Source organism: Leptonychotes weddellii, chromosome 6 (genome assembly GCF_054177405.1).
Source record: "Leptonychotes weddellii isolate Sample4059 chromosome 6, ASM5417740v2, whole genome shotgun sequence".
Lineage (NCBI taxonomy): Eukaryota > Metazoa > Chordata > Mammalia > Carnivora > Phocidae > Leptonychotes > Leptonychotes weddellii.
Window position 1 is genome coordinate 85,774,357 of NC_138374.1, and position 71,351 is coordinate 85,845,707.

At 46.5% G+C, this 71,351-nt stretch overlaps 2 protein-coding genes across 2 annotated transcripts in view; one reads left to right on the top strand and one right to left on the bottom strand.

Annotated features, from left to right (window-relative positions):
* GPA33 (glycoprotein A33) overlaps positions 1-7,808 on the bottom strand; it is a 41,165-nt gene extending 33,357 nt beyond the window's left edge. Inside the window, exon 1 of the mRNA XM_081824523.1 lies at positions 7,597-7,808. Coding sequence (XP_081680649.1) covers positions 7,597-7,639 — 43 coding nt within the window. The 5' untranslated portion in view covers positions 7,640-7,808. The remainder of the gene's footprint in view (positions 1-7,596) is intronic.
* A 3,479-nt stretch (positions 7,809-11,287) lies between these two features.
* Positions 11,288-41,899, top strand: STYXL2 (serine/threonine/tyrosine interacting like 2). Its single transcript, XM_081824524.1, has 6 exons — positions 11,288-11,437; positions 12,122-12,247; positions 27,542-27,636; positions 31,024-31,255; positions 32,961-33,178; positions 38,710-41,899. Exons 2-6 carry the CDS (start codon positions 12,138-12,140, stop codon positions 41,421-41,423), a joined length of 3,369 nt encoding a protein of 1,122 aa, XP_081680650.1. The 5' UTR covers positions 11,288-11,437; positions 12,122-12,137; the 3' UTR covers positions 41,424-41,899.
* Positions 41,900-71,351: the final 29,452 nt, after the last annotated feature.

A 71,351-nucleotide genomic window follows, 5' to 3' on the forward strand; every position in this document is an offset into this window, starting at 1 on the left:
CTAGAAAGGGACTCAGAATGCATAACTTTTGATAGAAGCATCTGAAAATAGGAAGTTGAGGCTTGGAGAGAAGCTGGAACTGCATAGAGAAAGAGGGAAAGGAAGAAAGGCAGGATAGGAGACACTAAAAGCAAACCAGCTTGCTGCCTAGTGAGGTTCAAAGGGTAGGTTCTCATTCACTAACACCCATAAAGCAAATGGCTGCTGGGCACCCGTGTTGCAGGGACTGTCCTGGACTCTGGGGAGAAAAATGACAAGCAGAGACAGACCCAGTCCCTGCTCTTATAACATTCGGTCTTCTGGCTGAGTCAAACTGGAATGAATAATCCCAGAGAAAAAAATGTAACACCACCATGGACACAAGTGTTACACATTCGATGATGACAGGATATAACAAAAGATTTAGGGATGGGAAGCAGTTGTCCTAAGGAAGGGCCTGTTGAGCTGACATTGGAGGATGAGCAGAAGTGAATCATGCAAAAATTGGAGAAGAGGTGGGTAGAGAGAGAAGAGCACTGTGCAGAGGTCAGGGCATGGAGAAGGTGGGGCACATTCCAGAAAGTAAAAGAAGCCAGTCTGTAGCAAGAACAAGGCTGTTCTGCGATGAAATTCTGGAATTCCAGAATTCTGTGGGGCCAGAAATGTGGGATGGGTCCAAGTGTAATTGGCCATGATGACAATTTGAGGGTTTTGGTTTTGTGTGTGTGTGTGTGTGTTTCCCCTGCTATCTGCATTGATGGTTTATTTGAAACAGTTCTAAATATGAGGGTTCTTTCTTGCATCAAGTGAATGAAGACTCAAGGGGGGGGCGGAGGAAGGGTACTTATTAGTTTGAAAGGCAGTTTATCTTTCATAAATTAGGAGAAAAGTGAAGAACCCACTGATAGCAGGAAAAAGCATCTTCTAGGGTCTAGCATGTGAATAAGAGAGATACTCAGTTATTGTGCATTTCCATTTTTTTCCACAGCAGAACATACAGCGAAACTTGGGAACGTGCATGCCTGAAGCCAGGTCACTCTTATGTTCCCTAACTATGCTGTTTGTGGGGCTGTTGTTGCCCACAGTAGTTGGCCTTGCCCAGACAAACGGGCGTTGGTCTGTTCCTACAAATCTTTATCCCAGTCTTCATGGCAAGGAAGGCACTGCCATGTGCTCTCAAACAGTCCTTGTCCAAGGTTCCTGGTTTGGTTGACAACATCCCCCCAATACAACTTTTATCATCACAGCTTGAGATGCGATGACTGGTTTCAACCCAAGGAACCCGGGGGTGAGCTTCAAAGGGACAAGTAGCCAATTTATTTGCGACAACAGCATGATTTGTAAGGTTCTTCTGCCCATCCAAGGGCTCCGTGGAGACACAAACGCCCTCACCCCACATCCGGGCCCCAGCAATATTCACTTCCGGCCCCTGATGTTGGGCCATGAGGCCCCACTTCCTGTGTCAGGCAGGTGGGCTGTGGCCGGAGGGGAGGGGCCGGGTGGTTCTGGCGGCTAGGACAACGGCCTCACAGGTCCCCCTCTCCGGCCCTTCCCACTTCTCAGGCGCCCGACTCCTCGGCCCGTCGTCCTCTGGCCCCCAGCGCGGCAGCGTCGCTGCAAGCTGGGACTCACGCTGCCTTCCCTGCGCTCCACGGCGGCCGTCTTAGGAAAGAGAAGGAGCGCCTGGAAATGGGCGCGAGGAGGCGACGGAAGCGGTGAGAGGTCGACTGCTGGTCGGGAAGAAGCCTTGTTTGTGGCAGCTGTCCGCATAGAAGGGTAATTTCGATTTCGAGGGTAGAGAAGAGGAATATTATAAAGCAGATAAGCAGGCAGAAGAGCCTGTATCACCGGGGACAGAGATCTAGTTGTTTTGTTTAGCATGCGGTGTAGAATCTCACAAGTCAGTAGGGTGTGTGAGGATACTTGGTAGGATGGACGCCCAAGTCGGACGACAGGGGGTCTCAGAGTTTAGGAGAGGAAAAGAGGACCAGGAAGTTATAACTTGATTGTGGAAAGCCAAATATACATTGTGAGCCTTTGTTCCGTGACTGTGATACTTGAAAGAAAGAGAGAGAAAGAAAGAAAAGAAGAAAAAGAAAACTATGTAGCAGTAGTTCCTGCCCCCAGGTTGTTTAGCAAAACTAGGCCCCAAAGTGGGTGAAAGGTTAAATGGCCATATAACAGATGCCAAAGAAGTGGTTGAGACTATAAGTTCCTCTTAGGAAGGGATCAGTGGGGCCCCAAGTGACCTGGGAAGGCTTTCACGGGGGAAAGAGACTCGTGGCCTTTGAAGATTAGACAGGAAACAGGGAAGGTGTGGATGCTTCAGGTGGAGGTGCTGATGATATTTTTCCAAACCAAGGAGTAAAAGATGTGATCTGACAAAAATTTTTGAACTATCCAACGTATAGGAGTCAGTCTGGGAGATCAGTCAAGATGCCGAAATACTGGGGTTTGGGGAACGCTTCAGTGGTTTCTAGAACTTAAGTATAACTTAGGAGAACCCGTCCTCATGATTTGAGCCTTTATTCTAGTGCTAGTGGGAAATCACTGAAGAGCTAAGTAGGGGGAGTGACATGGTCACAATTTTATTTTAGAAGATCGTTCTGGCTCCAGCGTGGAGAACAGAGAGAAGGGGCAAAACAGTCACACAAGGCCAGTGAGAGGCTACGGAAGCCGCTTAGGGGAGGCAGTCACATCAGCTAGGCCGCAGAGAGACGAGAAAAGTGAACAGATTCAAAATATGTAAGAGCTAAAATTGTCAGGGCACAGTGATAACTTGAATGTGTAGCTGAGGAAGAAGGAAGTATCGGGTGATATGGGGATCCTAAAGTATGGTCTCCAAATGCTTTGAAACTCCTCTCATCAAGAGGTGAAGTTCATGTCCCTTTCCTTGAGTCTGGGTTCTGTGACTCCCTGACCAGTAGAACATGGTGGAAGCGATGCTGGGTCAGTATCTGGGCCTAGACCTTAAGGTACTGGCAGCTTCCATTTTCTTTCTCTTTAGAAGTTTGCTCTTAGAATCCGGCTGCCATGCTGTGAAGATGCCCAAACTTCCCTCTGGAGAGGCCCACAAAGAGAGGACCCAGAGTTAGCACCAACTTGCCAGCTAGTGAGTGCACCATCTTGGAAGTGGGTCTTCCGACCCCAGTCAAGTCACCCCGAGTGATGCTGCACGGAGCAAGGACTGTCCCTGCCAAGCCCCATACAACTTGTAGATTGGTGAGCAAAATAAATTATTTTATCATTTTCAGTTTTGGGGTAGTTTATTACATAGCAGTAGAAACACTGTAAGAGGACTGCTAGGTTTCTGGCTTTCATTCGAGGATGGATGGGAGTCGTTTATGATGCAGAGACCACTGAAAAAGCCTAGGTTGGGGAAAAAGATTATGAGTTTGCTTTTCAGCTTGTGAGTTTGCAGTGCTTCTGAGACATTTAAGTTGAGAGGTCATGGGATGCCTGGGTGGCTCAGTGGGTTAAGCATCTACCTTCAGCTCAGGTCGTGATCCCAGGGTCCTGGGAACAAGTCCCGTATTGGGCTCATTGCTCATCAGGGTCTGCTTCTCCCTCTGCCTGCCTCTCTCTCTCTCTCTCTGACAAATAAATAAAATCTTTTTTTAAAAAAAAATTGAGAGGTCATGTGGGCTGGACTGTTGGGTTTGTGGGTGTGTAGCTCAGGAGGGAGGTTGGGTTTGAAGATGGAAATTGTGAGTCAGTTGGAAACTGGTGTCACCTAAAGATGTGAATGTGGATGTGGATCTAGAGCGAAAATAGAAGTGGGTCTTGGTGTGAGGAACTCTGACATTTCCTAGTGGGCAGAGGAGAATGAAGCTGCAAAGAAGACCTGAAAGGAGGAGGAGGAGAACCAGGAGAGGGTGTATCACCCAGCCGACAGAAGAGTTTCAGGAAGGAGGGAGGGAGGGAAAGAGGGAGGGAGGGATTCCCAGGGTCAAGTGCTGCCAGAAATACAAGAACAGGCTGAGCCAGGCACACTTTCCCCCAGGCCTCCCAGGGACCAACATCACAGTAAGCAGTATGGCTGGGTTACCAGGAAGCCTGGGGATGGGACTGGGGAGCAAAGGCAAGATGAGGCTCACACCTGCGTCCACAAGCCAGTTCCTCCCTGGAGCCTTGTTTCTTAAACAGTAGTCCCTAAATCAGCATCATCATCACTTGGGAGCTTGTTAGAAATGCAGACTCTCAGGCCCTGCCCTACTGAATGGGTCTGCACATACACTTGGGTCCCTGAGTTGAGTCACCAAATCAGGCGCTGGACAGTAACTCAGGGAAGCCGCCAGATGGCGCAAAACTGACTCGAGTCACCAGCGGAGGATCAGCCCGGGCAACAGAGGTGACTGATCACACCTACTTTCCCTCAAGTTTCCAGATCTAGCTCTTAAACGTAGCCTGCACATCAGAATCACCTGGGTAACGCCTCCGTTCAGGAACTTGGACACCTAGATCCCAGCAAAGACCCCCCCCACACACACACACTATGGATCAAGCGTCCATGGATTTATTGAAATATCTTTAGGTGGGGGAGAAAAATATATTTTCTCATCTAGTATATTTTGGGATGATAGATTCCTTTATTTCTCTGTGTAAAGCAGTGCCTTCCTCAGTTTTTCTAATTTAACCTTCAAAAAGGTTTCCTCTAGTTCCAGGAAGGTGGGGCTTTTTTTGTTTGTGTCTTTTATCAAGTCTTCAAAGATTTTAGTGACTCCAGGCAGAGCTGCTTACAGACTTTTTATTCCTCTGGTGGGTTCCTACTTTGTGCAACTACTTCCTTCACATCAAGTCTCATGGAGTCTAGTGGCTGGAAAAACTCCCGGAATGGAAGAGCCTTAGTTCTGTGCACAAGCTGGGGTGTTTTCTCTAACAGCCTTTGGGAGGGCTGATAACTCAGGGCTCGTCCACAGTGACTCTGACTCTCTTTCTTGGCACCCTTCTACCAGACCCCAGCACTCAGGCTATGGATTACCAAAGTCTACGAATTCTCTGTAACTTACACTTGCCCACACTAATAATATCAACAGCAATAATAACGGGCGTTTATTGAATGCTTATTATGTGCCAGGCACTGTTCCAAGATCTTTACATTTACAAACTCATTTACTATCCATAACAACCCTGTGGGAGGCACACTGCATTTTTGCACGTTATGGATTACCCTCCCCGTTTCACAGAGTGGGAAACTGAGGTTTCTGAAGGTTAACTAATTTGCCCCGGGCTAAAGTCGGTACAGGAAGAAGGCTGGCCCTCTCAATGCCTGTGAGGCAGTAGAGTGAGGTGATAGGAGGGGGTGGGGACCCCTGCTCGGGAAGGGTGAAGTATTCTGTCACTGACAGTGTTTAGAATTGTCAGGCTGATTTTCAGTTGGTTTTAGGATTGTTTTTAGATTTTCTAATGTACTGCCTTCTATTTGGGTCCTTTCCGTATGTGTTATCTTCTGCCTCCCCAAAGTCTGTGGAGTCCTGGGGCCCATTGGCTCATCAGCTGCCCAGGACAGCAGCAAAATCTAGGTTATTACTGTGCAGGTTCAGATGGAGAAAGGAAGAAGGGCAAAGGCCAGTAGGTCCTCTGGAACCCAGCTCAAGCTCCACCTCCTTCAGGAAGCCCTCCCTCATTTCCCTGCTCCTCCCTCTGGTGTGCTCTCCTGAGGCGCTGTGGGGAGGACCACCCCGTTGCTCTTAGGTTTGACCTTTGAACACCCTCATTGCTCACTTGCACAAAGCAATGGCTAATGGCTATTCTGTCCCCAGGTATTTCCATTTGGCAAATTGTCTGCGTGCCCCGAGCTGGCCACTGACCCGGCCACCAACCCAGTCTCCCCCTGCCCCACTGCTCCAGCCCCTTCCCCTTAGTGTAAGGTATGGAGGCTAAGGTGGTGGGCACGTGAATCTGGACTGGGCAGTCTGGGAGGGTGGAGGGATGGGGATGGGGGCAGAAAACGCACATGAGCCTGAACACAGGCCCAAGAACTGGGTCCATTGGAGACGTTCACCCCAGGGTCACGTGCCTTCTCAAAGGAAGAGGGAGAATGTGCAGGCAATTCAGAGTTAAGGCCACTTTTCATTCTAAGCTGGGGGAGCATTTTGTTTTAGAGTTTTTTCCCAGGCCAAAAATGCACTGGCTGCAGCCAGACCGCAAATGCAAGGATGTGTACTGGGGGGGAGGGGGGAGACATCCCTGGCAAGACTTCCAGCTAAGAAGAAGAGGATCAGAGTGTCCCTGGCCTCGTCCAGGGAGGATGGTCGTTTCCTTGCAGCCTCCCTCCCTCGGGACTTGAAGTACCCTGACTGTCTGGATCTGATGTCATTCCACAATCCTCGCTCCTGAGACACTTGCACCAGCTACGTGCTCAGTAAAGAGGTTCGGAGGAGGGAAAGACCCAACCAGGCTCTCCAGCCTGAGCAGGAGGGCATCTCTGCCCCCAGTCATTTGGGTCTCTGGGGGGCGGGGGGGCTTGAGCCAGACTGAGCTGATGGATCTTTTCCAGGACTCCCTCTAAGCCTTGGCCCAGCCCTCCCCCAGCACATCCACCTAAGGTCTCAAAGGACAGGTTTTGAGCGTTGGGAGGAGTGGGGTCCGCTGGGCAGGCAGGCCAGCTGGCCCTGGGGCTTGCTGTAGGGGCTGAAAAGCGAGCTCTAAATCAGAGCCTCCTTGACCCCACTTCCCAGGCCTTGGGGCTCCTAAGTTTCCCGGTAAAACTCTTTACCTCCTCCCCATTCTTACCAGATCCCTGAAGCTTGCAACAGTTTCTAAATTGCAGGCCGATGGGATTTCTCAGCATAGCCAAATACAATGAATGAAAGATACGCCTCAAATTCCCCCAACCCCAACGTCCCAGCTTCCATTCTCCACTCTACTTCCCTGTGCCCAGTATCCTTACCACCAGCGCCTCCATCCGAACCCGTGAACACTCCACGGGCCCCACGCAACCACTTTGCTATTGAAAAGCACTTGATTTGGATTTAACCATTATATCAACAAATGTCTGATTTCTATTTTGTGGGGCTTCCCCATCTTCCCAGTTTTCAATGACCAGAGTATCAGAAGGGGTGAAGAGCTTTGACCCTTGGAAAGGGCCTTTCTAGTTTTTGAAGGGTTTGAGTCTTCTCTTGCTCGGGGAATGATACTAAGTTGGGTTGCTCTTCTGCCTTGGTCTCCCTATACGTGATAGGGAAGTTATCACTTTTACCATTGCCTTTTTCTCTAGTTTTAAGGCAGTGGTTAAAATCCCAGGTAGTGAACGTATCTAGAGCCACGCATCCTGGATTTTCTGGGACAACCTTGATTACAAATACTTGGTCCCTATTGTCAGATCTGGTGTCAGATCTTGTGACCCGATTTGGGATCAGAATTTATGGTCTTGAAAATTTGTGAATTATTCCTTCCAGAAATGGGCTGGAATTTTATTGATTAATATGCATACACAAACCATTCTGCTGCTGGGTGCTGGCCTGCACAGCAGAACCTGTGATGCTGCTCAGCGGGAATGCAGCCGTGTTACTGGCGGTCATCCCTCGGGGGGCACTGGGAGACTGTCAGCACTCAGTCTCCTTGTCTCCACCCCCCCCCCCCCCCGGGCGCCGGACAGGGGAGGGGCTTACTCACCGGCCCAGAGCGTGCACAGCACAGGCTGCATCTTCCCCACCATGGTCTCGCTTCCTCTGTGCCCCAAGCCCAGCCTGGCAGGGAGAGGCCCCGGGCAGGTCTGGGCTGGCTAGTTAAAGTCACAACGGCCTCTGGCCTGGCCCAGCCCTCTGTCCCTGTGGTTTCCCTTCTCCTGTATACCTTTGCCCAGCCTGCCCCCTCCCCTGCCAGCTGCTCAGCAGGACTGGCAGGTGAGCTCACTTATGGGACTGGACTCCTGCTCTGCCTACGCCACCTGAGGCCTTCCCCATCTTCACCTGCCCCCCCCCCCACACCTTCTCTCCACTTAGCAGGTGTACAGAGCCCTGGGCTTCTCACCAAGGTGTGGGCTTCGATAACAGGAAATGACCATCTCGTCATAAAAAGGGCATGATCTCAGAGGCAGGTTTTCAAAGCCAATAAAACAAGGGTGTTACCCACAATTGCTGGAATACTCCCAAGCACAGTAGGATCTGTTCTTCTATTTCCCTCCCTTTCCTACAACCCCCACCCCACCCATGCTACAGACAGATGCATAAAGAAGACAGGAAGTCTCTAGGCTCAGAGAGTTGATCATTTGGTTGGGGAGATAGAGAGTACACAAGTAAACAAAGGAGACAATCCTAGAAATAACCAGACCAACTTGTCTCAGTTTGCTGAGACTATTATAAGTAACGCTGCAATAAACATAGGGGTGCATGTATCTTTTCCCATTAGTGTTTTCATTTTCTTTGGGTGTATATTCAGTAGTGGAATTACTGAATCATATGGTATTTCTATTTTTAATTTTTTCAGGAGCCTCCGTACGGTTTTCCACAGTGGCTGCACCAACAGTGCAAGAGGGTTCTTTTTTCTCCACATCCTTGCCAACACTTGTAATTTGTTGTCTTTTTTTTTTTATTTTAGCCCCGCTGGCATGTGTAAGATGATATCTCATTGTGGTTTTGATTTGCATTTCCCTGATAATGAGTGATGTTGAGCATCTTTTCATGTCTGTTGGCCATCCATATGTCTTCTTTGGGAAAATGACATTCAGGTCCTCTGTGCATTTTTTAATCAGGTCATTTTTTTTGGTGTTGAGTTATATAAGTTCTTTATATATTTTGGATATTAACCCCTTTTAGGATTTATCCTTTGCAAATACCTTCTCCCAATCAGTAAGTTGCCTTTTCATTTTTTTGATGGTATTTTTTGCTGTGCAAAAGCTTTTTATTTTGGTGTAGTCCCAATAGTTTATTTTTGCTTTTGTTTCACTTGCCTCAGGAGACATATCTAGAAAAATTAAAGAGATTACTGCCTATGTTTTCTTCTAGGAGTCTTATGGTTTCATGTCTCACACTTAGGTCCTTGATCCATTTTGAGTTTATTTTTGTGTATGGTGTCAGAAAGTGGTCCAGTTTCATTCTTTTGCATGTAGCTGTTGAGTTTTCCCAGCACCATTTATTAAAGGGACTGTCTTTTCCCCCTTGGAACTGTCCTGGTTTTAAAGCAGAAAGTTCCTTGTCCCTGGAATCTCTTAGTCCCAAGCAAGGTGGGAATGGTTGGTCACCCTACTTAGAGTGTGATGATGCTAGGGGGAACATAACATGGACATGGTACAGGAAATGAGATTGGGGCAGGGGAGGGGGCCCCACTTTAGATTGGGTAGTCAGAACAAAATGGAGAGATGGTGTTATGGATCTCTTTTTTACAAAATGGGATCTGAGTCTCAGAGAAGTGAAATGAGTTCTCAAAGGTTACATGGCTAGTAAGTGGTTTTCTGATTTCTAGTCCACCATTTCAGTGGCCTGATGTCCCACTCTGCAGGTAACTGAGGGTATATAGAAGACAGAGGCCATGTCCTCCTCCTGAGTGGTCCCTTCTTATCTGTTGCCTCTCTTAGGTGTGTTGGCTCTCTCCATCTTTCCCTCTCCCACTTCCCTGCCACCTTTTTATTCTCTGCACTGGCATCCTGTCATCTTGAGCTTTACCCTGATTGATGCAGCCCTTCAGTCCTTCCCTAACCCTCCCCCCACACCCCCATCTCACCTCTCTCTCAAACCACCTTTCATCTTTATGGAACCTTGAAGTGTGTGGGCCTGAAATGAACCCCCATGTTTTCTCAATTGTGGTCATTCTTAGGCAGCCAATTACTGAGTCCCTGTTTTGACGCCCAGGATAGAGGTTTGATGATTGGTCAATGGTGGTGCCATGTGCCTCCTCAGAGATGTGTTCCTTGGCGACTCTTTCTAAAGGAGCCCCCCACTCCGGCCCTGCCAAGTCTCTGTCACACAACCTGTTTGCTTTCTTTTCAGTTCTAACCACTGACATCCCCAAACTTTGTTCATGCTAGTCCCCTCTGGAATTCCTTCCCCCATCACATCTGCTGTTATAATCCAACTTGTTTTTTAAAGGCCAATGCATGTATTATTACTTTTTCTATGAAGCTTTTCCTGACTTCTTCAGCCAGGAGGTCTCTTCCCTTCTTTGAACTCACACAGCACTCTGGATCTCTCTTAGGATACTTAACAACATTCTGCCTTATGCTTGAGTTTTATTTTTGACCTGTGTTTCATTCCTCCTAATAAACTGTGAGCTCATTCATTCATTCAGCCAATTTTTGATGATACTATGTGCAGGGCATTGTTCCACTTAGCTAGGAAGAAGGACAGTTTTGAGCATGTAATTATGTGTCTTACTAACTTTGGTCAAGGAGAGTACCTGACGCATAGTGGGTAATTTGTGAATGGGTAGACAAATGGATGGACGGACTGATGGATGAAGGTGTAATTATAGAATGTGTGGGATGAGGGGGCTGAACTATTGGGTTTTTGGTTTGCTTTGGACATGGTGATAATAAGAGGTGACAAAGAGGAGTAGAGTGGGTTACGAGCTCATTTGAAGTGTATGAAGCTTGTGGAAATTTTTTTTTTTTTTAGAGAGAGAAGGAGCGTGGTGGGGGGGAGGGGCAGAGGGAGAGGGAGAGAGAGAATCTTAAGTAGGCTCCGCGCCTAGCATGGAACCCAATGTGGGGCTCATTCTCACAACTCTGAGATCAAATCAAGATTTGGATACTTAACCAAGTGAGCCGCCCATGTGCCCTGAAGCTCATGGAATTTTTGTACCACCCAGGTTTGCCACTTGACCGTCACCATGAGCATAAATGTGGGGAAGGGATTGTGGAGGGTGAGCACAACTGCCCACTTTACTCTCCAGGGTCATTGCTGTTCAAAGCAATGTAACCCTGGTCAAAGCCATGACCATACCCTTTAGTAGCACCATGGTGGGCTCCCGACCTTGATCCAAGGCCCCTCCCCATTCTATATATCAGGTATTTTTTCCCAGGGCCCTCCAGACTGACATGGGGCTTGGATACAGTTTGTTTCATTCTTCGAGATTTTTGGTGTTAGACCATCTTCTGAAAAGACTTTGAATAGGTAGCCCCAGGCAAGAGGGTATGAAGAGAGAGCCCCCCAAAAACCCTTTTCTTCAGGCCTCTCCATCAGTGAAATGTGACCTTCTCCTAACTTTGCTCCTCAATGTCAGTGTCCGGTGTCCAGAGAATCAGCCAGGAGGGAAAGAGTTAAGTGGGGCCTGCTTTCAGGTCTGGGTCCTGAGACTGCATTCCTTCCTCCTAGAGATCTGCCAGGCTGTGGGGCCAGAGGCTAAATTTAGAAGGTAGCTAAGATTTCCTGTTAACAGCTGTCCTGCCCCTCAGAGAAGAAGCACTGGAGAGAGGAGAGAGGTTGGTCCCTCTCACTGGTCGGAACTTTGGGCCATTTTATCTGGGTCCCTCAGCCCTTGTGTGACTGCCCTTTGGTGTGGAGATACAGGCAAACCCGTGGTAAGTGTGCTTTTCCCTTCGTTTTGTCCTGTGAGCCCAAGACTTACAAGCAGAGGAGGGCAGCAGCTCTGCCTTGAGTGTCAGGGCCTAGCCATGTGTGGGACCAGCCCTGAGGGATTTCATATTCCGCACGCAGTAGGCTGTGGGAGGGCGCCTTGGCCAAGGGTAACGACTCCTGTGGTCTTGGGTAGAGACACTGCGGAAGGTCAGCTGCGCCTCCCCCAGCAGAGGCGAAGGTGTATGCGTGTGTGCAGGCAGGCTATGTGCTTGTACGTGTGCCCACGCGTGCGTGTGGGGGCACACCCAGGGGCTTCGATAGAAAGATCTTTCTGGTCTAGGGAATTCACTGCTTTCCAACTGCGTTAGCTCTATTCATGCAAACCCAGGACCCTGTTCCCCTCACTGCTTCCCTGCTGGCAACTGAGGAAGGAGCCAAGCTGTCATTTCTTAAATATCGTGACTCCAAGGTGGACAGTTTACACAGCTTGGGTGTGTGCGTCTTGGTGTCCTGGTTTAACGGTAGCTGGGCCAAGTCAGACTGGGTTTCCCCGCCATGGGTCCTCTCCCCACCAAAGAAGTAGCATGTGGTGACCTTCTCCCCGACATCACTGACATACCCCTTCCCCTCCCCCCTCCCCAAAACCTCTAGATTCCCTAACCACGTTTGTCATGCCAAACTTACAGGGACCAGCAGGCTGTCATGGCGACCAGTGGGGACCCAGAGGAGGAGCAGGTAGTCCCAAGTGAAGAGGATGAAGCCGAAGTGAGGGCCGTGCAGGCCCAGTACCTCCGGAGCCCCTCCCCCAGCCGGTAAGTGTGCGCTTGCCATGCTCCCTGCCCCTGCAGCCCCACAACACGAGTGGGCGGGGGGGGGGCATGATGAGATGTGGGCCCCGGGGGAAGCCTACAGCTACCACCTTAAGTTCACTCATTCAACAAGTATTATTGGGTACTTTTTATGTGTCACACTTTCTGGAAGAGGCAAGTAAGCAAACAGACCGCATTTTGATGTGGCGTGGTAAAGTGCTGGAATTCGTATGCCTCAGGTCTAGGGCATGGTGGGCCAGGGAAGGAACCACTGGACTTGGATGGGTCATAGGAGGCTTCCTAGAGGAGGTGATGCTGGACCTGAACCTCGAAGGAGGAGTAGGAATCTGACAGGCCCACCTGGAGGGTGATGCTTGACTCACTAGGATTGAGGCTGAGGATGGGGATGCTAGACCACAGACGGTAAGAGAAGGCATCAGGACAGGAAGGGGCATTAGACCAGGCCCTAGTACTGAGATAATTTCGCATCTGTGATCAAGCCATGTCTTTCAAACTGGCATATGTGCACACCTGAAGGTAAGTGGCAGTGTGCGCAGGGGTAGATCAACATGGTGCATCTTCCTGGAGAGTCCTCTTAATTTTATGACAAGTAGTTTAAAATTTTCCTTTACATAAAATCATTGAGGCTATATCATGATGTAGATTGGAAAATTTGCATGAAATTTTAAGAAAAACCATGAGACATCAGAGAAATGCTTACTTGCCTGCTGAAGCAATGATGTGTGTGCCTATTTATTTTCTTTGCCATAAATCGTAGTGGAGGACCTGACTTCTAATCTTAGTTCTGTCACCAAACTTATGTGAAGAATCCCTTTAATTCTTGAGCCTGTGTCTTCTTATCTATAAAAAAAGGAAGGAAAGATCCAACTAAGATATCTCATGGTAACTTTACCTCAAACTGTCTGATTCTGCTTGATCTTGCTGGCTTTTGCTTCTCAGAGCTTGAAAACCTTCCCCACTGGAATGAGATTCATCACTCATGGGTCAGGACACTTGGTCCAGATGTTGGGGACTTTTCCTTTAAAATTCAGCATTATGTTCCCACTAAGAAAACCTATCAGGATAGCGTTTTTAAAATGTATCCCTCCCCTGTCTACACTACCAGACAAGGCAGAGATAGTTTTGTGTGTGATTGAGGTAGGTGATGGACGGCTTTGTGTAGTACTTAGGGTAATGTTAGCTGCTTTAGCAATTGGGTATTTTTTTCTCACCCAAATAAATTCCAAAACAGGTACCTGAGCAGTGATTCAGGAACTGAGGCTCCTTCTATCCTGTAGATCTTCCATTTTAAGGCAGGCTGCTAAAGTTACTGGGCTCATCAGCATCAAGACAAAATGGAAAGAGAATGAGGAATCTCTCAGGAGGTTCCTGGGCCAGGCCTGAAAATGGCCATTTCTCTTCCACTCATTTTCCATTGGCTAGAACTTAGCAAAGCCATGCTTTCTTATACGGGGGGATGGGAACTGAGGTCCATGAGTCCAGGAAAAAGAGGAAATGGGTTTGCTAATACATAGCTGTCTCAGCCACAGTATACCTCTGTAGACAGCTAATATCCATGCTACCTTTTTCCCCAGTCATGAAACTCCCAAAGGAGACAATCCCAAAAGCAGTTTACCAACTGCTACATACAGTTCAAAGGCTAGGTTCTCTGCCTACATGTTAACTAACTGGAATTTAAATAAAAACTTGGAAAAAAAAAAAAGGCTAGGTTCTCTGAAGGGCGTGCATCTTCTTGCCCAGGTTAGAGTGCAGCACATTATGGTCCACAAAACAGGCTCCCATTTGATAAAGGGAGGAGTGGGAGGTATGCAGTCATCAGTCCATATAGTTAATGAGCACGTCTGCCTGAGAAGAGAGAAGATCTCCCAGACTTGACCTTGATTTGGCCCTCAGGGAGCATTTCCTTGTCTGTTGTTCTCTGTGGCCTCTAGCTCCACCCTCTGGGACTTTTTCCTTGTTTGTTATCCTCCAGAGCCACATCCAAAGTGAGCTTGGTGAGTGTGTTTTCCTTGAAGGCTGTGTAGCTTTGGCAGACTAAGTCCTGCTTATGGAAATTTGGGGGCCCAAGGGCTGTTTAAGGCTGAAAGCAGCCAAAGGCTTTTTAAGGCTCATGGTTTCTTTGAAAATAGGATCTCTTTAAAAACATAATAGGTTTCTGATGGGTATAGACCAGACAACCTCATGTATCAGAAACCACACACCAAGTTCTTTCTTAGATATAATTTTCAATCTTGATTTATTTCTTTGCCTCCTTGTCTGCATACGTCACTGTCTAAGCTTAAGACTGTTATCTTCAAAAGGTATCTAATACCTTTATAACTAATGAACAAATGAGGGGAGAATGCAAAGCCAAAATGTAATCAACCCAAAAGAAGGCAAGAAAGAAGAGAAAAAGAATATAGAGAAAGCATAACAAATAATAAGAAAACAGTAGGATGGTAGATTTAAACGCAAGTGTAGAAATAATTACTTTAAACCTAATAAAAATGAAATATTCCAACTAAAAGCAAATACTGTCAGACTCAGTTTTTTAAAAAGCCTACATACTGCTTATAGGAAACACACCTTAAGAAATAGAGATATACAAGGGGCACCTGGCTGGCTCAGTCACTGCAGCAGGCTTGATCTCAGGGTCATGAGTTCCAGCCCCACATTGGGCATGGAGCCTACTTCAAATTAAAACAAAACAAAATAGAGATAGACAAAGGTTAACAAAGGCTAGAAAACTTAGACTACTCTGTCCTAGTTACAGTTGCTCTACCTTCAAAACCTAGTGGCATAAAACAACCACTTTTTAATGTTCACAATCAGGAAACTGCACGAGGTACAGCGGTGTGGCTCGTCTTTACTCCAAGATGTCTGGTGCCTCAGCTGGGAAGCCATAGGTTCTGGGAGGACTTAAGGCTAAGGATGACTCACCTGCTGAGGGCTGGTAGCAGAGAGGCTTCTTCACATGTGTGACACTTCATTTTGAGCCGGGCTGTTGGCTAGAGCACCTAACATGGTCTTTTCTTGTGGTCTTTCCATGTGGGCCAGTTTGGTTTTTCCCATAGCCTAGTAGCTAAATTCCAAGGGCTAGCATCCAAGAGAACAAGACAGACGTGCATTGATTTTCATGAGCTAGCCATAGAAGTCATGTAAAGGACCACAGAGTCTCAAAAGGAGGCAACCTAGACTCTGCCAGCTCTGCGGGAGTTTCGCAGTAACCCTGTGAAGAGAACAAGTGGGATAGGAACTATTGCGGCCATCTTTGGAAACTACCATCTGCCGCAATCACAAACTAAAGCTATTTACTGACATCAGACATGGAAGAATTTAAGGACAAAGAAGGATGTTTCACAATGATCAAAGGTGTGGTTCACCAGGAAGGTGTAATCATTTAAAATTTCTATGATCTGGGGTGTCTGGGTGGCTCAGTCAGTTAAGCCTCCAACTCTTGATTTCAGTTCAGGGCATGAAATCAAACCCTGCATTGAGCTTCATGCTCAGCAAGGAGTCTACTTGAGAGTCTCTCTCTCCCTCTGGCCCTACCCCCACTCATGCTCACTTGCTCTCTCTAAAATAATAAATCTTTTTAAAATAAATAAAATTTCTATGATCTAATAATGTAGCCTTTAAAATGTATAAAGCAAAAAATTGACAGAACTAAAGAAAAAAATAAAATCCACAATCTTAGTCAAACATAAAATTTTTAAAAAAACAACCTCAGCAACTGATAGTATGAGGCAAAAAAAAAATCATTAAGAATATAGGAAGGGGGGTGCCTGGGTGGCTCAATCAGTTAAGCGCCTGACTCTTGATTTCAACTCAGGTCATGATCTCAGGGTCATGAGTTTGAGCCCCACATGGGGTTCCCCGCTCAGTGGGGAGTCTGCTTCTCTCCCTCTGCCCCTCCTCCTGCACTCATACACTCTCTCTCCCCCCCTTCTCTAAAATGAGTAAATAAATCTTAAAAAAAAGAATTTAGGAAGTTTGAACAAAACGATAAACAATATTAACCTAGTTGGCATTTATAGAACGTGTACCCAACAAGTGCAGGATACACATTCTTATCACATGCACACGGAACATTTATCAAAATAGATCATGTACTGGCCATACATGTGTCAACAAATTTTTAGATTTGTTATATGCTTGAAATCATATAAAATATGTTCTTTGACCTTGGGGGAATGAAGCTAGAAATCAATAAAAGCAAAAATATATGATCGAAATTCTAACTAAAACCACAATTCAATACTACTACATACTCACCAGACCATCTAAAATTAAAAACCGATGGTGGTATCTATAAATGAGGATGTAAAATAATCAGAACTCCATTCATAGTTGGGAAGAGCATAAATTAGTACAACCACTTGGAAATCTCTTTCATAGTATCTGCTAAAGCTCAACACATGCCTGTCCTGTAACCCAGCAGGCTCACTCCCGACACATACTTAACAGAAACAAGGACATTTGTGCACAAGAAGAGAAGACCTAGAATGTTTCTGTAGCTAACAGCCATTAAGGGTACAGAATGTGTATACAGTATGATGAACTGTCCGGTTAACGGTAGGCTGGATAAATGAAGTCTGGTATGTGTATATATTTTTAAATGCTGCCCTAGGGAATACACATTTCTATTAAGTGCTTATCATGTTGGTGTGATTGAGCTTCTTGGATTATTGGCTGGGGAAGGCAGACCGTGAGCACTGGTTGTGAAGGTGAGAAGTGGGTCACTGCAAGGGGAGGCAGGAGACAGGGAAGGCCAACTCTGCTGGTTTCCCAGTTCCACATAGTTGGCCGGCCACATACAGGACAGAAGCATTGGTTTGTAATAGAGAAGTGCCGATGGTATTCAGTCCTTAGTGCCTGCCTCATTCCTGGGCAAAAACAGGCTCAGCCGGAAAGCCCCTCTTACATGTGGATGCGCTGAGCTTTTCCACGGTCCCACATACAGAGCTAATTTCCTCCGGGTTCTCAGGGACTCCTGTTGGTTTTGATGTTTTTCTTGGTTTGTGTACGTTCGTTAGCAATTGGTTTTTGAACCTGATCCCAAATCAGCTGGCTAGCCCTTTGCAGAAATTTTCAAGGGAGGCAAACACACAGTGACACTTGATGGGCTGCCCCTTCCTACAATGATCATCATAAAACCTGGAGCATAAACTGTTAGAGCTGCACTGGCTTTGAGTTATCGTTCGGTCAATCCCACTGCATTACAGACCAGGCCTAAACCAGCTCAGATGAATGAGCCTATAGTATCTTTAAAAATGAAAAGGCAGGGGCACCTGAGTAGCTTCGTCAGTTAAGTGTTTGCCTTTGGCTCAGGTCATGATCTCAAAGTTGTGAAAACGAGTCCTGCATGGGGCTCCTTGCTCAGCCCGGAGCCTGCTTCTCCCTCTCCCTCTGCCCCTCCCCTCACTTGTGCGCGCACTCTCTCTCTCTCTCTGATAAATAAATAAAATCTTAAAAAAAAAAAAGTGAAAAGGCAACCCACAGGCCAGAAGAAAAATTTGCAAATCGCATATCTGATAAAGAACTTGTATCCAGAATATATTTTTAAAAGCCTCTCAAAACCCAATAAAAAATAGGGGCGCCTGGGTGGCTCAGTTGGTTAAGCGACTGCCTTCGGCTCAGGTCATGATCCTGGAGTCCCGGGATCGAGTCCCACATCGGGCTCCCCGCTCAGCAGGGGGTCTGCTTCTCCCACTGACCCTCTTCCCTCTCGTGCTCTCTGTTTCTCATTCTCTCTCTCAAATAAATAAATAAAATCTTTAAAAAAAAAAAACCAATAAAAAATAAACAAGCAACCCAATTTAAAAATGGACAAAAGACTAGAACAGATAGTTCACCAGAGATGGTATGTGGATGGCAAATAAGCACATGAAAAGATCCTCAAAATCTTTAGTCATTAGGGGAATGTGAATTAAAACCACCATGAGATACGGTTACCTACCTATTAGAATATCTAAAATTAAAAAGATTGACCATACCAAATATTGGTGAGAATGTGGAGTACCTGGAATCCCACAGCTGGTGGAAATGTAAAATGGTCCAACCATTTTATAAACTTTAAAAAGTTAAACATACACCTGCTTAAATGGACACCTACACCTGTATGATCTAGTCATTCTACTCCAGGGTATTTACTCAAGAGAAATGAAAGCCTACGTCTATGCAAAGACTTGTACGTGAATGTTCAGAGCAACCTTATTCGTAATAGCCTAGAAACAACCCAAATGTCCATCAACCAGTGAATGGATAAATACACTGTGGTAAATTTATACGCCGGAATACTAGCCAGCAGGAAAAAAAGGAACAAATTATTGATTCATACAAAAACATGGATGAATCTCAACATAACTATGCTAAATAAAAGCAGTCAGACAAAAAAAGAGTGCATACCATATGATTCAATTTATATAAAATTCCAGAAAACGCAAATGACTCTGTATAGTGACAGAAAGCAGACCCGTGGTTGCGGGGGAAGTCCCGGGGCTGTGGGAGGGCCAAGGGGGGCTTACAAAGGGGCATGAGGAAACTTTGGAGGGTCAGAGGTAAGTTCACACCCTTGACTGTGGTGATGGTTTCCCAGCTGTATATGTAAGTCGAATGTTAACCATTCTGTACGCTTCAAATATGTGCCGTTTGTATAACAATTACACCTCAAAAAGCTGTGCTTTTCTGGAAGCTACGAAAGGGGAAATAAAACTCTTCTAGGAGGCAGTGTCATGCTGTAGAAAGAACTTAAATGGCATAACTGAGGCCAAGATCAAAGGCAGGTCTGCTCTCCCACTTATTAGCTATGAGAGCTTGCTTAAGTTACTTAATCATGAAATTGGAATTCCAGTTTACCCAGTGGTAGAAATTAAATAATATAATATAACGTATGTTGTTTATAGTATGTGATCTATGATATAGAACATACATTGTTTAACACATATATAAAGGCATATTAGGTATTGATAAATGGTGGCTCTCTTTCCTTTTCCTTCCAGAGAAAGATATCTGATGGTAACTCAGGATGTCATGAAATTTTTGTTTAACCAGGGACCCACCACTCTAGTTAAAATGCCATGTTTCTCTCATTCTGCTCTAAGCAAATACTGTATTCCAAGCAACTGATCATCACCATTGCCATTGGTCTCCAGCCTGAACAGTTCCCTCTGTACTTAATTTGTGCCTGAAATTCCAGCCTTCTTGTTTTATCTCTTTAGTTAAAGGCTTGAGCATTTTAAAAATTAAATATACACTGAGTCAGCAAATACCCCACCAGCCACTGTCAGTCCCGGTTTCCTAAGGCTACTGTAAGAAATTACCACAAACGGAGTTGCTTAAAAACAACACAGATATATTCCCTCACAGTTTTAGAGGCTGAAAGTCTGAAATCAAGGTGTTGGCAGGGACAGTTTCCCTATGAAGGCGTTAGGAGGGCTTCCTTGCCTCTCCCAGCTTCTGGCGGCTTCCAGGAGTTTCTTGGCTGGGGCTGTGTCCCTCCAACCCCTCTGCCTCCATCTTCACATGTCTCTTCTTCTCTCTCTTCTCTATGTGTCCTTCTTAAGGACATTTGCCATTGGTCTTAGGGCCCATCCTAACACAGGATGATCTCATCTCAAGATCCTTTACTTAATTACATCTGCCCAGATCCTTTTTCCAAATCAAATTGCATTCACAGGTTCTGGGAGACACACCTTTTTGGGGTGCCACCATTCAACCCACGACAGCCCCAGATCCAGCCCCTGGGAGACATAACTACTCTTTCCTATGGAACCAAGATAGGACCTTGCCAAGTCTATCCTGGGCTGCAGACAGTCACTGCCAGTCACCCAGAGCTGGTTCAGGGACGAAGTCTGCTTGCTGCACTGACAGGTGTCTTAACATTTCCAGCCTCATCAGTAGATGGCATCCTGGGGTGAACCTGAGAAAGGGGAATAGACAGTGGATAGAGGTGTCGCATCTTCATTTTTGCCTGACTTAGGCACTGACCTCAAAGGCCTTAAATTCAAACCCATGTCTGTGAATCATTCTCTCTGGAAGAAAACCTTCGGCTAGAGATTCATCCATCTCCCAGCGAGACAAATTTCCCTAGGTAATTTATGAGTTAACACTAAAATGTAAAACCTCCTGTCCAACGGGGCAACTTGGTGGGGCTTTGCCTGTATCTATCATCTCCGTCAGAGCTCCCCACTTAACCAAATGAGCAACAGTCTAAGAAATCAGTGCGCTTGTGCCCTGAACCAAGCTCAAGGCAGGCCCTCCCCTCCCTTACCAGGAGACTACAGCCCCCCAAGCCCTCTCCTGCAGGTGATCTGGAGCCCACCTCTGCCGCTCCTCTTCCTCATTAGCTATGACCAATTTTCTTTTCCTTTGCAAATGAAGGATCAGACTTCTTTATCCTTCTCTTGTTCTGATCTGGAGACTGTTTCTCTGTTTTCCTTTATCTCTTTCCGAGTTAAAATTCATTTCTTGCTTTGGCTTTCTGGATCTGAAATTGTTAAGCCTTCGCAGTTTCTAGAGCTCCTTGATTATCTGCTCAGGCCAGCTCTCGTGATAGCATTTCCCCCTCCACCTTCAGGGAAGCTCCTTAACTGTGTTGTGCCTAACGTTTCCTACAGTGAGGTCTCCGTGGCTGGTAGCAGCAGGCAGGACTGGGTCATGCAGTGTCAGGTCTGAGTGTCCTTGGGAAATGGCTACTCCTAGCTACCCTTGCCCTTTTATATTTCTTTTTTCCGTGAAGATTTTTCCAGCTTTCACAAAGCCTGCCAGAAGCAGCTTGCTATAAATCAATTTTCCTTAGTTTACTGACTTCTCTCCTTCTTTGGAACCTGAACTTTGCCTGTGTGGTCACTTTCTCTGAAGTGAATGAACGCTTAGAAGAAACTCAGAAATCTGTTCCTTTTTTTGCAGAAGCCAAATCAAGACAGACACCCCTTCCTGGGCCACTGCCTCCACTTCATTTCCAAGGGACTCCTTGAAATGAAGTGATCACCTGGCAAGGGGTCTGGGTTGACGGACCCGGTCTGTGCCTTGACAACCTGGCAATTGGTTTAAAGCAGTGGGTTTCAAACTTTGGGGACTGTAATCCAGGGTAGGACATGCCATTTACAGCTCAACTCAGAACATACATTCAGCTAAATAAAAAAAAAAATAGGTTTAACAAAATTATACTCATCTTAAAATGGATGGTACTAGTCTACTCTCTTTTTTTCTTTCTCTTTCTCCCTCCCTCCCTCCCCCTCCCCTCCCGTCCCTTCCCCTTCCTTCCTTCCTTCCTTCCCTCCTTCTTTTTCCAGATGCTGGGCAGGGCCCATTGAATTGATTTTATGATACTCTAATGGGTCGCAGTCTGCAATTTTGAAAAACACAGGTTTAAAGAAAATGGCACCAGTCTCCTGCTGTTCGTTAGGAAGTCCCTCAAACTCTGCTTTATTGTTTCTCTTTCAAATCACCCTCAAGGCTTTTTAGCTGCTGCTTTGTGATCCTGTGATGAGGTGTATATCGATCCTAGATTCTCTCCTTCCCTGCCTGTCTCTTTGAACAATCAGCCCTTGCTGCTTTCCAATCAGGGTGTGAGTGTCATTTCACTCTGTCTCAGGTCTGTGGGTGGAGGCACAGACGTGGTCATAAATCAAAACCTCCCGGGCCACTGTCTCACTGACCTTGCAAATATAAACAGGGCCAGTGGTTCAGGTCTCGCTTTGCTTCCTCCTTTCTTTCCCTGCAGGCCTGCTTCTCCATGGAAAACACAGGAAACACTTCTGGATGCCTAAACTTTGTTCTCCACTGGGTCCTTTTTGGGTCCCACCCCTACACTTGACTTAGTAAACCGCATCTGTGGCAAAACAATTTCAGACTGTTAGGTTTACATCTCCTTTTCCCTTAGTAGTTGATTCATAATGTACATCTTAGACTCAACACTGTAATGCTGAGCTCAGTTTACTGTTGTTCACATGCTTGCGTCAGCAGCCAAGAAGAGATATATCATGGGGCTGGGGAGAGAATCTGTTTTTCACACCCCTCTTTTCTCAATCATAAAAGCACCAGCTTCTGAAAAGTGTCCTGGGTAGAGTCTTCAGGAGTCTCCTATTCACTGACTCATTAGCTGAAGTTCAATCTTGACCACGCACAAGAAGGGAGGATGTTTCTCCGTCATTTCTATTTTCAGATTTCAGTTTCAAATTCTCCCCGATCAAGCCCACAGCCTCAGAGTTCAGGTATATTTAGGACAGATTCTCAGTTCCCTGTATTTGTCATGTGAAACCAAATCCACACCATCTGAAGTCAGTGTGTTGAGGGAAAATGCCCTGATCATGGGCTCGCCGATCCTTCCAGGCAGGGATCCAGGTGACACGGGCAGGTGAGTTCCTCCCAAGCCTTTCCACACACCTGCCAGGTGAGGGCTCCTCCTCTGTCCCTTTTCAGTTCGTGCCCATTGTTTGGAATACTGACTACAGATGTGAGAAAGCCTCCTCCAAGTGCAGAGCTGCGGAGGCCTGCAGAGAAACAGAAAACCGACCTGTGGGAGACATGAGGGGCTGTGCCTGAAGAAAGCCCCTCTCAGCCCCATGGACCGCAGGGGTTCTCCGCTAATTCCCTGCTCAGGGTTTTGCTTCGATCTCCCCCGCTCCCCGCCCAACCTCATTTTACATAATACTGACCCTTAATAAACAAAATGATTGTTTTACTAGTAATAGTATAAATAAAAAATAGTAGTATAAATAATATTGTTTATAAATAAAAGAACAAAACTCCCTTAATAAATATTGTTTATTTATGAGGATGTCGCTCACATTTACATAAAATGTGAGGTTCTGACTCTAGTTTTGTGAAATGTTGCTAGTTTAAAATGGAGACTGCCCTGAAACCTGGGCCCTCGTGCCCACAGGGTCTGGTGGTGGCAGGGTTTGCTCTCACACTGGTGTTACTTTGTTGTTACTTCCTGACTGCAGCAAATGTGGGTCATTCGCTGATATTTATTAGGTTCTGTAGCACTATTAGGGAGAAGAGTGCCTTAGCATTTGCTCAAATCTCACTTCTTAGCCCTTAGTGCCTGTTACCTGTTGCTGCATAACAAATTTACCCCGAAACCTAAGGACCTAAGGCAGTGATTTTAGTTTGCTCCCCTCATTGTGGGTTAGGAGTCTGGACAGGAGTCCACTGGGCAGCTCGTCTGTGTGGTGTCAGCTGGGGTGGCTTGCCAGGGGGAGGAACCACGTCTAAGAGACGCATCTACGTGGCCGGCTATGGGCTGGGAGCTCGGCAGGAACAGTTGACCGATGGCTTTTTTGGCTTTGTGGTCTTGAGGTAGTAGGACTTCTTTTTTTTTTTTTAAGATTTTTTATTTATTTGACAGAGAGAGACACAGCGAGAGAGGGAACACAAGCAGGGGGAGTGGGAGAGGGAGAAGCAGGCTTCCCGCTGAGCCGGGAGCCCGATGCGGGGCTCGATCCCAGGACCCTGGGATCATGACCTGAGTCAAAGGCAGACGCTTAACGACTGAGCCACCCAGGCGCCCCGAGGTAGTTAGGACTTCTTACAGGACAGCTCAGGGCTCCCAAAGAGAGAGCCACAAGAGCCAGACTGAGGCTCAGACTGCCCCAGCGTCCCTTTTACCATATTCTATTGGTGAAAGCAGTCACGGAGACCAGCCAGCTTCAAGGCGAGCGTGAGGAGTATCATAGACCCGGGGCCACCTTTAATCTACCCTAAGAAAAATTGCTAAGGGTCCAACACCGGCCTCCGAGATTGTATCCAACTTGGCCTCACAAGGGCTGAGAGTGAGCATGAACAGAACATAGTTAGGACCCTGGTTTTGTTTCTGGGCTTGCTACTGGTATCCCAGTAAAATGATGAGCAAGTAGCAAATACTTGATAAATAGCTGTTGCTAATTGTTGGAACTGCTATATCACCTTAAATATGGTACTATACTGAGGACCAGTTCAGTCAGTCAGTGAATCAGAAAATCCCTATTAAGCATTTACTCGGTACATTGTGCTCAGTGCTGGGAACACAAGTCTTTTTTTTTTTTTTAAAGATTTTATTTATTTATTTGACAGAGAGAGACACAGCGAGAGAGGGAACACAGCAGGGGGAGTGGGAGAGGGAGAGGGAGAAGCAGGCTTTCCGCAGAGCAGGGAGCCCGATGCGGGGCTTGATCCCAGGACCCTGGGATCATGACCTGAGCTGAAGGCAGATGCTTAACAACTGAGCCACCCAGGCACCTGGGGAACTCAAGTCTTCAAAGCACCAGCCATGGTCCCTTGCTCATAGAGGGTATGGTTTAGTACAGGAGATGGGTATTTATCAAATGATTTCCTAAATAAAAGGAAAATTGCATCTGCTAGAAGCACCATAAAGGAAAGGCATATGGTGTAATGAGAGGCGGAGATCAGGGAGAAGTGATGATTGAACTGAGATCTGAAAGATAGATGCAGTGGAAAAAACTGAGCATCTAGGCAGTGGAAATGGGCTTCTGCAAAGTCCCAGGGCAGAAGGAAGCTTGGTGAGGATGGGAAGCCAAAAGAAGTTTAGCGTCCTAGAAAGGAGTGAGCCGGAGGGGAGCCAGTGCAAGCTGAGGCTGGAAAGGAGAAAGAGGCCAGAGACGGCAGGGCCCTGGAGACCATTGGGTTTGCTCTCCAAGATGGTATGTGGACACCTTGCCCAGTACCTGGCAAATTCCATCCATTTATCCATCCATCTCTGTTCATCCATCTACCCATCTGTCCACCTACCATCCATTCCATCTGATCTCAGTCTGCCTGATCACCCTCCATGGGCTGGGATACAGGGGTAAATAAAATGACCTAATGTGTGCCTTTACAGAGCTCATGCCCACCCCCACCAGGTGTTCCACTCTTTACTACCTTCACCAAAAAATGAGACCTCTCCAGTTCCAACATGCAAGGATGAATATCCCACACACTTCACCCTTAATCCACCCCCACCCCCACTGTCATACTTACTTAAAAATGCATTTCTTGAGTACTTAGAGTACTAGAGGAGTACTTGGTCTAGAATGGGAATCCAACACAACACTTCTTGGAAATCCCTCAGGAACTACCAACAATAATTCTGCATTGTGCTGTCCTGCATTGGCAAGTCTAACCACATCCTGGGTACAGTCATAGGCTATTCCTTTCTTTTGGCGAAGATATTTCTTTCTCCATAGCCTTGCTAGCCCTGAGCACACCATTCTCCCAAGGGAGGACTCTCGTGTAGATTTCTACTATGAGAAAATTGTCTGCTAATCAATTCAACTAAACTTACCTCCGCTCAGGTTAGCTCCATTCAGTTCAGCTGGACTCAGCACAACTCAACCCAGTCCATCCACCCATCTCTTCATCCATCCATGCTTTCAACAAGTATTTTTGAAGTACTTTTCTGTGTCAAAGTCTATGCTGGGCTTGGGGATCCACCAGTCGACTAGCCTCCTCGGTCTAATCTAAATGGTGTATTGTGGTGGAGAGAAGATTGGACTTTGAGCAGGATTGCCCTATGTTTGCATCCTAGTCCTTCCTCTTATTTACTGCCTTGGGGAATTTCGTTAGCTTATCTGGGCCAGTTTCCTCATCTTAAAGCAGGAATAATAATACCTACTGGTGGAATTTTGTCAGGATTAAATTCATAGAAGGCGCTCAAAAATGGTATCCATTCCAAATGCAATGGATGAAAATAAACCAATGAACATCACTGGGAAGTTTCTAAATACAGCAAACCAAAGGATCCTATGGGTTTTCATAAGGATAAAATAAGTCAGTTACAAGGATCAGGAAACACATGGACGTCAGACATTTAAAAGCAAAAAGACAGTAAAACAGATGTTCTGGTCCTGGGTAAGATGGCAGACACACCTATCACTCTCTCATGGATTGCCTTTATAAAACCTGAACAGAAGGATACAGCAACTGTTTGAAGACTCTGAAAAGTAAATAGTAGCAGGCAGATTGAGGAAGACAGAATTCAAAGTACAACCAAACCAGAAATGTGAGTATCCATTTTTTCGCTGGAATACCCAGTTGTGACTCAAAGCAGTGTGACAGCAAATGGCAACAACGGCCTGAAGTGCCTAAAAAATGGAATATTATTCAACAACAAATTATTGATTAATGCAGTACAATAGATGACCTGTAGATGCGTTTTGCTAAGTGAAATAAGCCATATCCAAAAGACTGTGATATGATTTAATTTATATGACATTCTAGAAAAAGCCACACTGTAGGGACAGAAAACAGATCAGTGATTGGCAGGGGATGAGGTTCAGGGAGGGGTTGACTGTAAAGGGGTAGCATATGGGAACTTTTGTGATGGGAAAAAAACATGGTATCCATTAAGTCCTCTCACTTTTTCTTTAACTTCTTTGGACCTAAAGGAAAGACTAAGCAAAAAAACGACCCAAACTCACCCCAACACAGGGAAAAGAGATGAACCCACTAGTGGGGCAGAGGGGGGGCACCAACCATGATACTGTGGTCCTACCCCTTGTTTCTGCCCCGATTCACCATGTCCCTCGTATCCCTTTGGACGTCTCTGCTGAATTATTTCTGGAAAATTGCCTTGAAATTTACCTAAGTTACTTGATTGCATCCTGGGCTCAGGCTGAACCTTGATTTCTTGTGTTCAGAATCAGGACTGTGCATTTGAGCACCTCCATGTCCCTGTGCCAGCCCATCATTCTGAACTCATTCTCTTTCCAACAGGGCAAAGATACGGGGCATGGAGGGCAGCCCATCATTCTGAGCCCATTCTCTTTCCAACAGGGCAAAGATACGGGGCATGGAGGGCAGCCCATCATTCTGAGCCCATTCTCTTTCCAACAGGGCAAAGATACGGGGCATGGATGGAATGGTGGCAGCCTACCCAGCCCACCAGTCCATCAGAACCTCAGGAACAGCATATTTAGGGACGTCCTATAGTACTGATAACAGAGGGGCAACAACAGGGGCAAGAGGGAAAAAATGATCAGCAGTACATCCAAGGGTGGGAACCCAATAGAGAAAGTGAAATCACATCAGGGTGAGTTCTCCCCAACCACAGACATATGCTTTTCCCTCCACAGCCTAGACTACCATGTCATTAAACATCAGTTCCCGTAAGTGTCAACTCTGGTCTGAAAACAGGTGGCAAATGAGTCACAGTGATGGGCATTCTCAGGTTCCCTAAACCGAGGAAAACATTCCCTTTATCTCTCGTGGTCCACTGTGCCTAAAATCAGGTCCAGGTTTCTTGTCTAAAAAGAATGCCTCCCATTTAGATGCTGCCCAGAGTCCTCTCACACAGATATTCTCTTCTCTTAGGTACTCGGTGGTATCAGATGCAGAAACAGAAAGCATTTTCATGGAACCCATACACCTCTCTTCAGCTGTTGCAGCTAAACAGATCATCAATGAAGGTAATGCCATTGGAAGGTGGGTGGGAGCAGGGAGAGTCCATAACTCATCTGGGGACCCTTGGAAAGGGCCCACTGGAAGAGGTCAGCGTGCTTCTCAGGTGCTGCCCATCACATTTAAGAGGAGCAGATCCAAAGAAGGCAATTCTGCCAACACAACTCATCATCAACTTTCATGAGACAGAGGTTGAAATTATTATGTACCAGTGTGAATAATTCTCTTGAGTCAGCAACCAGAGAGGCAGTTCCAATCTGCTCCTATGGCCTCCCATTCAGTTTTTCAGTTAATCTCAGCAATCCTCGGGTGGCTTATACTAGAGACACAGACCTGAAAGCCCAAGAAATGACCAGAAGCACCCAGAGAGTTCTGTTCAAAGGGATATCTAGATTTAGATCTGCATTTCCACTAGTGTTTGAAGATGGTTTTCAATCTGAATTATGTATGAGGAGGAGGTGGGGAAAGGTAGAGTGGAGAGATAGGTTAATATGTACACTGTAAATGTTGGAGCAGAAAGCATACTATGTATTTCATTCAAGGATATTCATTGTGATTGGATGGATTTTTTTTTAAATCAATTTTGGGCAAATTTCTTTTCTCCTCCCTTTGCCCTGGGTGTCTCTGTCACCCCTGTGGGGTGGGGTTGGATATAGCAGCAGTTACTGACACAGGGCCCTGCTGGGCCTTGGGCTTCATTTGGCATTCCCTGCTGGTGGCCATGATCCCTTCCCTGGCCCTCAGCTGTGAGAACCACACATGCTGCTCCTTCTCCATGTAATCCCAGGTCTTTCTCAGTCCCCAGGCCGTTTGGGTTCCCACAGGTCCCTGAGGATACCTAGATCTCCTGTCCACCTTACGAGGAGCCAGAAATTCCATTTGCTGGTGCTTGTGATATGGGCATCCTCAGAGGCCCCATCTTCTCAAGGAGCTCTCAAGTTTTTTTCTATTTTCTTTTCCTTCCCTACCTGGGGTCTCTCTTCCCTCGCTCCAAGCCAGGCCTAAGTGGCTTCACCCAGTCTAGATCTCTCTAAATTGATCCCAGCACCAACCACCCTAGCTCTGGAAATTCTTTTTTGCTCCTGTGTGTTTGGGAACTTCCCTCGCCTTCCAGCCTGCAACATCCCTGCTCTGTGTTTTACTCTCTGGACCTCTGTCCATGCTTGGGTTCTTGGTAAGTGAACATCCAGCTTTAGGAGCTGTGAGAAAACCATTTCCTCTCTTTGAAAACTTCACTTTCAAGCCTATAGAATGCTATGGATATGTCTACAGGACATTGCACATGTAGATTGAAATCTAAAGCTAAGCAATGCCTTTTTTTTTTTTAATTCTAGGTTTTTATCTACTCTCCCCTTGTCTGGGGCATTAAGCCTAAGTTTCCTTAGTCTTAGTGGCTGACAGGTGGTGGGGGAAGAAAAAATATATGACAGAGAAAGGAAGATGGATCAGGTGATATTTCAAAACATTGCCCTCCTCACTAGTGATCAGAGGGATAAAAACGTGGGTTGAAGAACTCTTCATTTTCATGAAAGTCTGTATATGCCACACATCTGAAAGAGCTTAGAGGAGAAATGTGTAGGCTTGGCTTTCTTCCGAAGAAACCTTAGGTAGTAGAAATAAATGGGAAGAATTGATGCGGGGAGGGAGGTAGAGTTGAAACAGGCTGAGGGGTGGGCCAGAGACCTCAAGACCTCCAGAGACCTCCTACAGGAGCTGCCAGTAGAAATGAGGGGCTGGAACATTTGTTTTTAAACTGGAAAGGGGAAAATCAGGACAACAACCAGCCATATAAATAGCTGAGGAAGACAGTGCTGTATATTTTAATGAGGCATCAGAGTGTTTTATCTTTTACATGTAGTAAAGGAGAGATGTCTCAGTTAGGAGAAGGAGGGAGGGAGAGGGGCTTTTGCATTTGCTAGGTAGGATCCCAGGAGAGCCAGGGGAGAAGACTGAGTGGTAGAGAGAAGAGGACCGCTTCATCTATTTTTAAACAAAATAGAGCTCTGGGACTGCAGGCCTTTTCTTCTTTCTGCTTTTGAAACGGACATCAGAGAACATTTAGAGCGGAGATCTGATGCAGGGATATGGGGGCCCAGTCAAGTGGTTCAGAAAAGGGGAAAGAGAGAGAAGAGCTGCAGGGAAACGGGAAACGGAGTGCTCAGTCCTGGGTAGAACCCAGAACTCCCAGGACCCGCAGAGCTTGAGCAGTAAGCCAGGCTCACAGACACCTGTTTGTCCCGTGAAGGGCTGGGCCGAGTCTATTTGCCAAATGTGGCTGTGCTCTCCACCCATCAGGGGAAGAGGTGATGCCCGCCCGAGGTTATGGCCAGCGCAGGCCATACTCCTTGCTTACTTTTTCCCTTCTCTCTGTTCAGTGTTTTTGACTCCGAAGTAGTAGGGTTTTGCCCTCCACTATTCTTGTATACCTTCTCAGAGAAAGAAATACCTTACTTTCCCCCCAAATTTGATCATTGGGAACAGAAATATTAGGAGGAAATAAAGTTTCACTGGAGATATGGGTGAATACATTTTGAATTCATTTGGTTTGGTTTTTTTTTTTAAGATTTTATTTATTTTTCAGCAAGAGAGCACAAGCAGGGGGAGTGACAGGCAGAGGGAGAAGCAGGCTCCCGGCTGAGCAAGGAGCCCAGTGCTGGACTTGATCCCAGGACCCTGGGATCATGACCTGAGTGGAAGGCAGATGCTTAACTGACTGAACCACCCAGGCATCCCTTGAATTCATTTGGAATGTGAGCTTTTCTGAACTGTTGGTAGAAAGGCCCAGAATGCTGTTTGGGGACTAGCAGGGGAGTTCACGGCAAATCTTTGCCGCCTGCCAGAAAGTGTGGGACTGAGACTCACAGGTGCTTATATTCCAGTGGGGAGAAGCAGACAATAAATGAAATAAACAAGTAAATTAAATGTGTATGAGAAAGTGATCTGGCAAAATTCTGAAAGTTTTACTTTTCCCAAGTTATCTGCATTCCACATGAAAGGAGTCAAACTAATTGTTTTGAAAGAATGCCATTGATTTATTTGGTAAATGCTTCTAGTTTATGTGGAGCACTGTGGGAGCTGTAGGTGTGAATCAGACATACGCCAGGTACTTAAGGACCTTGGTCTAAGTAATTATCAACCAGCTTTAGAAAAATACAGGAGGGAGTAAGGGAAACCCGTGTCCCTTCACCTATCTACCTATACGGCTGCTGGTCCTGACCACAAGGATCCAGGCCAACGCAGGGCCCACCTGGACCTTCATTAAGTCCTTCCTGGTATTTCAGCCCATGCCCAGAGTCCTAGCAGCATCTGACCTCAAATGCCTTAAATTCTCCTGAGGAACAGGGAGGGCCATGGTATTCTAATTCTCTAATGGGAGTGCTGCCTGTCTTCTCTAGAATTCAAGCCACGGGGAATCAGAGCGGAGGCAGAACGTCCAGGCATGCTGGAGTCAGCCGAGCAGCTGCTGGTGGAGGACCTGTACAACCGTGTTAGGGAGAAGATGGATGACACCAGCCTATACAATACCCCCTGCGTCCTGGATTTACAGCGGGCCTTGGTCCAAGACCGCCAGGAGACCCCCTGGAATGAGGTGGATGAGGTCTGGCCCAATGTCTTCATAGCAGAGAAGTGAGTCTGACTGCGGCAGGTCATGACCCTCTGTCCTACCCTCTCAGCGCCTGAGAGAGATGAAACTTCCCCTGCTTTGAGCAAAGTCCCCAAGAGCTCCATCCAGCAAATTGAGGTTATCTGATGGGACATTTGGAGCCAGTGATGATACTGACTTTTATATGTATTACCAACCAGTGAAAACTTGTACAATATAGTAAGAGGATAAATAGGTTACAAATTATATATATATATAATATAATGCTAATTGAACAATGTACTGATGTGTGTGTATGCACTTCTGCATAGACAACAATTAGACACAATGTGATAAAACGGTGACGATATTCTCTAGGAGATGGTTCTACAGGTGATTTTTTATTTTCTTCTTTAGGTTTCTTTTGAATTGTACAGATTTCCTAGAGTAAACATTTATTGTTTTCATAATCAGAAAAAAATGTTATTTTTAAAAAGTCTGTGAGTGGTTTTCAAAACAAAACGTGAAACCATTCACTCAGGTCCTATTCCTTCAGGATCTTGTCCATGTATAATTGGCACCAATAGGCTAGGTTGTGAAATTAATTTTTGCTGCTCCATGGGCAACTTAATGAGATATTATCCCTGTGTAATTACTCATATATGCAGAACCAAAGCAGGGAATTTGGGGCCCCCATGGCAGCAGGCAGTCGGGAAGATCACTTTGGATGGTGGGGCTCCTACTCCACTAGGAGTAATGAGTTGCCCAGAACCTGGTTCTCGGATCTGGGAACCAAGTCCTAAGTGATCTCTAGCTAAGCTCTGTAGACCCGGAAACATTCCCATCGTGCTCACCAGGGACCCCAGACACGTGCAGGTACCCCGGCTTCTGCTCCTTCTTTGGTAACCTAAGGTCTTCAGGACCTCTTTGAATGAAACTCCTCTTACTTTGCTGCAGCAAAAAGAGCTCTGAACTAGAAACCAAAAACACCTGTCCTTGTTCAGTCTTTTTTTTCTTTCAGTCTTGGGAAGTCATAAAACCTCTCAGGTTCATTTTTATAATCTTCGAATGGGAATAAAAATAGTTGCCCTGTCTACCTCTTGAGATTATGATTAGGGATAAAGTTAAAGAATGCGTGTAAAAGGACTTTGGAAAATATGGCAGGCCATATCAATGTGAAGCACGCCTAATTTTATTATTATTTTTGTCTGCTACTTTTGTGTCCTAACGAAGGTCCATTCCCAAGGCAAGGCATTTTTTTTTAAAACATTTTTTTTAAAGATTTTATTTATTTATTTATTTGAGAGAGAGAGCGTGAGAGAGTGCAAGAGGGGGTAGGGTTAGAGGGAGAAGCAGACTCCCTGCCGAGCAGGGAGCCCGATGTGGGACTCGATTCCGGGACTCCGGGATCATGACCTGAGCCGAAGGCAGTCGCTTAACCAACTGAGCCACCCAGGCGCCCGGCAAGGCATTTTAAACCAGAGATCTCTAGACCAAAGATTTCCTGACAAATCAGTCTTGTTCTCCTCTTCATTCTACCCTTCCCTGCCCAGCTCCCTGTCCCTACTCTCTCTGGCCCCATTTTAGAACCACATTTGCAGTGAGCCCCGGACACGAGAGAGCAGAGAAGGAGGCACTCACCTAGCTCCGGCCTCCCTGACCCAGCCGAAGCAGCCTCCCGGTCTCAGGGGTAATGCACCTTTCTAGCTCGGACTCTGGCAAAAATTGTCTCTGCTTCTCTCCCTGCAGGAGTGTAGCTGTGAACAAGGGGAGGCTGAAGAGGCTGGGAATTACTCACATCCTGAATGCTGCTCATGGCACCGGTGTCTACACTGGGCCCGAATTCTACACTGGCCTGGAGATTCAGTACCTGGGTATGGAGGTGGATGACTTTCCCGAGGTGGACATCTCCCAGCATTTCCGGAAGGCTGCTGAGTTCCTTGATGAAGCCCTGCTGACCTATAGAGGTGAGGCGGGGGGTGGGGGTCCCACCTGCCCCAGGCTGCTAGAATTCCACAGGGGGAGAAGCAACGTGGGGGATGTCATGAAAACCTCCGGATTATCTGTCTTGAGAAGGTTGTTGTCTCATTCTAAGAGGAGGGGAAAGGAAAGGATGATCATTCATCTTATCAATAATTATTGAGGGCCTAACACATCCCAGGCACTGTTCTAGGTGCTTGTGGTGAAAGACACAGAAAATGCCCCTGACCTTCAAATGTCACACCAGAGTGAGGGCAGAGAAAGTTACAAAGAAAAACGTCAGATAGTGACAAGAGTGAGGCAGAGACTAACTAGGATGATGTGTTGGAGTGACTGGCTAGCTCCTTGGGAAGGGCGGTTGAGAAGTCCTCTCTAAGAAGAGGACATTTAAGCTGAGTGACAAGAAGGAACCAGCCATGGAAAAATCGGAGGAAGAGCATTCCTGGCCAGGGCAAGTGAGAGCGCAAAGCTTCTAAAGTAGAATAAGCTTGGTGGGTTCAGGATCAGGGGTCCTGATGCAGGTCCTAGTGCGGGTCAGCACGGTGGGTAAGGGTTAGAGTGGCAGGGGCCGCTTCATGCAGGAAGTTTTAGGCCAAAGTGAGGGAGTTGAACAGTGCCTTGATCTGATCTACATTTTAGAAAACTCTCTCTCTCCTCTGGTGGGAGGGTGGGAGTGGGAGCTAGGAGAGCGGTGCTGAGGCCGTGGCTGTCATCCAAGTTGACCCAAGATGACCTGAGACTCAGCCACAGAGTTGATGGGACACCTCAGTGGGGACGGGCGGCAGCCCATGCATGCCCCGGGGGCACTGGGAGTTCAGGATCCCAGCCAGAGACCTCGGGCTTGAGTCTGGGCTTTGCTTTGCTCTCTCTATTCCATGGGACCTCAGGCTGTTTCTTTCTCCAGGAGAACCTCAGTCTCCTTGTAAATACAACAAAGTTAAAGAGATGTGATCCTCCTAACTTCGCTGTGAGGACTAACATTTTAAAATGCATATAAAAGCTTACTTAGCACAGCACCTGGTAAATATACATGTGTATGTATATATGTATATTTATAAATATATGTATATATATCTATACATAGAATGTTTTATAGAGATTTTTATTAAAATGAAATTCATAAATTTATAAATTTTATGTATATATATATATTACATATGTATGTATATATATGAAATAGTTTTCTCCTCTTTTCAATGCTTAAAACAAACAACAGCCCTTAGTCAGAACCTTAAGAAGTACTTGACAGGGGCACCTGGGTGGCTCAGTCGTTAAGCGTCTGCCTTCGGCTCAGGTCATGATCCCAGGGTCCTGGGATCGAGCCCCGCGTCGGGCTCCCTGCTCAGCGGGAAGCCTGCTTCTCCCTCTCCCACTCCCCCTGCTTGTGTTCCCACTCTCGCTACCTCTCTCTCTGTCATATAAATAAATAAAATCTTAAAAAAAAAAAAAGTACTTGACATTTGAGGGGGCAGTTCTACTAGTGACTCACCCTAGGGAGATGAGATACGCACGCAAAGATGTGCTTACAAGGCCGTTACTCATGGGATTATGTAAACTATGAATGATTAGAAACACAAAGCGTGGATTGGTTAAGTCAGTTTTGATATGGGCATAGACTAGAAAACTCGGCTATCCTTAAAAATGAAAATGGAGCCTTATATTTGCTACCATGAGGGGATGTTTATAACGGATTAAGTGAACAAAACTGAATACAAAACAATACATATGATTTGACACATTTTTATGGGGGGAAAAAAACCCCGCTTTAAAAAGTATATTCCTTCTGACCCAACGTGACTTGAGCGTGTCTGCAAACGCCCGCGGGGAGGGGATTTCTCAGGCTGCTTCTGCAGCGCAGCTCGGCGCGGTGGAGCCGGTGTAGACGCGGCCCCGGGCGGGCAGACCTGGCCCGCAGGACAGTGACTGTCCCCAGAAATGCGGCAACAGCAAGGGCCACGCGGCGGGAGAAGCTGCCCTGCGCGGGGAGGGAGGCGGCGGGGGCGACGGGCTGTGCGAACCCGAGCTGCGCCCCCGGGGCTGGGAAGGGTCTCTTCGGGACTTCGAGAATGGAGGCCGCACTCCTGCGGGGTCCGGGTGGGCTGCCCTGTGGCCGGAAGCAGTGCGCAGGGCTGCCTGGCGCAGGCGGGGGGGGGAGCAGAGGGGGAACGGGGACCCGCTGGAGCCCCGTCACCAGCAGGGGCCTGCGCCCCGCGCACCTGCTTCTCTCCTCCGGCTGCTGGCGGTCGGTGGCATTCAGCCTGCCTTCCCTCCCCCCACACCCCTGCCAGGCAGGGAAAGGACCTTCTCCTTCCTGGGGTTGCCTCTGGGTTGATTCCTACTGCAGTCCTGACGGTTGTCACCATCCCTAAAGCCTTAGTTTCTGTGATTTCCTCTACCCCAGGATGCTGTGGAGTCAGTTCTTAAGGAGGAGAATGGCAAAACTAACACCTGGGCAGGGTGGGTTATGTGATAATCACAATAACCACAATGGAGGATGTTATTTACATTTTACAGTTGGGGAAATCGAGACCCATGAAAGGTTTCCTGACTTTGCCACTGTGTAATAATCAAGGTTCTCTTGGTTGCTAGTAAGTAGAAACCATGTCAAGGCATTAATTACAACAATACAAGAAAACGTCCAAAGACGGGAATGTGGCTCCAGGATCGTCTGAACAAGGACTGTGCAATCTCTGGACTCTTGGTTTCCATCTTCTCTTTTTCTTTCTACCTCGGATAGCATGGCCCTCCACAGGCCTGAACACAGACTGGCTAAATCGCTGCCTCAGTCCCATTTCCAAATCTCCTAGAGAGAAAATTTGCTTGGCAGACTCTGGTCCTTTGTCAACCCTGAATTCTATCCGTGGTGGCAAGGCGGGGAAGGTAGCTTCTAGGCAAGTACTTCTTGTTTTTCTCGAAAATGGAAAGAGGGAACGCTCTGCAGAAAATGAGAATTATGAATTGGGAGAATACAACCCAAAAGCGAGCCGTGTAGAGGCATGCTGAGAATGGAAAGAGACCTTTCTTACTCAAGCCCAGTGCTCTCTCTGCTAGCCATACCCTTCAAACTCTTAGAACAAAGGGACCACATCTAGAGGGACCCTCCCTCCTGCAGTCAGCCTCGCTGCTAATCAAAATGGTGACGGCAAATTAGAAAAAGACCGCTTTCCTCAAGCCATTTTACCGCTGGAAATTTTTCGTCATAACCAAACAAATCTACAAATCTACTCTGACATGGATGTGCAAGGTGCCCCCCAGAGTCGTGCAGAGCACGATCTGCAGAGTGTCAGTGTGGCCTTGTGCCTGAAAGAGGACAGTCCTGTCACCCAGGGCCTGACCACCTGCCTCCCCCTTGTCCTCAGGCCGCCCCTGAGGCTCCACAGAGGAGTCCCAGGGTGCAGGGAACACAGCCGAGAAAAGCATGGCACCCCCAACCTTGTCTCTGCCAGACTGAGTCTAAGGAGCATTTGCTGCCATGTCCTCGTGAGGCAGCTTGGCTGGCTGTGCCTGACGTGTCCTGACGTGAGCCGGCCCGGTGACTCCACCTCCGAAGGAAGGAAGGGAGACTTTGGTGTTGACAGCAGGAAGTGGTGGCCTGGTCAGCCAGTTAAAGGGGGGGTCCTTGGTGAGGGACAGCTGAGCCCGGGGCTGGAGGTGGGAAGAGGTGAGACAGGGAATCTGTAGATGCACCTGCAGCAGCTTTATTCTGCCCGCTTACCTCCCTCTAGTGACTGCTGGCTGTTGGCAGCAATGCCTTTCAGCATTATTGGGCCTCAGGTCCCTTCTAGTCTGGCCTTGGTCTCCGACCTTCTGGGTGACAGACATGGTCTTCACTGATGCAAGACGTACTGATAAAAGTCACCCCCTGCCCATCCCATATTGTTACCTAGGACTCTTAAAAGATTTAACAAACATCCCCAAAGACTGTTGGCAAATAGATTGATGGCAGCCTGGAAGGAGGACTTGTGGTTCTGGGCTGCGTTGTAAACAGCCATCAGAATGAAGGCATAGGAGGCATGTTTGTCAGGCTTATGAAGGATTCAAAGCAGAAGATGAGGCAAGGGGATAACCGATTTATTGAATGCTGGAGTCAAGACTTGGTAAAAGTTTCTATTAGGCTATAAGAACAGGTTATATTGGGTGCCTGGGTGGCTCAGTCGTTAAGCGTCTGCCTTCAGCTCAGGTCATGGTCCCAGGATCCTGGGATCAAGCCCCACGTCGGGCTCCCTGCTCGGTGGGAAGCCTGCTTCTCCCTCTCCCACTCCCCCTGCTTGTGTTCTCTCTCTCGCTGTGTCTCTCTCTGTCAAATAAATAAACTCTTTAAAAAAAAAAAACAGGTTATATTTACCAAAAACATTAATAGGAATTTATAACGTTATCTTTATGTTTTAAAAATGCTACCAAAAAAAACTGATGCATGACTGAATAGCAGTTTTTTGAAAAACCTTTACAGGTTTCAGTTGATATAAAAGATAACCTGAGTTCATTTTAGGACATATCCATCCACATTGCAGCTTAAATGGCATGAGGGAAGCCTCCATGCCCAGAATGAGAGTGGTGAGAGGCCTCTGTGTGGATCAGTCCAAACCTGAAATATACTTGCTCCATCCTGACACAGAGTCCTAAGGAAAAAAAAAACAAAAAACGAATAAAGTTTGACTTGCAAGTTTGGCTAGTATAGGAATGGGACGTGAAAAGATGTCCAAATAATGATTGAGAGACCCAGAATAGCCAGGAAAAGGGGAAAAAATTAATGAAGAATATGTTAGTGATCTTCTTACATATTTTTGTATAAAAGGCCTGATTCATACAGATGTTCGTTATTGACCCCAGAACGTCAGAATGTCAGAGGAGGAGCTCGGATGCTCATTACAGGGAGTTATACTTTGCTCTAACATGCGAAGGAAGTTTCAGAAGAGTAGATTGATCTAAATATGGAGTGAAGGGTGTGTGTGCGCGCGCGCGTGCACACAGGTACGCACGTGTGATACTGAGCTCCCCATCTCAGGAAGCATCCAGTCTCTCTACTGGATGGTGGGTGATCCACATCGAGGATGTTGTAAAGGGAATTCTCAAGTTTTAACTATGCCTGTGGTGCTTTCCCACACCGACAGTCCTGTGATTCATTCATCTTAGCCTCACTTCTTTTCTTCTCTCTCCCCCTTTCCCCCATTCTTTTATTTCTCCTCCCTCCGATGTTCAGTTTGGCAGGAAGAAAGTAGAAATGCACTCCAGTGTTTCAAAAGTGGGGACACGTGTTGGTTCCCTTTCCCGCCCGCCCCGCCCCCCCGCCCGCATTCAGGCAAATGCGGGGGATGCTTGCAGCAGGGCAGGGCACCTGGCGGCCCTCTCTGGGGGCAGTGATGCTCGTCCCTCACAGGACTTGAGCACAGATGAACTCCAGAGGCAAGTAAATAGAGTAAATGCAGCACATCTAAACAGTACCTTTTAACAGCACTTTAACAAGAACCTTTATAAGGCAGCCACTGTTGATACATTCTTGTCCTGTGCTTTCTTGCAGGGAAGGTCCTGGTCAGCAGTGAAATGGGCCTCAGCCGGTCGGCCGTGCTGGTGGTGGCCTACCTGATGATCTTCCACGACATGGCCGTGCTGGAGGCCTTGATGACTGTGCGCAGGAAGCGCGCCATCTATCCCAACGACGGCTTCCTGAAGCAGCTCCGGGAGCTCAACGAGAAGCTGATGGAGGAGAGAGAGGAAGACGACAGCCAGGAAGGGGGGACAGATGAAGCTGAGGAGGGCGAGGACGTGGAGAGCAACGACGGGGCCAGAGTGCACGGCCTCACGGTGCAGGAGGAGAGCGACACCGCCAGCCTCCTGAGCGGCTCCTCCTGGGGGAAGGCCAGCCGGGCGTCCAAGCCCTTCACCCTCATCGACGAAGATGAGGAGGAGAAGCTGTATGAGGAGTGGAGGAGGGGGCAGGGCCTCCCCCCAGGCAAGGGCCCCCCGGAGGGAAATGGCGAGCGGCCCGCCTCTGGCCAGGGTAGGGAGGAGCCCGAGGACCGGGCCTTGGACCGGAGGATCCAGGAGTGGCAGAGCCGGAATGAGAGGCTGCAGGCGGGAGGGCTTCGGAGGTGGGAGGGGGCGGAGGCCGAGGGGGAGGCCGGCGAGGCCGGCTGGTTCGGGAGGAGAAGGCGGCGGCACACGCTGAGTGAGAGCCGCCCCTCGGAGAGCGTCAGCAGCCGCAACCCCCGGGGCCCGCAGCCGCCGCTGGAGACGAGCGGCCAGGGCGGCAGGGTGACGGGCCGCTCCGACTCAGTGTCCACGGACGGCACGTGGGACATGTGGACCCAGAGGCTGCTGGAGATTGAGGAGGAAGCCTCCCGTCGCTACCGCTCTCGGAGCACGACGGAGGGGGCGGCCACGAGCCCGGAGGTGGCGAGCAGCGTGCGAGCGGAGGACCAAGAGAGCGTGTCTTCGGAGGCCTGCTCTTCCTGTAACTTCTGCAGCAGGACCCAGGACAAGCTCACTGCCCTGGAGAGGTGGAAGATCAAGCGAGTCCAGTTTGGGTTTCACAAGAAAGACTTGGGGGCAGAGGACGGCAGCAGTGAGCGAGCCGCCGAGGAGGCGGAGAGGGAGCCGAAGGGCTCCGACGTGGACCTGACGGCCTACCGGGCCTGGAAGCTGGGGCACCAGAAGAAGGTGGGCGGCGACAGCAAGCAGGAGGTGGCGGCGCTCAGCAAGGGGGAGGACTCGGCCTCGGCCACGGCCAAGAAGAGGCAGCGGAGGCTGGAGCTGCTGGAGAGGAGCCGGCAGACGCTGGAGGAGAGCCAGTCCGTGGGCACCTGGGAGGCAGACGGCTCGGCCGCCAGCCCGAGCATCCCCCGGGCCGCCGTCTGGGCGGCAGCTCCCTCGGTCAGCGCCGAGGACGCGGCCTCAGTCCTCAGCGCCCAGAGCCACGGCTCCCGCCCGTCTCAGGCTGGAAGCCACGCAGGGGGGTGCTGGGCCCCGGCCGCCGGCGCGGCGCCGCCTGACCTGCCCGTGGGGCCTGGGGACACCGTCTCCGTCGCCAGCATTCAGAACTGGATCGCCAACGTGGTCAGCGAAACCCTCGCCCAGAAGCGAAACGAAATGCTCCTGCTGTCCCGCTCGCCGACCGCTGCGAGCACCGAGGCGGCGCCGGCGGCCCGCGGCCCGGGGGGGGCCCGGGCCCCCTTGCTCAGTGGACGCGGCAGCCCCGCGCCGGGCGGGGGGACCAGCAAGCCGCTCTACAGCCTCTTCGCTGACAGCGTAGACCTGAAGGAGCTCGGCCGGAAGGAGAGGGCGATGCAGATGGACCTGAGGGAGAAGATGTCCGAGTACAAGATGGAGAAGCTGGCCTCCGACAACAAGCGAAGCTCCCTTTTCAAGAAGAAGAAGGTCAAGGAAGAGGAAGGTGATGGCGTGGGTGACAGGGATGAGGACACCGACAGTGCCATAGGGAGCTTCCGGTATTCCTCCCGCGGTAATTCCCAGAAGCCCGAAACGGACACGTGCTCCTCCCCGGCTGCGTCCGATCGCTGCGCCAGCTCCCGGAGGGCCGGCAGAGAGAGGCAGGGCAGCATTACCAAGTGGCTCAGCGGCCTCGGGACAGAGGACAGACCTCCTCCCCCGAGTGACTGGTCTGCAAGCGCCAGGGGCAAGTACACCAGATCTTCCCTGCTCCGGGAGACCGAGTCCAAGTCCTCGAGCTACAGCTTCTCCAAATCGCAGTCGGAGGAACAGGACACGTCCTCCTACGAGGAGGCCAATGGCAACTCTGTAAGGAGCACTTCGCGGGTCTCTTCTTCCTCTACCAGGGAGGGCAGAGCGGTGCACAGATTCTCCAGGTCAACGTTCAGTGAGACCTCAAGCTCCCGGGAGGAGAGCCCAGAGCCCTACTTCTTCCGCCGGACCCCCGAGCCCTCAGACGGGGAAGAGTCTCCGGAAGCGCAGCGGCCGGACTGGGCCAGGCCCAGGGACTGGGAAGATGTGGAAGAGTCCTCCAACTCGGACTTTTCTGAATTTGGAGCCAAGAGGAAATTCACTCAGAGCTTCATGAGGTCCGAGGAGGAGGGAGAAAGAGAGAGGATGGAAAACCGGGAAGAAGGGAGGTTTGCTTCAGGGCGGCGGTCCCAGTATCGGAGAAGCACTGACAGGGAGGAGGAGGAAGAGATGGACGATGAAGCCATCATTTCGGCCTGGAGACGCCGGCAGGAAGAGACCAGGACGAAGCTGCAGAGAAGGAGGGAGGATTGAGCTGGGGCAAGGTGGACCTGGGAGAGACGGAGAACATGGGAAGAAGCCACACAGCTTAGCACAGGGCTCTGGGCACACCTGGCCACCGCCCGTCAAGGCCACCGCCCATCAAGATGTGGAGAGGATCATCGTGAGGGGCAAAGCCTCCAGGAGAGCCGTCAGGGTGAGATCTGAATGCTAAGCCAACTGACGCCATTTTCTGTTGCCCGATGTCCTCTTAGGCTTTGACCCTTCACTTCTGTACCCGATAGCGTTCGGCACTGATGGGAGAGGTGAGCTCGCCATGCCACCAAAGCTTGTCAGAAATTCCAGCTCACGTCCAGGAAGACGGAATGCAGGACATGGTTCTGTTGGTGGAGGTTTTATGAGACCCAGGAAATTTATCCTGTGCCAAGTCTCACCTCTCCTGGCAAAGCTGAGTTCTGGGTGTTTCTTTTAAATGTTTGGGATCTCCATTAAAATGGCATGTTGTCTAACATTTCTCCTTCATTCTGGTCACTTTTAGCTCTTTGAACCCACCTTAAAAGACACAGATGGGTGATCATGAGCCAGCCTCACCTTGTTCCATAAATGCTATGTCTCCAGACAATACCACTATCATCGCATTAAAACAGTAATCAAGTATTTCGTCTATGACACAGTGTAGCGGGAAGACAGGAGAAAGACCCATGAGAGTAACAGGGAATTAGAGGGAGATTAGGTTTTATTGTGCTGAGAGTGGTGAGACCTAGGCAGAGAGGAGTCCCCGAACAGCAGAGAAACAAAAGCAAACTATGGGGTGGGGAGTGGGGGAGAAGAAAAGAAGCCCAATACGAGGAGATGGAGATGTGGTTTTATGAAAGCTTGCCATCACCCTTGCTTTTCATTCCTTGGAGGATGATGGTACCATGGGAGAGACTCCAGTACGGGGCTCCCCTTCTTGCTGGATTCCAGTTAGGTTTGGCGGGTAAGTGACTAGCATGAGATCACAATCTCCTTCTAAGGAGAGAGAGGTCAGGGTATTCGTCCCCCATACTCCTCTGCCAGGTTGTGAGTGGCCCTTGGCCCACGGTTGTGGCTCTTGCCAGGCTCTGCAAACAGCTCCTTCACGTTGTCCCTTCAGCCCTCGGGTGCTATCAGTTTCTCACATTACTAGTACCTGGGTGCTTTACTCTTCCTTCTTGTCCCCTTAACCCTGCCCATGCCTCTGTGCACAGTTCCTGCGTTAAACTCTCATCGGTTTCCAACTGGGGCGTGCCATCTGCTGCGACCTTTACAGACACAACACATACCTTTGAATGTCATTCAGAGTCTGGAAGGCTGGAGTGCAACCTATCATCCTATTTGGTCTAATTCAAAAGTCATAGTTGTGATCCTAACACTCTAAAATCCCTTCAAGCTCATCAAAAATCACATAAAATTTCTATTGATGTGCTTTCCCAAAATAAAGTCTGAACTCCAGGAATAAGCTGAATTCAGAATCCCAAATTCTCAGACAGACACCTCTCTGAATACAGGATCCTGAAGGAGCTGTTCTTGGAGACACAGCAAGAAAAGGCCTCTCTCCAGAGCTTGACCCTGCCCCTCTCTGGTTTCTTCACAATCCTGGAGTGCTGGAGAAGAGCAGAAAGCGGATCTGAAGGGGCAGAGAATTACCAGCACAGAAATGGATACGTTTAAATGGCAAGGCCATGTCTGTTAGAGCCTCCCCAGTGATGTTGTTCTAAATGACGGAACACTGCACTGACTGCAAGGTCGATCTGCTCTTAAGAATTAATTAATGATTGGAACAGGGTTTTAGCTACACAAAACCAACTGATAGAGCCAGTAATTTTGTTTTACAAGAAAGAAAAAGAGAAGACAGATCTGACTCTGCGTCCTTCGAATAGTCCTGAGTTGTGTAGAGCTTGCTAGGAGAAAACTCCCACAATAAGGAGAGAAGAGTGTGCAGAAGGGGGCCCCACAAGAGTGGAAATCCTGCACAGAACTCTGAGGTGGGGGGTGAGAAAGAGAGGAGAACAGAATTTGCCTCAAAGGTGAGGCCCTGGAGGGTAAATGAAAACCTGGAGGCTGTGAAGAAACAAGGAATATGGGCAGCATACTAGAATGAAAGCGAGGGCACACCCAGATTAGGGTAATTCGAAGGGGAGGTCCATAAAGGAGTCATTTACAAAGCTGTGGGTGAGTGTAGTGGGATAGTGTGCACCCCAGGGCCAAGGGTCACATCCCTGGGCCGAAGAGGCAAGCGCATGGAGCTGTTACCAGAACCCTAGAGGCAGAGAGGGCTGGCTCTGTGGGGAGGCTGTCTCACAAGAGCTGATGCCTTTGGTCCAGGGAGCCAGCCTGGCCGGACCCCACGGGGAAGGAGCCAGAGGACTTCGGGCTCCAGTCTCCTGCCCGTCTCCCCACAAACCAAAACCCAGAGGCCAGAGAGTCAGTGCATGCGGTGCCCCTGATGAGCCTCACGGGCACAGAGGAGGGTGGGAAGGCTGGGGCGTGGGGTTGAAGGGGCCAACAGAAGATTGCAACAGCAAAGGCAAAATTTGGGGCCAGTGCGCCAGTTATCCTGTGACCTACTGTTGATGCTGGGTTAGGAAGACTCTGCCTTTGGTGTTAGGAATGTTACCAGAAAAGGGATATGCATTTCTCTGGACTCTCTGAAACCTTTACACCTGGTGTGGCTAGGGAGAATTAGTAACCAATGACAAAGGAGGGGTCTAGGCTCAATAGTGTGCCAGATCCATCAGAAGAGCGTCGTTCACGGACGCTTCAGACCACACAGCCACGTTTGTCCCCTCCCAGTCCCTCTTGCCTGTAGCTGGGCCAGGAAAGGCCGCCCATCACATTTGCCCCCTTCGTTCTAGTCCCCTCACGGCTCTGCAAACCAGGCCCCCCCGCCCACCACCTGGCTGTTGCAGCTGCCTTCCTAACCAGTTTTGGCCTCACCTCTTTGCTATCCAGTCTAGAACCAAACTAATCTTCCCAAGGTTCCTAATTCTGGTTCTTTCTATTACTCTCCTTAAAAACTGCAGTGCTCCCTACCGCCTATGTAATGAAGCTTAAATTCCTTCACTTGGCCTTCGAGGGCCCCCTTCTGCTGCATTTCCAGCCCTATCGGTTGCTCCCCTCACGAGCCACACCTCCCACCACGTGTGAGCAGCACGCCGTTCCACACCCTCTTCTCATGCTCCGTCTTAGGCTGTCCTCTCTGCCTCGGGCACCCCATCAGGCCCTACCCCCTCCCTGCTGCGGCCCCACCAGCCTCCAAGGTTCTCCTCTGCTGCTAACCCTCTTCCAGCCTCCCTGGCCACACGAGTCTCTTCCTCCTCTGAAATCGCGCAGCGTTTTGCTTGCACTTGTCTTTGATGCTTACCCCAGTCTGCTTTTTATTACAGGAATTTGGTACATAAAGATAAGAATGTCTTTTAGGATTATTGTGGGGTTATAATTAAATAAGATACTATTTTAATATACCTAGACAGGTGATGGCATACGGTAGAATTCAGTAAGTTGTACATTGTTACGTGTAATTCTATAATAACAATGTGATTACTGTTATAATTATTATAGACACAATGTGGTAAAGTGGTTAAGAACACAGCTTTGGAATCCAATGGAAAAACAGCCAACACTTTATTAAGTGTTTACCATGCTCCAGGCATGACGCTAAGAGCTTTAGCATGGATTATCTACTTCTCTTCAAAATCTTACCCTTTACTTTTTTACTTCATTTTTTTGAAGCATATGGTGTGCTAAACACAGTGAGAGGCACTGGAGATTCAGGAGAAATCAAGAGAGATGAGAACTTGCCCTCAAGGAGCTAATAATTTTAGGGGTGCCTGGGTGGCTTAGTCATTAAGCGTCTGCCTTCGGCTCAGGTCATGATCCCAGGGTCCTGGGTTCGAGCCCCACATCGGGCTCCCTGCTCAGCGGGAAGCCTGCTTCTCCCTCTCCCTCTGCTTGTGTTCCTGCTCTTGCTCTCTCTCTCTGTGAAATAAATAAATAAAATCTTTAAAAAAAAAAGGAGCTAATAATTTTATTAAGGGAGATAGGTGGTAAACAAAGAATTTTGAATATTTAGAATATTATTTGTTTATTTATCATCCACCCGCCTATCTATCTGTCTCTACCTACTAAAATGCAAGCCCCAGGGTGCCTGGCTGGCTGAGTCAGTGGACCATGGGACTCTTGATCCTGGGGTCATGGGCTCGAGCCCCAGTAGGGCATAGAGCTCACTAAAAAAATAACATAAAATAATAAAATGCAGGGCGCCTGGGTGGCTCAGTTGGTTAAGCGACTGCCTTCGGCTCAGGTCATGATCCTGGAGTCCCGGGATCGAGTCCCGCATTGGGCTCCCTGCTTGGCGGGGAACCTGCTTCTCCCTCTGACCCTCCTCCCTCTCATGCTCTCTGTCTCTCATTCTCTCTGTCTCAAATAAATAAATAAAATCTTAAAAAAAAAAAATAAATAAAAAATAAAAAATAATAATAATAAAATGCAAGCCCCATGGGGGTGCCTGCAGTTCACTGATGTAGCTCCACACCTAGAAGCCAAACCTAGGATAAAAGGTCCTCTTAACAACCTTGTGTTGTGGCTGAAGAGAAACCAGCCCAGTAACACAGTGGAAACAATGGTGGGTAGGGAGTGCGGTGGCCATAGGGTGATCAGGAGAACATCTTTCTGAGGAGTTGAAACCTAAACAATGAGAAGGAGTCAGCCAGGTTAGGACCCCGAGGAAAGACATCCCCTGCGAAGAAACTGACGGAGACGCTGGGGCTTAGTGGGGTGAAACCATGAATGACCCGAGGCCATATGGCAACTCCAAGTTGAAGCCAAAATGCAAACTGAGACGATCTGATTTCAGAGACTACACACTGCACAGAGTAAGTGACGTCTGTAAGGTGCTTAGAGCAATGCCTGGTCCATAATAAATGCTCAGTAAGCATCTTTTACATCCACTACTGGATTGGAAATTTTTAAATCAGTCTTGTCTTAAAAGTGTAGAATTATTGATCAGGTAGTTAATTAATGATTCAGCATGGATCATTTTTAGGACCCAGAGAAGTCCATTTGTTTCTGGTTAGTGTCAGAGTGATCTCCTTCCTTTCTTCTCCCCCTGATGAGTGAGCCAGACGGTCAGGGGGTGATGGGAGAGAGAATGTCCCAGGTACTCAAGCACTGACGGCAGAAAGCATTTCTCTCCAAGTCACAGTGACACTGCAGTTGCCCCAAAGGAGGCCAGTCTTGACCAGTGGCCACACGTCCAAGGCGGAGCGGAAGCTGGTGTGGAGAGCAGGGAGGGGAAAGCAAAGCCAATCCAGAAGCCGTCAGAGTTATGACATGTCCCAGCCCAGCTCCGGGCCAGCCACAGCCAGCCTGCTCGGACCTCACTCACAGGAGGCTGCTAAGAACTGTTGTGGGAGAAGTAGGCATTCCTCAAAGGAACACAGAACAACAAAGGCCCCCTGCAGCAGGCAAAAGGGCGGACGGCAGGCATGACTCACTGCCCTCTGCAGGACTTTGAGAAGACTTGGCTTACATGGATCGTCACCTTATTAAAGTTACTGGAACAAGAAGACAATGCAAACAAGCCCTCAAACAGGAAGACTGTTCCTGCTCCTGGCCCTGGTGGCCCCAAAGACAGAACCCCCTTCCTCTTCTTTTGGAATTGCATTTAGACAGGCAGCTGACCACCTCTGGGCCTGGTCCCATTTAGCCCTGCCCACCAATACAGCTCTGCAAAATCCCTGTTAACATGCCCCTTTCACAGATGCGAAAAGTCAGATGTGAAAGGGCGAAGTGATATGCCCCGAATCACAATGTAAGTAGCGGAACAAAAATTTGAACCTAGGTATGTCTGATTTTAAAGCCACGATCTCTACCACACCAATTTGCCTTTACGAGAGATCTATGCCCAGGGAGGGATTAAAACCGAAATTGCAGAGAAATCTGAAATCTGACTGCAGGGCTGCATCCATCCAGAAGGTGCAGTCTGCGAACAAAGCCGGTGCTCCCGTCTGCCTCCCTCCATCCTTTGTGTTAGCCGTCTCACTAATAAACAGCCCAGTGCAAAAAAGTGTCGGGAAGATGACAAGCACGGAGCCCCCAGGGACTGCTCTTAAATGGGAGCCTCACCTAAAGGATGGGATGTTCAAAGGGGTTCAGTTTTCAGCACGCTCTCTCCTCCCGACTCCTGGGAGAGAAGCTTTCATTCCAGGGAGTCACAATATTTGTGCGTATTTCAGACAGCTTTCTCTTTTTAAAGCTGCGCAGCTCAGGTAGTTTTGTAGCTCTCGATTTATCACAAAGGCTGTGGGGGGAGATGGCAGAGAGCTGGAGGGCCCGTGCGCACGTGTACGTGTGTGCGTGACAGAGACAGAGAGAGACAGAGATGGAAACGGAGAGAGAGAGAGCAAATTACTCATCACCACAGTGTCTCAAACAGAAGGAAAATGCCCCCTGCTTGATAGCAAAGAGAACTTCACCTACAGCCAACATTTAGACAAATGGGTCTACTACTAGACCATTCAGTTGACCTGTATTATAATATATTGTTCAACAACAGTTGGGACCTGCCATAAAAGATCTTCGCTGGTTTCATCCATTCTTTCCTACTTTCATTCAACCAGCATTTAGGGAGTACTCACTAGAGGACAAGAATTGTTCTGGGTGCCGGAAATGCAAAGAAGAATGAAACACAGTGTCTTTCTCTGAAGAGTGTGACTGCAGTCTGGTGGGTTCTCTGACAAAGAACGGCACTTGGGAGCCCAGAGGCAATTTTGGCTTGAAATCCCAGCATTAGACTCATTCCTTTGAATTAAGGCCTAGCTGCAGTTAAAGTGTCTGTGAATTAGGGGTAACTCAGTGGTGTGGATTAGCTGGTCTCTTTGAAATGAAACAGACCCTGAGAAAATAAGTTTCTATGAGGAATATCAAAAGGTCCAGGAGCCCATAAATGGTGTCAGAGGAATAACAAGGGCAGCATGAGGCCATTTTGCAAATCAAGAAAGACCCCTTTCCTTCCTTTCTCCTCTCTATCGCTATAAGTTTCTTAAGATATACATCTCAGTGCATGCTGCAGGGGATCACAAGACAACACAGCTCACTTAAAACGTGCTGGCCCTCCACTCCAAGAAATTTTCTTTTTTGAAAACTTTCTTATTTAAATTCTAGTTCAAATACAGTGCAATATATTGGTTTCAGGAGTACAATTCAGTGGTTCATCACTTACATATAACACCCAGTGCTCATCATAACAAGTGCCCTCCTTAATCGCCACTGCCCATCTAGCCCATCCCCCACTCACATCCCTCCATCAGCCTTCAGTTTGTTCTCTATCATTAAGAGTCTCTTATTGTTTGTTTCCTTCTCTCTCTCTTTTTTTACCCCTTCCCATATATTCGTCTGTTTTGTTTCTTAAATTCCACATATGAGTGAAATCATATGGTATTTGTCTTTCTCTGACTGACTTAACTTAGTATAATATACTCTAGCTCCATCCATGTCATTGCAAATGGCAAGATTTCATTCTTTTTGATGGCTGAGTAATATTCCATTGCATCTATATACTACATCTTCTTTATCCATTCATCCATCGACAGACACTGGGGCTTCTGTCCATAGTTTGGTTATTGTGGACAATGCTGCTATAAACATCGGGGTGCATGTACCCCTTTGAATCTGTATTTTTGTATCCTTTAGGTAAATACCTAGTAGGGCAGTTGTTGGATCATAGGGTAGTTCTATTTTCAACTCTTTGAGGAACCTCCATACTGTTTTCCACAGTGGCCTCACCAGTTTGCATTCCCATCAACAGTGCAAAAGGGTTCCTCTTTCTCTGCCTCTTCACCAACACTTATTGTTTCTTGTGTTGTTAATTTTAGCCCTTCTGACAGGTGGGAGGCAGTATCTCATCATGGTTTCAATTTGTATTTCCCTGATGGTAATTGGTATGGAGCATCTTTCATGTGTCTGTTAGCTAGTTGCATGTCTTCTTTAGAAAAATGTCTATTCGGTGTCTTCTGCCCATTTCTTAACTGGATTATTTTTTGGGTTTCATTTTGATATAAATTTTGGATACTAACCCTTTATCAGATATGTCATTTGCAAATATCTTCTCCCATTCTGTAGGCTGCCTTTTACTTTTGTTGATTGTTTCCTTCTCTGTGCAGAAGCTCTATATCTTGATGAAGTCCCAACAGTTCATTTTTGCTTTCGTTTCTCTCACCTCCGGGAGATGTGTCTGGTAAGAAGTTGCTAAGGCAAAGCTGTCATCATCAAGACAGTATGGTACTGGCACAAAAACTGACACATAGATCAATGGAACAGAATAGAGAGCCCAGAAATGGACCCACAACTATCTGGTCCACTAATCTTCGACAAAGTAGGAAAGAATATCCAATGGAAAAAAGACAGTCTCTTCAACAAATGGTGTTGGGAAAACTGGACAGCTACATGCAGAAGAATAAAACTGGACCACTTTCTTACACCATACACAAAAATAAATTCAAAATGAATGAAAGACCTAAATGTGAGACAGGAAACCATCAAAATCCTAGAGGAGAACACAGGCAGCAATCTCTTTGACCTCCGCCAAAATTTTCTTTTTTTTTAGTCTGTGTGTCAGCAGTTCAGCCAAGCCAATCAAAGTTTTGTTTTGTTTTGTTTTTTTAAGATTCATTTATTTATTTGAGAGAGAGAGCAAGTGGGGAGAGGGCCAGAGGGAGAAAGAGAATCCTGAAGCAGACTCCGCACTGAGTGTGGAGCCAGACTCGGGGCTTGATCCCAGGACACTGAGATCATGACCTGAGCCAAAATCAAGAGTTGGCCGCTTAACCGACTTCACCAACCAGGCACCCCTAAGCCAATCAATTATTTGATTATGACAATTGTGGAGTTTTAGGTCATAATGTTTACTTGACACAAAAATATTGTTTCTGCTCTGATTATATACTGGATGGTTTTTAAAAATTGCATTTATTATCATAAAATATTTTCACCACCACCACAATAATAAACAATATGAACTAGGCCCTCTGAACTCTGGCCTTGCAGGCCTGACCCTCAGTGAAGTCTCGGCATTAAGACTGAGTCTTGTCCAGATGAATGCCACGCTACTGTGCTAGTTGGCCGTCAGATCCCCATAGTACCTTCATTGTCGCCACTTGCCTGGCAAAGCCAACAGTATTTACTACGAAAGACGAGTGAGCAGGACAATTTAATTCCAGGGACAGCATTCAAATTTTCCTTCCCTTTAGCCCATAAAATGTCATTTCATTAACTTGTACATCCATCCATCTAAGAAGACTATCATGCTGTGTTTATTTCATTATGATAAAGCTAAGAAACAATCAAAATTATAGAATAAAATGGCTTCAGACATTATACTTCCATCTTTTTTCTTGTTAAATAAAATTATGTTTCTTCAAGTCTGAAGCTTTAAGTCAACTTTCAGAAAATCTCCCCTCTACATCTTAGCTGCATGGTGGTAGAACAAGCTACCCTCCGTCCCCTGATTTCTCCACAAAATCTTTCAACTTGTCATTGAGAGTCATATGCCACCCAGGTTTCCAGGACTCACCAAGACCTTCCTGTAAGCCAGAGTTGGCATATCTCAGCCTTTGTGACTCTACATCATCTCAGTGATCTAACAACGACCAGAAAAAGGCATTTTAATCACCATTTTGCAGATGGAAAAATAGGTTCGGGAGTTAAAGAAATTACTCAAGGTCAATCAACTGGGAAAGACAGAGTAGGGAATCCACCATATAACTTTGAGCCTAGATCCCAAATTTCTTCACTGTGCTTCGATTGATTTTAGTTCTAGATCCAAAGCAATATGTGACAGCATTTCGATTATTTTACTTAAAAAATAATTAGTTAATAATTAAAATGTAACTACTACATAGCAGACTTTTCTTGATGATTTTTCACATTTTTTTACTTCAATGCTCACCCTCTAGCCATTAGGAACTTTCTAGAAAATTATCAATTTGCTTGGGGTGATTTTTAAAATTTTAAATGAAATTCTGATTTTTCTCAAGAATACCTTTAAATTTCTAGACAACACTTCTCCCCCTCCCAAGCCTTTTCTGGAATAGTGATAAATTTTTGCCACATTTTGCGAATGGAAGAGTTGAACTCAAGATTGGTTGGTTTAACCCCATGATTAGTCTTAAACAAAAGTGTTCTCTTATTTTCCTCAGTAAGGAACTGGATGCCTCAGCCACCCAATCATTTGGGTTTGTTTGTTTATCAAAGTCTGCTTTGCTGCTCTATGTGATACTGTGTGCTGGTCCCTTAATGTTACCAACGATGTTCAATACCACCACCGGTGGAATGTCCACGGGCACTATGCATTCTTTTATTTCATATTCACAATAGTCCTCCGAGACAGGCATTTCTCTACCTACTTTACAGGTGAGGAAATGTGTTCAGAGAAGTTTAATTACCTGCTCAGTGTCACACATCTAGACCGGTGGGACTGACCTTAAAACACATTTCTGCCTGACTCTGGAGCCAACACCCTCTCTCATACCTTACTTGGCCTCCCAACTGCAAAATGCTCTAGCAGGTATGACATGGGATCTTGAAAGTCCACAGACTTTTCTGATACTCCTACATCATTTTATCTACCATTCCCAGATCCCCAAATCAGGGACTAATATCATAAATCAAACCTGAGCACATAATTTTTAATTGAGTGGTCTATAATATTGATGTCTCCCCAGCTGGACATCCTGATCATGTCTGGGGTTGATCTGAGAGCATCTGTTATTTTCTGGAACAATTTTCTCGTTCGGCTTTTAGCTTGCTGTATCTCCAGATTTGTTGGTGCATGCCACAAACATCACTAATACCTGTTGCTTGAGAATGTTTGTGTGAAGTGAGAATGGCCTCCGCTGGAGATGCCACTATCAGCTTATTTAATTACATCGCTGCTACTCGGTGTTCCAGGGACTTTGAAGGAGAGAAGGGAAATTAGCCCTGCTGACACTGTTCTGCTGCGGAGGCACTTCTGCCAATAAAAGAGATCTATGCCTGTTGCGTACAGGGATTCCATCACAAATCACAGGGACCTGCAGCTAAAGGGTTGGTAAGATTAGTAACTTCTGCAGACTTCTGCTGTCATTGAGAGTAGTTGAGGCTTACAGGGGGGTTTCATGGCTCTGGTCTGACAGAAACATTGAGGATAAGAAACCCCCCCAGGCCAAAAGAGTTTCCTGTAAGACGACAATTTCCAGGCTGGAAAAGACAAACCCAACGCCCATTGATGAATTAGAGAATCAATTAGAGAATATTCAAAAAGTAGATAATGAAGCATGAACTTGGGTGATGTAAATCTTTACACTTTTCCCAGTAACATTCTTGAGTTTTTCGCTCCATTGCCAAAAAAAATTAAACAACAACAACTTACAAATAGAAGGAAAATTTCACTGAAGCAAATTTGAAACACACACAGAGAAACACACAAAGAAGAGAAAACCTGTCTGTAATCATAGTTCACTGTTGATATATTTTTTTAAGATTTTATTTATTTATTTGACAGAGAGAGAGAGAGAGCACAAGCAGGGGGAGCAGCAGGCAGAGGGAGAAGCAAGCTCCCCGCTGAGCAAGGAGCCCAGCGCAGGGCTCGATTCCAGGACCCCGGGATCATGACCTGAGCAAAAGGCAGACGCTTAACTGACTGAGCCACTCAGGTGCCCCTCACTGTTGATACTTTTACGTGTATATAAATACATATTTTTTATACATTTGAGATCATATTATACATTTTTTTTTTAAGATTTTATTTATTTATTCGAGAGAGAGAGCACGAGCAGGGGGAAGAGACAGAGGGAGAGGGAGAAACAGACTCCCTGGTGAGCAGGGAGCCGGATGTGGGACTCGATCCCAAGACCCTGAGATCATGACCTGAGCCGAAGGCAGACGCTTAACCGACTGAGCCACCCAGGCGTCCCCATATTATTCATTTTTAAATTTAGTTTTCACTTAGTATGTTTCCATTCAAGATATTTCCCTAAAATGCGATTTTTAACAACTTCACAGTATTCTGTCTTGGAGCTGCCTTATTCATTTTACAGATCTTTATTACCAAACAATTATGTTTTCTAGTTTTCCCTATTAAAATCAATGAGATGAATCATCTTATACACACATGGTTGTGTATCTGCCCAGTATTTCTTCAGAATAAACTCCTGGGTGCTTGGGTGGCTCAGTCGGTTCAGCAAATGACTCTTGGTTTTGGCTCAGGTTAGGACCTCAGGGTGGTGAGATCAGGCCCCCACATCGGGCTCCATGCTCAGTGGGGAGTCTGCTTGAGATTCTCTCTCTCCCTCTCCCTCTGCCACTACCTTGACTCATGCTCTCGCTCTCTCTCTGAAATAAATAAATAAATCTTAACAAAAAAAGAATAAAATCCTATGAAGTTCTTGCCTCCGTGCATACTTACTCAAAAACCAAAACCAAAAAGCCCTTTGCAACATAGAGCCAACTGCCTTCTGGGAAGTTTTCATAAATTCAGTATCAGCAGCATCTAGTTCTCCAAACTCCGACCTGTGCTGAATATTAGCAAATACACTTATCTTTGCCAATATAATAATGCGATGTTAATGATGGCTGAGGTTATGAAATGCTTGTTGTGTGCGAGGCACCGTGATGGGCTTTCCTAGATCTGGTGGGAGGCTGCCATTCTCGGGTCCTCCGTCAGCCCAAGTGAGATAAACCTTCTAGTCCTGGCCCACTCTGTACTACTCTCGAAGAAACTGGGAACTAAAGCCCCACTGCTCCTGATCCCGTCTTGCATCTTATGATGCTCACGTGTCAGCCACCCTAGCCACACCTTCTCTACCCATCATCCCCAGTATGCTCCGCCCCTCCTTGGTCATGCCCCTACCGCTCCCCACCTCCAAACCCTCCTGCTGATGCACCGTCTTCTCTGAGTTGCCCTCATCCTCTCCTTGCCTTAAAAGAAATCTGGCTTTTCATTCGGGACACAGCTTCGGTCTCAGCCTTCTCAAGCAAAGGCTATTTATGCCTTTACTCATCCCGTGCCCCGGGGCCGCAGGTCATACTTGCTAGATGAAAGAGCTGAAGATGGTTGCCCACAGAAGGCAGAAATCAGCAGTGAGGAGAGCAGGCACCGGAGTCGGCTGCTTTTTGTGATTACCTTTGTAATTTTTATTTAACTCTAGAAATGATGTACATGTAAAGCAACATGCATGTATTACTTTGATAAAAAATTAAAATTAGATTTTAATGATGTATAGAAAGTATAACTAGCTTGCCTCAAATCACATAATAAAATGCCACCTCATTGTTTTGCTTTTTAAAAATATTGCTGCTGAATTTGACTTTTTTCTGTTTCCTGACTGTTGGTGTTTTGGATTTTATAAGTTGCTTCATTTGCAGCTGCTGTCCCCTTTTCACTTTGGGTATTGACCTTGTGACTAATTTACAAATACTCGGTAGTTATAATACACTTTGGCTCCATCCTATATATTGCAAATCATTTCCTCAGTTGATTTTCTTGTAGTTTTATTAATGCTATTTTTCAGATATACAGACATTTTATGTTTTCAGATAGTCAAAAATTTCAGTCTTTTTCTTGATGGTTTCTGCTTTGAAAATCCTTTCCTATTCAGTGATTCATACAAATGGTTTGTGTATATAACTATATATTTATATGCACAGATGTTCATACTATTCCCTTATAATCCTTTTTATTTTTGTAAAGTTGGTAATGACATCCCCCTCTTCATCTTTGCCTTTAGTAAGTTCTGTCTTTCTCTTTTTCTTCTTGCTTAGTCTAGCTAAAGATTTGTTACTTAAGGGGCACCTGGGTGGCTCAGTCAGTTAAGCATCTGCCTTCTGCTCAAGTCATGATCCCAGGGGCCTGGGATCAAGTCCTGCATTGGGATCCTTGCTCAGCAGGGAGCCTGCTTCTCCCTCTACCTGCCGCTCCCCCTGCTTGTGCTCTCTCTCTCTCTGTCAAATAAATAAATAAAATCTTAAAAAAAAGATTTGTTACTTGAGTGTCTTTTCAAACAACCAACTTTTTATTGATTAGTATTTTTCTATTTTATTTTAATTGTTTCTGCTCTACCAATAGTTATTTACTTCCTCTACTTGCTTTGTATTTACTTTGCTCTTCTTTTCTAGTTTCTTATGGTAAAAGATAAGATTATTGACTTGAAGTCATTCTTTTTTAAAATATAGGTGTTTACAGTTATAAATTATCCTCTAAGCACTGCTTTAGCTGCATCCCATAAATTTTGGTATGTTGTGTTTTAATTTTCGTTCATCTCAAAGTATTTTCTAATTTCCCTTGTGATTTTGTCTTTGACCCATGGATTACTTACTGAAGAGTGTGTTATTTAATTTCTTCCTATGCCCATCTGTTACTGATGTCTAAGTTCATTTTGTCAGAGAGCATACTTTGTATGATTTTGATCTTTTTAAATTTGCTGACTCTTGTTTTGTGAGCTAGCATATGGTCTAACTGGGCAAAGTGCTCTTGAGAAGAATGTGGATCCTGTGCCTTTGTGGGCTATAGAGTTCTGTAGATGAGCATTAGGCCTGTGGGCTTATGGTGTTTTCTGTTTCTATGGTGATCTTCCATCTAGTTATTCTATACAGCATTGAAAATGGTTCTTCCATGGGCTTTGGCTTATTATTTTTTACGTCTTTTTGAGGAAATTTTCACTGTCTATATTTTCCTAGAAAAGTGTTTGTTTAATGCAAATTTTCAAATGTATTATATGAAGCATACTCACAAATCTTAAACATTTCTGCTGTGTTTATGACTATATGCTTTCTCATTCCCTAATGTTTTATATTTGTCTATTCATTTTTGTTTTAGATAGTAGATTATCTACCTCCTTGTATTTTGTCAAAAGAAACTGTGTTTTTACTATTTGTTTTCTAATTAGTGAATGTGTTTATCTTTATTAATTCTGTATCCCGACTTTCCTTGGGTTTGTTCTACTGTACTTTTGGTAATGTCTTGAATAGAACACTTAATGCACTTATTTTTTATTTACATTTATTTTTAAGATTTATTTATTTATTTGAGAGAGAGAGAGCATGAGCAGGGGAGGGGCTGAGGGAAAGAATCTCAAATAGACTCCCTGATGCACATGGAGCCCTATGCCGGGCTGATCCCACAATCCTGAGATCATAACCTGAGCAGAAATCAAGAGTTGGACGCTCAACTCACTGAGCCACCCAGGCGCCCCTATTTACATCTATTTTTAAATAAACATATGATATATTTAATGTAAATATATATTTACTTACATTTATATTAAATTTCTTAAAGGCCACAGAGTTTATTCTGAATATAGCTTTGGCTATTGCTCATAAGTTTTGCTATTTGTTATTTTTATTACCATGATTTTCTAAATATTTTACAATTATAATTTTGATTTTTTTCTTTGATCTGGGAATTACTTAAGAGAGCATGTAGGAATCTCCATCATTTGGGTATTTATTTTTTTTAATTTTTGTGGCTGAATATGTGAGCCAATTTTTGTCAATATTCAATTTCTATACAGTATAGAGCAGGAATCAATAAACTAGGTCCAAATCCTACCTACTGCCTGTTTTTGCAAATAAAATTTTCTTGAAACATATCCATACCCAGCCCATTTATTCATGGTCTATGGCTGCTTTCACACTACAACTACAGAGCTGAGTAGTTTTGTGGGTTTTTTAAGATTTATTTATTTATTTGAGATAGTGCTTGAGAGCATACGCATGCACAAGTGGAGGGAAGGGCAAAGGGAGAGAATCCTCGAGCAGACCCCCTGCTGAGCATGGAACCCCATGGGGGCTCAATCCCATGACCTATGAGGTCATGACGTGAGCCAAAACCAAGAGTCAGACACTTAACCAACTGAGCCACCCAGGCACCCACAGAGCTGAGTAGATTTGATAAAGACTGTATGGCCCACAAAGCCAAAGTGTTTGTAATTTGGTTCTTCACAGAAAAATTTTGCCAGTCACTCCACAGGAGTAAAGTATGTAGGGTACAAAAATAAACAAGACCATCCTTAAATAGAACATCTATTTTTGTAAATAAGAATAAATTACCACTATACATTATAATTTAATAAATAAAACACAATGAAAGGGTTTACCACCACCAGAAGTGACTATGTTCCTGCAAGAAATATTGGGAACTGTCCTAATCCAGTCAAGGTGATCATAACTCAATACCAAAAAGTAACCAGAGAAAGCTCAAACTGGGGGGCACCTGGGTGGCTCAACTGGTTAAGTGCTGGACTCTTGATTTCAGCTCAGGTCATGATCTCAGGGTCTTCGGTTGGAGCCCAGCATGGGGCTCTGCGCTCAGCGGGGAGTTTGCTTCTCTCCTTCTCCTTCTCCTTCTGCCCCTCCCCCTGCTAGTGCATGCTCTCTCTTTTTCTCTCTCTCTCTCTCTCAAATAAATAAATAAATAAATAAACCTTAAAAAAAAAAGAAAGCTCAAATTGGATCATACATACCCTGGAAGTACATAAATATTATGGAAAAGTCATTCTTTCCAACTTCCTGGGATACCAATAATCATCAAAGATGATTATTGAGTTAAAAATATTAATGTAGAGGCTCCTGGATGGCTCAGTCAGTTAAGTATCCGACTCTTGGTTTTGGCTCAGGTCATGAACTCAGGGTTGTGAAATCGAGCCCCACGGGCCCCACACTGGGCTCCACACTCAGTGAAGAGTGTGCTTCTCTCTCTCTCCCTCTCCTCCTCCCCCTGCATTCATGCATGCGCTCTCTCTCTCTCAGATAAATAAATAAATCTTTAAAAAATATATTAATATAAATTCAGCAATGCCTAGGAGTAAAATGTAGAATTTGTATCCATTTTTAAGATAAAACAAATTGCTAAAAGACATTACCCTTGTTTGCGGTAGGTTAATTAAGCTGCACCCTAGACCCCAGGAGGATGCCTTTATTCACTCTGCGGTGGGAAGTTGCTGTGGAATAGTGGTATAAGAGTTAAATTGTTCTTTGTAATAATTATCAGTGTGTGTTTATGTGGGGTTGCCTAGTTCCCAATTCACCTCCGTTCAATACCTAAGAGGCTGGCCTAGAAGGCATTAAGCTTAAAACATTCTGAAATTGAAGCAGAAATTGGCAATGTGGATAACAGCCAAAAAAAATTTGATCTGATGCTAAGTAAAAACTATACGTCAAGGCAGAGTTCAGGGTACTAAAAAGGCAGGTAGAGCACCCACAAAGGACAACAGGAATGACAAGATCTGCATTCTGGGTGCAAACCTCTGGGACCTATAGCCTGGACTTCGAGCCAGTCAGGAGCGTTGACAACTCTCCAGAGCCAGCATTTCAGCCCTTCATTGCCCACATCTAAACTTCATTTACATGAGAGAAAAATAAACTTCCTTAAACCACCATTATCCCAGAGCTCTGTTGCTAACAGTGGAACACAATTCCTAATACCCTATATGCCAAGCAGGATGCCTAAGGCTTGCTGGTTAGGCGTATCTCCATTTGCAAAGGAAAAAATCGGTACTACAGATTTATACACCCATCTCCTGTAAATTTGGTTAATAGGAAACAAGCTCCTAAAGACTTCCGTACTCCCAGTGAATTACAAATTTGAATTTCTAGGTCCTGCGATGTCAAGAGTATGAGATAAGAAGAAGATTCTACTTAGGCGAACAGTGAAGGAAACAAGTCCTTGAATTGGGATCAGCCTTCAGTTAAGGGAAAGTGGTAGAGAGAAGGTTCTATGAGAAGTCTGAAGATAAAACAGAATTAGTTCAGGAAGGCAGGAGGGTTCTAGACAACTAAGGCAGGAGGCACCTCAGTATTCATCACACAAATCCAAGCTGCCATCCGCTCCAAGCACGGCCATCTTCACGGACCCTGGGAGCCCAGGGTACATGCAGGGTCCCAAGCTTCAGGAGTCAGCAGCACAGACTCCGCTGACTTTTCCAATGGGCAGCAAGTCTCCTTTCTTGCTGCCCCAAATCAACATTTGGCATGCTTGCCGTAGCCACGAGAGCCCATACTGGCCAGACAGAGGACTTGATTGTCCAGTACGTAACCCATGCTCGGTAAATATTGGTTGGTTAATGGAGAAAGGAAAAAATCACCCAAGTTAAAATTTGCTGGAATTAACCAAAGTTAAAGTGGTGAATTGTATTTAAAAATAAATTCAGGCAATGTATAGTTAAGATTTGTGCCGGCACTTAATGGAAGGTAAGAATACTCTGGCTCTGGCCCACGATATCATTACTTTAAAAGACATAAGGTTGGAAGTGGCGGGGGGCGGTGCTGAAGGGGAAGTGAAGACACGGATGACCAACCTCCCTGGGCAAGGCCAGCCCTGGTCACCAGGGCGGTCACTTCTCTCCTGGATGACCCCTCTCCAGGCCAGCGGCCCACTCAGTCCTGCTTTGCTTCTACCACCACCGCATGGGCTCTCTTTGCTGGGCTAGTCCAGTTCTTTGCTTATTCCGGGCAGGGAAGCACCTGACCAGGATCCCTGTGTCTCCCTAAAGTGGGGGAGCCAGACCCCAGGGGACACAGGCGATGACCACCTCGGAAGGCTCCCCTCGAGGCACGGCTGGTCTGTATCAACCCCGGAGAAACCCGATCTTCCAAAGTTACAGCCCCTGGTGCTATTTCAGCTGCGGAGCATGGTGACACCGCGTGCTAGTTCACTCAATCCCTCTCCCTGCTCCTCAGAGTCCGTTCTGTCACGTGCCCACGCTGCACGCGAGGCAACAGACTTAGGGCAAGTCGTCACCTGTGTCCGATCACGGATCCGGAGCGGCAGCTCGGAGACTCACACGCAAGCAGTGTGACTGTGGGAGCCAAACGCCAGCCGGGGCACTGCATATTCACTGTTTCCTATGAAATACAGAAGAGGGAAAGGAAGAGAGTAAAAATCACCTCTGAGTCCACCAACAGAGATGACTACTGGTTGTATTTCCTACCTGCTGTCCTTATTGCAAGGCCCATCTTTATGCGGCAGGATGTCAGCTTCTCTGGCAATGTTCCTGTGGGAAATTGTCCCTCGTCTTCCCTGTCGGTGGCATATCTTGAGACTAGCCCTGCTAAAGTCTGCGCCCACCGCCCCCTCCAGGTGACCCCTGCAGGGCCCAACCAACTGGGTTCCTTGACCGGACCCAGGGGCCTGACCCGTTCTCGCTTCCCACACCAGGGCCCGGTTTCTGCAGAGGCCTGGCCCTCTCTTGCTTGCATCCAGCCTGGCTAACCTAAGAATCTCAGGTAATAATGCTGAAGCATTAGTCGTTTACTCCTCGTAGGTGACAGGTTCCTAAAGAGGCAGGAATCTTTGAGAGATACTGTGGTTTTTAATTGAAAGTCCAAGGTAGAGATACAGTGGGCTCAGCCAGGCTTTTGGCATTCTCTTAAAGTGTGCCATCCCTCCTCGGAGGCTTTACCAGTGGGAGAGAAGTGCTTTCACGGCGAAAGCTCCAGCACCTCTAGCCGGGGAGCTGTGACGAGGAGTGTTGGCGAGTGGGGTGTGGAGGGGCAAGGGCTTCATGCTGCAACGCAGGCAGTCACTGACCTGGGAGCCCCTGAGGACTCTGGTGAGGTCAGTTCGTCTTGGAGGTTGTTCTTTCGTGCTTCAAAGCCTAGGCTGACTACAAAGCTCCTTCTGCCCTCAGAGAACAATTAGAGGGACAGAAAGCAGAGTGCCAGGGCTTGACAATGGAGCGGTGCAGGGAGAAAGAAAGTTGAGGACAGCCCTCTCAGACACCGTGCTTCCCTTTTATAAGAAATCTTTCCTCATATCCCTTTTACTCTCTGCAAATGAAATTCTTAGGTAATACAACTGACCTACACACGTATTTTTTTTTAAAAATCAATATGATGTCCTTCCTACAATATAAGGTAAAAATAAAAGGAAAGTAATCAGAAATAAAGTATGTTTTGAAATGTGATCCTAGCACACGACTACACCAGAAGACATAGCAAAGAGCCAGATGCTTGCACCTTTACTGAAAATCATCACGAGCACAAGAGCTACAAAGACAGATTGATACAGTTGTGGTTAAATTGGTGATCTAGTATCATGAGAAGTATTGCTGTCGGAAACATGCATTTCCAAAATTGTGAACAACTTTTGGCAAAGTTCTAAACAAAACCTAATATCATCTCTCTGATTCACAGTTACGTTCTAGGCTTAGATAATTATCTGTAGGATTTTCTTTTTTTTTTTTTTTTAAGATTTTATTTATTTGACAGACAAAGACACAGCGAGAGAGGGAACACAAACGGGGAGTGGGAGAGGGAGAAGCAGACTCCCTGCCGAGCAGGGAGCCCGATGCGGGACTCGATCCAGGAACTCCAGGATCATGACCTGAGCCGAAGGCAGTCGCTTAACCAACTGAGCCACCCAGGCGCCCTAGCTGTAGGATTTTCAACTACACAAATGTCTAGTGTGATTTCCCAAAGTCATATGAGACCCAGAACAGGTGCTGTTATGGAGGATGACCTTGTGTATTTCAGGAACCTCAGCATCCTTGACCCCTTCCCTAAGCTGTCAGTGATGATAAGGGAATCAAAGGCAGAAGAAAAATTATTAAATTTCCTTACTACCTGTAGCCCATTGACAAGTCCTTGAAACAGGCAGAGGGACATTCCTCTAGGAACTCAACTGCCTTGATGTTAATACTTTGCTAAGGGCCAAAAGGCAATCCTAGCCCAACCCACCCCCACCCGCCCCATACCAGGATCCTGTAAGTCTACTTTAACATATAAAAATTCCTTTAGAAATTTCCTTTATCTCTAAGCCCCCCAAGATACGTGTTGGCAATCAGCCCCCAAGCATATGACCCACCAATATACGTCTGAAGGGTCTCATGACTCAGGTTTTTTGAGACAGTAATAAATGATGTTTTCCTAACAACAGCTAGCCCCGTCAAGGTCCTGGAAACCTTGCTTCCAAAATTCCTTAGAGACTTACGCTATCCCTAACCGCCCCCCAACTTGAAAGTATATAATGGGCCACTCCTCATGACCCTGGTACAGCTCTTTCTGCCCATGGGTCCTGTCCCCAGGCTTTAATAAAATCACCTTTTTGCACCAAAGACGTCTCAAGAACTCTGTCCTGGCGGTTGGCTTCGAACCCTAATGTCTTTCCTACATCAACGGGTACCCTCCAGTCATTGTGACAAAACTGCCCCCATAAATTTCCAAAATACTCCCAGCGGTGTGACCCTAATAGAGAATCAGAGTCTGGGGAGACCCCAGGAAACTATTCACAAGAAGATCGCATGCCCTAACGCTGTGTATGTGTGAATAATTCAGTAGCATCCTGGAACCAGAGACCCAAATAGTGATAAACAGTCCAGGCATGTGTGTTAGTGACATTGTTTCCCCAGAAACGAAAACTCTGCTTTTCCTCAGACTAAACTACAAAATCAACACAGTAGGGTTCAATCGGGGATTTGCGAAAAGTCATCTTCAAGAGCTAGAAGTGCCTAAGACTAGAGATTTAATGCTAACCTAAATGATGGTGGTAATAAATTCAAAGAACTTGAGGTAAATTTCATGAAAAGCGATTGATCAAACATCAATTCACCAAAAGATAAGTCACTCAGTGACCAATTCATCAAAACCCAACACGTTGAAAATTAATTTGCTGAATGATTAATTTACCCCAAACTGCCAAATCTGGTAACCTCTAGAACAGCTAACCAGGGCAATTTCAGGACAAGTCAATTTGCTACAGCTGTGGCCCTGAGGCTGGCCACATGCTAGTGAACTTGGCCCTGTGGGTCTATGTCACTAAGTATTGAGAGGATCTTGTACACTTCAAGTTTCATGCAGGGTGCACATCTCCAGTGTCAAGGATTTGATAAATAATGAGATAGGTTTCTCTCTGCAAGTACATTTAGCCCATTGTCTTTCCTATTATCCTTAATCATGGCCTTGTGAATAAGTTCAATCAGATATTTTGCACATGTTTCAAATTTCAGACTCCTTCCACTTTAATGTCATAAACGTGAAAAAATGGTTTGCCCTTTAAACAGTTTTATACCAACTTGCCCTTTCCTATTTTTGCTGACTTTATCAGTCTTTTGAACAAAGATTTTTGTCTGCTTGTTAATTTTGCTTATCCATAACAAATGCGGAGACTAGCAAAATCCTTTTCATGTAAGGAGTTCTCTATATCATTTTAGGTGTGTGGCCTATAAAATCCAGGTGATGCATGAGGCCTCAAAACTAGAGAAGGCATGAGGCTGTACTGAAGAGTGAGCTCACCTGTTAACATATAAAATGCTGCACAGTAGAGATCGAACATTAGAAAACACAAAACCAGCCCTCAACTGGGTCAATCTGACAAATCATTAGTGGGGATGCTGGGTGAAGCAGCTCCCAGGGGCCACACCAAACAGACACTGGAAACGAAGCCTCCAAGACAACTGAAGTGATGTCCTACAAACCGTCTGTGACAAGCTCTGGAAGTAGGGAACAGAAGCAGGGTTTTGGTGAATCAGTAATTTAGTAAGTTATTCCCTCGGCAAATTGAGGATTCAGTACCTGACTTTTAGCAAACCGGTATATTGGCTTTTGGAAAGTCGGTTTGCTTCCCTTAAGAAGTGATGTGATAGGCAGAAGGAGAGTTGGAAGGGAACCCCCTCTCATTCCAGCAGATTCATGATAATGTCCCATAGGTCTTCTGATCTGCACGTGGATCCCTGCTGTGGAGACAGCTGCCTCGGGCTAGCTCGGGCCCTGCCAGGAACAGGTGAATCTCATACCCTACCCTTCTCTGACTCCACGTTCACCTGGAATGCTTCTGATTATAAATGAGCTTCCCTAGTAGTTTCCCCTCAGGGAGAGAATTTGTAGCTCAAGGGTCAGGGGTACCTAATCACCTTGGTGGACATAGATCTAAATGTGCATTAATAAAAGGGCATCTTTGTTTTGCCATCGGTATTTTATGAGCTCTGTAAAGTGTGGGTCAAAGCCACCGAGTCTGATCACCCCAGGACCGTGGTAAGATTAATGTCTCACAGTGTTTGTGAGTCATGGCTGGACCCAGGACTGTTCTGGATTCACCCAGGTGGCTCTGCAGCTTTATTTTGCATTTCTATATTCAATGAAAACATGGTTGAGGAAGACTCTACATTTAAAAAGGGGACCTAAAATAATTACAGAGAGAATAAAATATTTTTATTATAGATTTTCTATAAAAGCCCTGATGTGATCGTCTGCATCCAAAGCCACATGGGCCTGGAGGCTAAGACAGGGTCACATGAGCAGAAATAAACAGTATTTCTCTTCAGTCTGCTATTGTGGGCCTTGCATCCTGCACCCCTCCTCTGCCGCACCCATTCCTTTAGGGGGCTCCCACAGAGTTCTCGTGTGCCAGTGAAGAGACCCCTTGGCGACCCCTGCCACTGCCCTGCTGTGTTTCGCTCCCACTACCTAGGGAGCTCCTCACGATGTTCACAGCCAGGTGGGCACCAAAGGGCAGCCCTCACCTGGGGGGCCTCTGCCCACTGCTTCTCCGGCTGGAGCGAGCTCCGCCAGGTCCTCCAGGTGCCAGACCTGGGCTTCACTTGACGCATCCTGCACGAAAGGGTGAGTGAGGAGTAGTGTCTCCCTCTTCTTTCCGTCGCAGTGGGCACGGGGCCTTGCAGTGTCACGCGTGTCTCCAAAGAGTTGTCACAAACCTCTGTAGGGACTCCACTAAGGCTCATCGTAGGCTGGAAGAGAGAGTGACCCCCACTATGCAGAACTGGGAGGTAAACAAGCTCCGTGCATCAGAGGATCAGGAAGCGATGCACAATCACCCAACCCAAGAAGACAGGCATCATCAGCGCCAGAGTAAAGGTGGGCCCTTGGCTACCCCTGATCTGTCCTACCAAGCTGGAGAGAGATGGAAGGGAGGATTGCCACCAAAACTGCACTGGAGAACATGGGTCACTTTTAGAATCATAAAAAAAAAATAAGTAGCATTTCAAACCATCATTGTTATAAAAGAATACATTCATTTGTTTAGTTTGATGCTTAGAGTGCGGTGTGTGCACTGCCACCAGAAATCCCAAGAGTGTGGGCACAGTCACTCTCAACGAATCATCTTGCTGCCTCCAGAAAGTCACAGGTGAACAAAACCCTTTGGGTGGCGTCGAAAGATACCCGACCTAACTGGACCCAACCAACAGTTGCATCCGAGATCCTATTACCCTGAGTGGGCGGGCCAGGTAAAGATTTTCCCACGCTACCCTCCTTTTCCTGCACCTTTGGAATGGGATCTCAGTGGGGTTGGGTCCTGCCTGGGCCTGCCCAGGTTCCATTTCTGGTATCAAGGACTTTTCAGCCCCCTCCTTCGTCACGTATCTGTGAATGATCACATGCACACACACACACAAATGTCCACACATTTTGCTCTTGTTCCAGGTGATTGCCAAGGCTGCTGGTCAACCCAGGTACTGGTTTCCTGATTAATAGTTGCTCACTCCAGGCTTCACCTTGTAAACCTGAGGAATTTTCCCTGGTTCTTCTCTGTTGCTCCGAGAAAGCAGAGAGCCTCTGAGCAGCCTGGAATCCCACCTTTCCAACATCATTTCCAGACAGGATTCATGGAGGACATCTGTGTCCTCCGGGAGGTCTAAATTCTCATTCGCAGGTACCTCTAATTAATTTCAGCATTCCCTTTCTTGTGAAATCTGTCTTTTATTCCATGTGTCTTCCTCTCAGTCTCACTCTTCTTTCAAACCAAGTTAGGAGAGGGACTCCGCTATTTATGGTTGACCTTATCCTGTGTTTTATAAGGTATGCTAGAGGATTTTCTCTCCACCCCTGCCACGGGGTTTTAAAATTACTTTTGAAAGAGAATGCAATTTCTGAGGCTGTCCTTCCTTGAAGGACATTTTTATTCTCTCGGCAGAATGTGTACTGAGGATTGGTCTATAGAAAAAATTGTTTCTGGACATTTGTTTTGTCTTATTCCTGGTGTTTTTTGGGGTATGGGTGACCTGGTGACACAACAAACAGGAAGGGAGTGTCCTCAGTCTCTGTCTGAGCTTAGTTTGCAACATAATCAGGGTTAGCAGTGGGTATCTCTACGAGAAACATCATTCTGCCTCGGGCCAAACCTACTCACCTTTATGGTTACTCTTAGTCAGTGTCTAGCTTTTTGCTCTCAGCTACCAGACCTGGTTCCCCAGTGATTAAAAAGAATACACAGGGCTTGTTCTACACACACACACACACACACACACACACACACGCAACAGAGATTCTGGGAGAGATGTGCCTTCCAGAAGTGTTCCTTTTGTTGCTGCCCAAACCTGAGCCTCTTCTTGAGAAGAGAAGGGCGAAAGGAGGGAGGGTGTACAGTGATGTGTGAGTTGGGGCCTGTGTCTCCTCCACCTGCAGGGGGAGTGGGGGAGGGAAGTGGTCCGAGCAGGTGGACCTCGGCTGCCATAGGGGAAGCTCTTCTCTTTCTCCCTGTTCCATAGCCCTGGCTGACAGCCCGGCACACGCAGGTGGGAACTGGAAATGGACAGTACTGCTATTTCCACGTTTCTGTTGGGGACCTTTTCATACTCAAAACCAAAATACAGGGGCGCCTGGGTGGCTCAGTCATTAAGCGTCTGCCTTCGGCTCAGGTCATGATCCCAGGGTCCTGGGATAGAGTCCCGCCTTGGATTACTTGCTCAGCGGGGAGCCTGCTTCTCCCTCTCCTTCTGCTCCCCCTGCTTGTGCGCGCTCTCTCTCTGTCAAATAATATATTGATTTAAGGTGAACACAGTAGCAATGGGTGGCTATGTTTCCTTTGCTCCTCTCTCTCTCTCTCTAGCTTTGTTTCTACTTAGTTTCACATTTGTCAGGACTGGTGAGGGCAGCCAGTCATTCCCAATTACAACCAACCATGAAGCCCACAAAACTCCGAGTCCCTGACCACTGGTTCTACCCAACGGCAGACAGCCATTCCAGGATGGGGATTCATCAGTCATCAGTCAGAGTGACCCAAAGGCTACAGCTGCAAATATCCGTGAGTATCTGACTGTATTTTTAAAAGACAGTGAACCTAAAAAAAAAAGTAAAGAAAAGAAAAAAACACTTCAACTGGCTGAAATCCAACTAACTAGAACCCTTACTTAATTGGGATTACAAAGAAAGAAGCAAAATGATAACAAAAAAGATAAAAATAATAGCTACTTGTTGTGTCACTTCTATGTGCCAGGAAGTTATTTTATATAATAATTTTATATAATATATAATATTTTATATAATATATAAAATTTATACAATATTCCCCCCTGAGGGAAACCCTAAGGGTCACAGAGGTTTAAGTCACTTAGACAAGATCTTACCACTATTTGCAAGTAGCAGAAGCAAAATTCAACCCCAGGTTCTATGCTCTAAACAGCTATGCTGTATTTATCTTGTTTTGGGTTTTTTGTTTTTGGGTTTTTTTGTTTGTTTTTGTATTTGAGCCCTAAATCATGCAGTGGGTAAGGATTTTACCTACATGGGACGTTCATCAAATATTCTCAGACCTCCACCTTTTGGACACAGATTTCCTGACCCTCACCTGGTTGCACAAGGGCCTGTGACCCTTTCGGGCCGATGAGTTGTGAGTGGAAGTACTAGATGTGGTGTGTGTCACCACCAGACTGGGACCTCCCAGAGCTCTGTGCCCGGCGAATGGCCCAGTTCCAGCTCCATCAGCATAGATCCTGAAGTGAGAACAATGTTGAGCCAAGCTCTCGCTGACCCAAGGTAGATGAGTTGTGCGCCTGGAATTTGGGGGTTATTTGATATTGCAGCATAGTCTAGCCACCCCTGACTGAAACAGCCTAGAAAGTACAGAAATGTACTTTTGTTTCCTCTTAACTGAACTTTATGATCAAGCCCTCACTTTTACCAATGTAGAACATCTCGTCTTACCTACTCTGCTCACTTTCAATGTGATGATCAGCCATTTTGTGAGGGAAGAATACTTGGTAAACTCAAGATTCTGCTCCCCTCCTTGTCCAGTGGGGAATGGGGAGAGCACGTCTAAGTTTTGGGTAATGGAGGGAACAAGAAGAGTAGGTAAGTGCCCCCACTGAGGAGAGGCACAGGGGGACACCCTTCCCCACAGCTGCCCTCCATTCTGCAGGCCATCATGGCCCTGTGACTTTCCTCTCAACCTTCGCAGTAGATGGCCGGCGCTGATTCACCACTCCGGCCCCTCCTCATCCCAACCCGAGGCCTCTGGTATCTATTAACCCTCTCACAACATTTCTCCTCCCCCCATGGACCTCAGGGTCTTTAAGATGCTGTGAGGTAGTGACCACCGCTCTGGCACATTCCACATCGCGGGTGCTGGTGGGAGATGTCTTTCTCTAAGCGCCTCACCCTCTCCCGAGGCTACCCCTTGGGGAGCAAGGCACGAGTGCTTACTCGTCTCAGGCCCCAACCTATCAGAGGTGTCTGTCAATTTTGGCCAATACCCAGTTGCTGGGATGAAGCCCAAGGAGAGGGGTGCAGAGACGGTGGTCAGGACTCCAAACGTTCCCACAGGGAAGCACCACAATGGTGTCTTCTCTTGTTCTCCTTAACCAGTTCTCTCTCACCTCCTGCTTTGGAATGGAAAACTGTCTCTTCCATCCTGCTCCTCAAAGTGCTGGTTTGCAACAGAAGGATGCTCTGCTAGCATGTGAATCAACACACTGTTCCCTTCATCAAGGAAGTCTGGCTACCAAAAAAAAAAAAAGTGCCAACTGAACTAAATAGTGTTCATAGTGATAAAGTTGATTTACATTCTGTTTTGAGTTCTTTATCTGAGTAATAAACAATTCTCAGGAGGCAGCCTATTCTGTCATGCACTCCTACCTATTCTGTGGTTTGTGGATAAATGTTATGCCCAGCTTCCTTCCCGTTCGGCTTTTGATGTTCAAAACCAGCTTTTGGAATTTAAAAAAAACCTTTCCACTCTCTGGTACCTTGCCTTTCAAGACTATTGTTTCAGCTGTGACTTTAAAACAACCTCATTCAACAATCCAATTGACTTCTTTGTTCCATTCCATATCTGCCGTCATCCTGAGAACAGTTTTTAAAAAATCATTGCCAAGAGACTGGTGAAGAAAAGCTAATATTGATACCTTTGTGCTGTTTAGCTTTTTAATTGTATTTCCTGTTTCCCTGGTTAGAACACTGCATAATTCTTAAGGTAGAGACTTATTCTGTAAATGAAAATTAATTCTCTAAGTATCCAGATTAATCAAAGTTTGCCTCACTTTTTGTGTAGATGATTTTTTTTATTACCAGTCATTTTGAATCTGTTCCCTTCTAAGAATACACATACTAAGAAAGTTGCCTGATGAATGTGATGTTTATTAAGAATTTGTGATAACATGAATAAATCCTTCTTATAACTTGAACTGAAAAATGTGTATTATAATACGGGGTTGGACTGTGAGGATAACTTTAAAAACAACCAAAAAAGGCTAGGGAAAAAAAAAACCAATAGAAATAAATACATTTATTGATATTTTTAATTTATATACTGCTCTTTAATAGAAAAAATAATTTTAATTTTTTAAAAAAGTGACTGAATTTCCCAAATGACTTGTAACTTGAGCAAAACATTATTCTTGGTTACATTTTGCCTTATATTGTTCTTTCGAGAGTTTATCTCCCCAGCTCCTTTTCTGAGAATCTTTTCTGCAATATTTTAATAACCTCAGAAGGTAATCAAACCCTTCAGTTGTGGTACATTAGTACCATCACAGACCCATCTAAGACCCTTCCCCTCATCCCTGCCCATCATTCCAACTCAGCCTCACGTACCCCTTTTCGCCCCAGGTGTAGGAAGATGTGTACCCCCACTCTGTGCATATGCATTCGATCACTTTGCTCATCCAGTGCAGTGTTTTGAAGATTTATCCCATCACCAAACACTTCATTTCCTATCTCGGGCAGTTAATGTGTTGTCCTTTGTGACTGGCTTCTCTCACTTAGCATAGTGTTTTCGAGGGTCATTCACCATGAAACATGTATTGTATTCCTTTTACTGGTCAAACAATATTCCACTGCATGGATATCCAGTATTTCGTGTATCCCATTTGGCCTCTACACGTAAAAGCACATCACTTCCAGTGCCTAAACTACAGTCAGTTTGGAAATTGTTGTAATACATACTTTCTGTCAAGTAATTAGAATAAATGCTGTCTATTTTTTAAACAGTTTTGGCATTTCAGCAAGAGGAAGGGGGGAAAAGAAAGAAAAGTCTTGGGGGGAAATAAGAAATTTCTGTGTTTTTCTATTCTTTCAAGTAAATGGAATTTTATGCAAACCAGAAATGCTTTCCCACGCTTTCCCCGTGGCTACACATCGTTCTATATTTTCCTAAGCCCTGAAAACTCAGCAAGTGGTGCTAGGCAGCTGGGTGCTGAGTCCCCAGCAAGTGCCGAATAAAGACTGATGAAGGACTGAGAACTGGCTCCGGGCTCTTTCCGCTCCGTCTCTCCCTCTCTCCCTCTCTCCTTCTCCCAACTGCCCACCCCACCCCCCCTTTCCTGGTTCCCCGGGGGTTGAGGAGGCAGCAGTGGGGAGGTCTGCAAGAGAGCTCCGTAGTTAAGCTTAATTACAAGTACCCTTTCTCTGGGGCTGCTGAGGCAAGGCCGCCAACAAGATCAGTGAAAGTGCTCGGGGGGCCTTGGAAGGCAGCTCCTCTACAAATCTGGGATTGGCTTTTATTGTTGCTGCCGTTAATAAAACAGATGTTCTCAAAACACTCCTCCAACCGCTGACAGGACTTGGGAAAACTGCTGTCCCTTTATTGGTTGCTGGAACCAAATAAAAATCAAATTAAAGTTTAATTCACCTCATAATTTTCTTCGTGGCAGTTCTGCTTGGCCAGCCGTGACGCAGGGCCCACTTCCTCCTCCTCCGTGGCGAACACCACCTTCAGCCTGAAGCCCCCCAGCGTCAGCT

Excerpts from the sequence above, each read along its gene's own strand:
- STYXL2 (XM_081824524.1), top strand. The coding sequence starts at position 12,138 with ATGGCGACCAGTGGGGACCCAGAGGAGGAGCAGGTAGTCCCAAGTGAA. Across the intron at positions 31,256-32,960 it reads AATGTCTTCATAGCAGAGAA|GAGTGTAGCTGTGAACAAGG; the intron begins GTGAGTCTGACT and ends CTCTCCCTGCAG. Across the intron at positions 33,179-38,709 it reads AGCCCTGCTGACCTATAGAG|GGAAGGTCCTGGTCAGCAGT; the intron begins GTGAGGCGGGGG and ends GCTTTCTTGCAG.